The sequence below is a fragment of the Lynx canadensis genome, chromosome A1 (genome assembly GCF_007474595.2).
Source record: "Lynx canadensis isolate LIC74 chromosome A1, mLynCan4.pri.v2, whole genome shotgun sequence".
Classification (NCBI taxonomy): Eukaryota; Metazoa; Chordata; class Mammalia; order Carnivora; family Felidae; genus Lynx; species Lynx canadensis.
Window position 1 is genome coordinate 84,592,546 of NC_044303.2, and position 72,089 is coordinate 84,664,634.

Genomic DNA, 72,089 nt, shown 5'->3' on the forward strand with positions numbered 1-72,089 from the left:
CTCTGCAGTAAGGGATTCTATAGTATCTTGTCTAATTTTTCAAGCCCAGCTAGTATCCTTATAATTGTTGTTTTAAATTCTAATTTGGTCATCTTACTCATATCTGTATTAATTAAATCCTTGTCCATCATTTCTTCTTATTCCTTCTGTTGTGGTGAATTCCTCCATCTTGTCATTTTGTGAAATAACGGGGCTTGTTGTTGTTGTTATCAAAGGCTGTTGTATTCCTGCTTCTGAGAATAATTCCTATATTAAGAAGAGGTCCAAAACAAGCAAACAAAACACAGAAATAAAAATAAAGGGAAGGGATCCTATGTGTGTTTTTGTCTGTTTGTTAAAAGAAGCTAAATCCAAAAAAAAAAAAAAAAAAGAAAAAGAAAAAAAAGAGATGAAAAGGAAGTTATATCCTAGGTGTGTTTTTGGTCTGCTTGTTAAAAGAAACTAAATCAATAATACAAAAAATATTTCTTAAATAATAATAATAAATTAAAAGATATGTTAAAAAATCAAAACGTTGCTTTTCCTATATCCTATAAAACAAAAAGTAAAGGATGAGCCAAGTCTCTCAAAATAGTCACCAGGCCCCTTCTTTGTAAGTGCTGAAGTGAAGTAGTAACTTCTTTGGTGTGGAGGGGTGGAAGGATTCCCAGTATTTGTTCTCTGCCTTAAGTGCTACCTCAGTCCAATCTGAGACTTGAAGAGTTCCATTTTATCATCCATAGCAAAAGATAAGATTAAATTTGAGATTTTTGTAGCTTTATCTCTGTTGAGTTACAGAGTTTACAGCCTGATGAAACTGCCAATTCTTTTTCACATGTGAACTTCCTAAGTCCATGATGAACTCATGTAACTAGGCTTAGGGATCCAGGTGGAGGAGACTGTATTTATCCTCATGACTTTTATTTTTCCTGGACTCTAGTTGGCACCCTCACCTCTTTCCTATCTCTTGCCTTGGGAAAAGCCAAATCTAATATTTCTGTGCCTTCTGAGCTCTCAATATCTTCTGTCCAAATAGAAAAACCAACTTCCACTCCCTTTCTGCAACAAGGGAAGAACGAAATTGCTACATCTTGGATGAACCCATTGATGATATCCTGAAGATTGATCTGAAGTGGAGAAGGACCACTCTGAAGTCAGTTTATGCCCTAAATTTCAGGAGACCCACATGCACCATTAGCCTTGCCCAGGGCCAATATTTGCACAAGTCCTTCCCCTTGGTCTCCACTTTTCCTTGTGGTAGTCAGTGGGTTGTGCCTGTGCCCTGTGGCCAATCATACCCAAGTGTGGCCCTAGCTTTCTGTGATGTCAATGGGCAGGGCACAAGGATATACAGGAGGTGCGTGGCTGCAGTTTTGTGGTTGGTGAAGCCACCCATGCTGGGTGTGGAGACCTTGGCTCCAGATCCAGGAGGGCTGGGGACATGAAGGTGAAGGCAGGCAGCTGGCAGCCAGGAGACTCACTGTCTCCTGATAGTGATGCTGTAATGTTACAGCATCAGAGATGCTTGCTGGCACTGAGGCGGGATGCAGCAGGACTCAGGACACCTGTCATGGAGCGACATTGTATTCCAGGTGCTGAAGCAACATTTATCCAAAGATCCCATGTTCTGCTACACATGGCGCTGGAGGACCTCTGCTACCATTTCCCCTGGGAAGTAACCTGCTCAGGCAGGAATGCACTGACTCCAGGCCTGGGTCCTTGAGCTACGCTTAGTGCCCTTGTGTTCCAGTTCCAGGTGTGTGGCTAGCAGTGTTGCCAGGTGAACTGGAGAGTCCCAGGCACTGCAGCTCCCACCCAGCCAGAACTGAAGGAGTCAGGGAAGGTTCTGGTCTTGTCAGGAGAGGGAAGTCAATAGACAGCTGATATGTATATAGACAGTGAGAAAAGTTTATTAAAGCAAAAAGTACACTCTGGAGATATGAGAGCCAGAGGGAGGGCAGGAAGGTGCTGGTGTGAACTGCACACGCTGGGGGTGGGTTTCTATCTTTGACAGTTGTTAACTAGGGGGAGGAATATTTATTACTTGGGGCAGGAAGCAGGGTTTCCTTCTTCTTCTTAATTTGATCCGGAGGTTCCTGTCATGGCATCTGCCATCATGTGCCTATCTAGTTTGATCTGGCTTTTTGTGGAGTGCGGCCAGGACAGGGCTCTGACCTTCCCAATAGCTGGCCATGATTTCCTCATTGCTGACCTCCAGGTATCCTGTTAGAACCTAACTAACTTCCTCCTGTAACAGTGAGTTGCCCTCCTTCAACCTGCACTTAGTCTGGAGGCATGGGTCCTGTGGGGAGGGCCTCCCTGATGTGGTGTAGAATGCTTCAGAAAGGCTGTAGCAGAGATCCCTGCACCTGGACCTTGGGCATGTTGCAGATAGTTTTTCCAGAGTAAATGCCTAAGAAAGCAGGAAATATTCCATAGGCAGGTAAGTCACCAGTGCAGGAAAAGTTCCAAGCAGTCAGGAGAACCCTCTACTACTCCTGCTGCCTCACTCCCTGTTGAAGACAGAAATAAAGGGAAAGTCTGAGTTCCTCTCAATAGGGCCTGGCTTCTTGTATGCTGTTTTGTGGAGTGGAGATCTTCATTGGGTGGGAGTGATGAGTGAGGAGAGCTCAAAAATGGGGTTCCTTACATAGACGAAGTGCTCTGTTTCTTCCCCTCTCCAGTCCCTCTACCCCTACCCCAGTTCAGTATTTCTACTCTTATTCATTTCCATCCCCTGTACCAGGACTTTGCACTGTTGCTCCTCTGTGCTTTCAAATAAAGAGATTAGGTGAAGAACCCAGAAGGGCAAGTAGAGGTTGCTGACAAAACACTGGTCACCTAAGCCAGACTTACTAGGGGAAAAGAAGCCTGTGAGATGAGGGCTAAAGGGTAAAGAAGAGCCCTCCCCTCAAACCCACACACTACATTTTCTCCTGCCACATCCTGGATCAGCTAGGACTCAATATAGAATTCTCCACTGCTTTCCTCTCACTTGTACTCCACTTCCTGTGTGTATCCTTTCTCTCTCTCATCTCTGTTCTGTCTCATTCCTGTTGTATTCTCTACCTACAGTTATTCCTTCTGTTTTACTTCTAACCACCCTGTTTACTTTCTGACCTCATCATATATTCTTGCCCTCTTACTTTTATCTTTTCCCTCTTTTCTTGCCTCTTTCTTTCATCTTTCTTACTCTGTATCTGGAAAGATTTACATTTAGGCCAAAAATGGGTCCAAATAGTCCTCTACTTCCATCTTCCAGCATGAGGCTTCTAATACAGAAGAATTTGTTAACTAATTGCATTCTGAAGACCTGATTGCATTCTTGTTGCATTCCCTCCATGATCTATTCAGTCCACTCATCAGACCATATTTGTATAGTTCTCAAAATGAACCCCTTATCCTTGCTTCCACCTAGAGGACCCAGTGTATCTTGCTTTCCCTGAACTGTCCACTCAACTAGTGAGAACCAGTTGCCCCTTTCACCAATGAGAACTGGGAAATATGGTTGAAATTACTTCTTTGGAAGTTTTAATTTTACTCTCTGGAGGAACACCTGAAATATCTTGTGGCTGTATTTCCCATTTGGAACCCTGAGCAGAGATTACAGTCTGCTGGATTACTGGTTGGGCTTCATGCCCCACTGTGGGAGGCATTTTAGAGGCTACTGTAAGACTCTCTTTGTAACCTGACCATCTAGACTTCTTGAGTACCCACTCCCTGCCAACACCATATATTGGGGCCTAGGAGATAGCAGATATGTGTGAGAGTCATCTGGGATCTCCAAGTCCTCCACTAGCTGAGGAGTTGGGCCTTGCTGACCTATGAAAGCTCAATATTGTGAATTTCTTGTCTTGAGAGATGGAAGAATGGAGGAGGGGGAAGGTGAAAGAGAAGAGGAACAACAAGGAAGTTTGGGGGAAGGATCCCAAGGCACCAAGGAGACATAGGGCAAAAGGTCCAGGAGCAGGGAGAAAAGATCCCTTCTAAATCCAAATCAGATGACCCTGTCCAAACTCCATTATTGTTCCATCCTCCATCCCACAACTGTTAACCCTGCCCTGGCCTAGCCCTAACTCCTTCTCAGTCTACTACCACTTCTTGCCCTACCTATCCTATCCCCTCAACTCAACTCCCTACAACAAGGTAAAAAAACCTCATATGGCAAGTCCAAGGACATTGTTATCTCATACATGTGCAATTACTTCCAGGAGGTGAAATAGAGCAAGAAGGCAGCCCATCAGTGCTACAGCCAGATCCAGGGGTAGAGTCTATAAAGGATTTAAATACAAAAATCAAGTAAATCATTATGCTTTTTATTACCACCATACCTTGTCAATCATAAACAATGTCAGTGAAGAAACACTTCTCCCAGATAAAATATTTTGGTAGTCTAAGTTCTAAACATTGTAGAATTATTGTTGAATTAGTCTGTCAAGATCTTTATGCTTCAACTGGCAAATTTTTATTATTTATCCTTTCATAAACACTCTACATGGAAGTTAATTTGGAGAACTCCCATTACTGTGTTGGTTCTGGACATAGGTCCACTCAACTACACATGCTCACTTCCAAAGTAGCTTCCCAACAGTTTGGTTTAATGTGAGTTCGCTTTGGGCACAGTGTCTCCTTGGCCTAAGGTACCACATATACTTGTGTTAAATAGTGTATTTGAAATAAACCATAGCACAGTGACTGTAAAATGGAAAATCAACTTGAGTTAATCAATGTGTCATTTTACATAGCTACTTGCATTGAAGCTAACACAGTAAAACAACCTGTGAACTTCACAGTGTAACATATTTGTTTGGTAAGCACAGATTTTGTTTATGCATGAAATATTTTACTGAATTTGAACTTTTTTTAAGTGGAAAAATCTAGAATAAATTAATCTAGAAAATAAAGCAGTTAAGTTGTATAATTTTTAGTCAAATGTAATCTTCTTTAAAGCCTTCTCTGGTCCTGCCCAGGCAATTCTAAAAGCTGTGTCTGTTTGTTACCTGGAAACATTTCAGCATCTCTCACAGACTGCTATAGATTTTCCAGCATCTTGCTCTTGAACACCACCTGTCTTTCCCATTGATTTCTTCTAGTCCACAATGGACCCCACTGGGATCCCAGTCTGTCACCTTGTCACTGACCGACTCCACCTCTGTCCTCCCATTGTTCCTTACCCAGCTTCCAGTCCAAGTTCCACCATCAGTGTCACTTTCCTAGCATTCACCCTTATGTCCTTGCTCCCTCTTCCTGAGTCTCAATCACTTGGAAAGGAGCTTTTGCTACTGTCCCTATTGTACTGAGATGAAAATCTGAGGCCAGCACTTTTCTGGGCACAATGGCTTCTCCCTTCCTCATGCCTCCACACCAACTATGTCCATATTTTCTATCACCAGTTTTATCTCAACTTCAGGAGTTCTTAACCTGGGATTCCAGTGGATAGAATTTAGGGGCCCATGAGTTTGGCTGGGAAACAATTTATGTCTTTATTTCCACTAACCTCTAGCTGGAATTGAGCATCCCCTTCCATTAACAATAGAGACAGCAAACCACACTAGTATTAACAAGACCTACAGTCACAAATAAAAATCGTAAGTATTTTCATATCACATTACATTTGAAGATATTTCAGAATGTCATTTACACTTGTCACTAGTTCAAAATGGTACTGTATCTTGTTATTTACTGTGTTAATAAATAAGAACACACATTACTACATCACAAATTAATTATAGTGTTTTGATAACAAAATTTCAAAATAGCATCCTTTGTAATTCTATGTATTTGTCATATGCATTTAAAAATATCATCAGTGAACTTAATGTATTAAAAGGCATGCATGACAAAACCCACAGCTGATAGCATAGTCAATGGAGAAAGACTGAAAGTTGTCCCTCTGCACTATTGTTATTCAATATTGTATGAAGAAGTTGTAGCCAAAGCAATTAGGTAAGAAAAAGAAATAGAAAGCATCCAAATTGGAAGGGAAGGAGTAACATTTTCTCTAGTTTCAAATGACATAATCATCCTATATGTAATAAAATCCCAAATAATCCACCAAAAAACTACTAGAGCTAATAAGTAAGCTTAGCTCTAGTATATGATATGCTGACTATATGATCAAAACACAAAATTCAATTGTGTTTCTATATTTCAGCAATTCCATTTACAACAGAAAATAATTCAAGTTACAATAGCCCCAAAAGAATAAAATAAAATTTAGCCAAGAAGGTGAAAGACTTGTACATTGAAAACTATAAAGCATGACTGAAATAAATTAAAGACCTAAATAAATGGAAAGATATCCCATGTTCATAACTGAAACATTATTGTTAAGAGTCAGTACTACCCAAAGTAATGCACAGATGTACAGATTCAGTGTAATCTTTACAAAATTCCATTTTTTTTCAGAAATAGAAAAGCCAATACTTAAATGCATCTGGAACTAAAAGTGCCCTTAAATAACCAAAACAATCTTGAAGAAAAATAGCAAAGTTGGAGGATTCATATATCCTGATTTCAAAACTTACTACAAAGCTACAAAGCCCTCAAAACAATGCATTACTGGCATAAAGATAGAAATATAGATCATTGTATAATTGAGAGTCCACTAACAAACCCAGGTATCCATCATCAATTGATGTTGAACAATGTGGAAAGAATAGGCTCTTTGACAAATGCTGTTAGGATATTACTGGATATCCACATGCAAAGAATGAAGTTGGACCCCTACCTCATACCACATATTAATGTTAACTCAAAATGGATCAACGACCTAAGATAAGAACTAAAGTCATACAGTTACTAGGAGCAAATGGAAGTAAATTTTCATGACCTTGGATTTAGCAATGGATTCTTAAATATGATACCAAAAATATGAACAACAAAAGAAAAATATACACGTTACACTTAATTGAGGACATTATGAAGAAAGTGAACGGTCAATCTCCAGAATGGGAAAAAATATTTGCAAGTCATGTAGCTAATAAAGGTCTAGTATCCAGAATATATTAAGAACTCTTACAGCTCAATAATGAAAAGATCAACAGTCCAATTAAAAAAAATAACAAAGGAATAGACATTTCTCCAAAGAAGATGTATAAATGGACACCAAGCAAATGAAAAAAAAAATATTAGTCTTTAGGGAAATGCAAATTAAAACCATAATGAAGCAGGACTTCACACCCACCAAGGTGGCTATAATAAAAAAAAAAAAAAGGAAAATAGGAGAGATTGGAACCCCCATACATTTCTGGTGGGAATGTAGAATGGTTCAGTCATTGAGGAAAATAGATTGCTGCTTCCTCCAAAAACTAAACAGAATTACCAATGACCCAGAAATTCTCTTCCTAGGTATATACTCCAAAGAATTGAAAACAGATACTTGAGCACATGTACACTCATATTCATAGGAGTATTATTCACAATAACTAAAGTTACCTAAATATCCATCAATGGACAAGCTGTGCTATATCTATACAGTTGACCCTTGAACAACATGGATTTGAACTATGCAAGTCCACTAATATGTGGATTTTTAAAAATATTTTATTTTTATTTGTATTTATTTATTTATTTATTTATTTATTTATTTTAATTTTAGACAGAAAGAGTGAGCAGTGGCAGGGGGAAAAGGACAGAGAGAGAAAGACATAGAGAGAGAATCTTTTTTTTAAGTTTATTTATTTTGAGAAAGATAGAGATTCCCAAGAGGGGGAATCTTGAGCAGGATCCACATTCAGCACGGAGGCTGATGAGGGGCTCGATCCCATGACCCTGGGATCATGACCTGAGCAGAAATCAAGAGTCAGATGCTCAACTGACTGAACAACCCAGGCACCCCATGTGGATTTCATATGGTACAGTACTGTAAATATATTTTCTTTTCCTTCTGATGTTCTTAATAACATCTGTTTCTCTAAATTACCTTATTGTAAGGATACAGTATATAATACATATAACATAAAAATATGTTAATTGATTATGTTATCCTTAAGGCTTTTGGAGCCACCTGGGTGGCTCAGTTTGTTAAGCATCCGACTGTTGGTTTTGGCACAGGTCATGATCTCATGGTTAGTGAGTTCAAGCCCGGCGTCAGGCTCTACACTGACAGTGTGGAGCCCGCTTGGGATTTCTCTCTTCTTCTCTCTCTCTGCCTTTCCCCCGCTTGAACTTTCTGTCTCTTAAAAAATAAACGAGTAAACGTTAAAAATTTTTTTTTTAAAGTAAGCCTTTCCATCAATGGTAGGATATTAATAGTTAAGTTTTCAGGAAGTCAAAAGCTATACAGGGATTTTCAAATGTGCATGGAGTCGCTGTCCGTAACCCCTACCGACATTATTCAATGTCAATTATGGCCAACTGTATTATTTGGCCATAAAAAGAAATAAATACTGACACATGTTACATTATGGATACACACTTAGTGCGTGTTAAGTGAAAGAAGTCACACACAGAAAAAAATCATATATGGTAGGACTTCATTTTTTTAAGTTTATTTATTTATTTTGAGAGAGAGAACACATACATACACATGAACTGGGGAGAGGCAGAGAGAGAAGGAGACAGAGAATCCCAAGCAGGCTCCCCACCGACAACACAGAGCCCAATGCAGGGCTTGTACTCATGAACTGCAAAATCATGACCTAAGCCGAAATCAAGAGTTGGACGCTTAACTAACTGAGCCACCTAGGCACTCCTATGTGACTTCATTTATATGAAATACTCATCTTAACTCCATTCTGATTTGCAAATATTGAACCAGACTTGAAGCCCAGGAATAAATCCCACTTGATTGTGGTGAATGATTCTTTTAATGTACTGTTGGATTCCATTTGCTACTATTTTGTTGAGAATTTTTGCATCCATATTCATCAGGGATATTGGTCTGTAGTCTTCTTTTTTAGTGTTGTCTTTATCTGGTTTTGGTATCAGGGTAATGCTGGCCTCATAGGATGAATTTGGAAGTTTTCCTTCCTTTTCTATTTTTTGGAACAGTTTGAGAAGAATAGATATTAACTTTTCTTTCAATGATTGGTAGAATTTGCCTGTGAAGTTATCTGGCCCTGTACCTTTGTTGGGAGATTTTGATAACTGACTCAATTTATTTGCTTGTTATAGAACAGTTCAAATTTTCCATTTCTTCCTGTTTCAGTTTTGGTAGTATATATGTTTCTAGGAATTAATCCATTTGCTCTAGGTTGTCCAATTTGTTTCCATGTAGTTGTTGATAATATTCTCTTATAATTGTTTGTATTTCTTTTTTTTTAAGTGTTGTTTAAAATCTTTTTTTTTAAGTGTATTTATTTATTTTGAGAGAGAGAGAGAGCATGAGCAAGGAAGGCAGAAGGAGAGAGAGGATCCCAAGCAGGCTCCAACGTTGTCAGTGTGGAGCCCAACATGGAGCTTGATCCTATGAACTGTGAGATCATGATCTGAGTCGGAATCAAGAGTCAGGAGCCTAACCAATCAAGTCACCCAGGAGCCCCTAATTCTTTGTATTTCTACGGTGTTGTCTGTTATTTCTCCTCTCTCATTTGTGATTTGAGTTCTTTATCTTTATTTCTCAATAGGTCTGGCTAGATGTTTATTGATTTTATTGATTTTATCAAAGAACCAGCTCCTGGTTTCACTGGTCTGTTCTATTTTTTTTCTATATCATTTGTGCTATAATATTTATTATTTCCTCCATTCTGCTGGTTTTAGGTTTTGTTTGTTATCCTTTTTCTAGCTCCTTTAGGTGTAAGGTTAGGTTGTTTACTTGAGATTTTTCTTGCTTCTTGAGGTAGGCCTGTATTGTTATATACTTCTTCTTAGAACCTCTTTTGCTACATCTCAAAGGATTTGGACCTTTGTGTTTTCAGTTTCATTTATTTTCATGGGCTTATTTTTTCTCTTTGATTTCTTGTTTGACTCATTCATTGTTTAGTAGCACGTTATTTAACCTCTATATATTTGTAGTCCTCCCATATTTTTTTCTTGTGATTTCTAGTTTCATAACATTGTGGTCAGAAAAGATGCATCGTATGAATTTACTCTTTTTGAATTGTTGAGGCTTTTTTTGTGTGCTAATTTGTGATCTATTCTCTGCACTCACTTGAAAAGAATGTGTATTCTGCTCTTTTAGGATGAAATGTTCCTGTATTTATGGTGGGGGACAGGGAAGGAAAATGACACCTGCCATCTTCCTTGTTTTCAGAGATGTCCCCTAACATACTCCAAAGTCAGTATGAACAGATCTGTCTCCTGTTGCCCCCAGGCATTGTGTGAACTACCTTTTTTATGTTGCCTTACATACAGACTGTGTCCCTTTAAGGGCAGCAACCCAGCTGTCACTCAAGATCCCAGCTTGCCCAGTACTGATTCAGTGGATTTTTAAAGCTCCAGGCTCCAAGTCTCACTGGTTTTACAAACTCACATATATCAGCCCCTCTGGCTTTTAAAGCCAAATATTATGGAGATTAGTCTTCTTCATGTGAGCTTCCTGGTGCAAGGGCCTATTTCTGTGCTTACTCCATGTGTTCAACTCCCTCCTTCCTGGGAGCAGCCTCCCTCCACCTTTCTGACTTCCCTAACTTGTCACATGCAACTTCTTCTCTGTATGTGGAGGTTTTCTGTCAGTCTCTGGTTTATTGACTTGGATGTGGATGATATCTAGTTGTAAATGTGGGATGGGGTGAGCTCAGGATCCTCCTACTCTGCCATCTTCCCAAGCTCCCAATTTGTAACTCTTTATATTAAAACATATATAATCCTGCCCCAAATGTTCTTTCCCTAGAAGACTCTCTTCTTTTTGAAGATTATGTACCCTGAGCAGCTGTCCTAACTTGAGTTCAAATAAAATCCTCTTCCTTTTTAAAGAAATTCTACAAGGTTTGTTTCATTTTGTGTTGAAAAACTCAACAAATCCTGTTACTGTCACCTTCAAAATGTATCCAGAATTCAATTCTCACTACTTGGCTTGCTGACATACAGTTTAGCCAAAGGGGCTTGCAGTAGCCCCTCAACTGCTCTCTCTGCTTCACTCTTGCACTCTAAAGTCTACTCCCCATACAATAGCCAGGACATCCTTGCAAAGCAGCCAATATCTTACCACAACTTAGCTCAAAATTGTCCTCTTCACTCAGGGTCATTTCACAAGTTGGCATCAGTCCCTGTCACTCAGTTCCACCCATATTGGTTTTTTTGCTTTCCTTGCTGGTCTTTGTATTTTCTCTTCCCTCTCCCTGAAACCCTCTACCCCCACATATTTTATCTGGTCACTCACCAACTCTCTTCAAACTTCTGCTCAAAAGGCACATCCTGAGAGAGTCCTTCCTCATCACCTGCATCTCTCTCTACCTTTCTTTCTCTGCTTTATTTTTCGTCACAGTACTTATCCCTCCCAACATATAATAATTTTGTTTATTCTAGGTCTTTCTCTACTGGAATGTAAGTTTCTTAAGAACAGATACTTTGTTTTCTTCTTAGATGCTTCGCCAGTCTTGCCCTCCAGGGTCTTAGGTAGAGCAGGGCTTTATCTGGGCATGGCAGTGGGAATGAAGGCAGATCAAGCATGTTGAGGAACAGGCAGCTAGCTCACTGGGGCATATGGGAGACTATCAGGTAGAACCAAGCTGGCCAAAAGTTCATGAAGGCCAAGTAGGTCACCAGATGAGTTGGATATTATTATCAGCATTACAGAAAACACCAATCCTTGTCTTCCAATGCTCATGTCCTCCCTTCAGACAGGGGTTCAATGTAATAAGAAATGATTACCAAAGTTGGAAATAGACAACAGAGATTACTAGTGACAAAGACTTCCCTTGACTAAACTTTAGTTAGGCTCCTCTTGTCACTGGCCTGACCCCCTGAACTCAGGAAATTTTTAGTAGAAGCTTCTGTTTAACTGTCAATCTTCCATTTTTTTTTAACTGTTAATCTTCCTTTAAGAAAATAAACTCCTAGGGGTGCCTGGGTGGCTCAGGTCATGATCTCATGGCTTATGAGTTTGAGCCCTGCATAGGGCTCTGTGCTGACAGCTCAGAGCCTTGAGCCTGCTTCAGATTCTGTGTTTCCTCCTTTCCTTCTCCGCTCATGCTCTCTCACTCTCTCTCAAGAATAAATAAACATTAAAAAAAAATAATTAAAAAAAATGGAAACTAAACTCCTAGAAGCTTCTGTCTAGCTGTTGGTTTTACCATTTGGAAACAAATTAATAGACTGCTGGAATAGAAAAACAAACATTTGAGGGAGAGCCTGGCCAGATGAATCAGAAAGTGCCAGAGGTGACCAATTGTTACTTCAGCCTCATTATAATGTTAAAAGCCCCTTATGAATATGAATATGATATAAATAAAATCTCCTTATGAATATTCATCCCAAGCCCTAAAGGAGCCCTAAAGTTTCCCTTGTTTGGGGGAGATACAGCTTTGGAAATTATTCTCTGATTTCCTTATTTGTACAAATACAGATGACCTTGTGAGGCAACTCCACCTGGTGGTGGTCTGTTCTATAACTCACTGAGAAGCAGGTCCACTTTGGTTCAGTAACCCTCTTTTCAACTAAGCCTCCACCATGGGCTCCCATGTCCATCCTTGCAGAGTATAATTTTTTTTGTTTTTTAAGCAAAGTGGGTATTTTGTATATTTGTACTTAAACCTATAAACCAACCAGCCAAACTGGTACTATTATCATGATACATTAAAATGCAAAATATCTTTCTACAAATACTAGAATAATGAACAAATTAAGAGTTGTAGTAAAACAGCACAAGGGGCAGAGGAAATCATTGAAGTGTATTACAGCTTAACTCTTCACTGTAACAACTGAGGTTATTAAAAATAAAGCCTCTCAATCTCAGAAAATACAAATAATCCTTTATCACACAGCTCTGCATTTCTAGTTTCTATTCTTTAAAACTTTTTTTTAATGTTTATTTATTTTTGACAGAGAGAGGCAGAGCATGAGCAGGGGAGGGGCAGAGAGAGAGGGAGACACAGAATCCAAGGCAGTCTCCAGGCTCCGAGCTGTTGGCACAGAGCCTGACACAAGGGCTTGAACTCACAGATCATAAGATCATGACCTGAGCCAAAGTCGGATACGCAACCAACTGAACCACCCAGGCATCCCAACTATTTTCTATTCTTGAGGTTAGATTCTAGAGCCTAATATACCCAAACTAGTATTATATCTAGGTATCTACAGACAGAAACATCTTTTATCATGTCTGTAGCAGCCAATGCTACTGAAATCTTTTTAATTAGAGTCCAATCATACCTCCTCAATTGACACAATAAACATAAAGAAAAACAGAATATCAAGGCAGAGTTATAGGACTCTAAAAGACAAGTCCTAGGAAAAGTAATGCAGCCACTGCCCAAAGTGAGAATGAATAATATACTCATCGTCACACATTTTCAGGATGTATGTTCACAGAGTAATTTGGGAATAAATCCATTATTTCCTGGATACTAGAATGCTTAGCAGTTTGCTTTTTTACACTTTTTTTCCCCATTAGAAAGAATTTTGCTGGAAATGGATCTGGGGCTGCAGGGATTCCTCTTCACAGTTGTGGAGCCGATGGTTATTCCAGGTTCCAGGTTGTTCCTAGTTGTTCCGACTGTTCCAGGAATGGTTGCTCCAAGACTGGCTGTTCCAGGTCTGGTTTCTCCATTTTGGAAGATTTCCAAAAGTGTTCATCAGGTATCCCCAGTGATAGGAATAGAAGCCTGTATATTCTGTAGTTGCTGAGCTGTTCTGAGTCACACTGTTGCTATTCTTTGGACAGTTGTTTTTCTGACATCTCATACATTTCATTCTCTGGTTCTGGAACCAGGTCTTAAACTGCTTATAGCTAAGTTTCAGAATGTTGGCAAGTTCTTGCATCTGCTGGAGACTGAGGTATTTCTGTCTCTGAAATCTATCATTGAGTACATATAGCTGGGTCTGAGAGAACACTGTTTTGATCTTCTGTTTCTTGCCCTGGACCGTATCTTCCTTCTTCATTGTCCTCTCCTCTATGGAAGCAGGTAGTAGTTTTCGTCTGGGACTGGTGAAAGAATTGGGGCTGTCCTGAATAAGCAGATCCATGGAGGAAGGAAGATGAGAGATAGTCTCCATGTGAGGTGTCTCAACAGATGACATTTGCAAGGATGAATTAATTTTCTTCAGGTCCATAAATCTCAGGCGTTGGAGAAGAGTCCCTAGAATTGGTGCTTTGGGACAAGATGGGCATTGGGGCTGAGCTGGATCCACACTCCTGTTGCGAGGCCATTGTAATGCAAAAGGTAGCTGCCTGGTAGTCCAGACTGGGTGGGGAACAGGAAAACTGGAGCCACAGAACCTTAGTTTGTCCACAGCTGAAGATTCTAATTTTTAATAATCTTGTTAGGTCAGTTTATCAAGAATCCTGCACCCTGGTATCTGATCACCCTCCATATCTAATCAAGTTCCTCATCCCCCCATCCTCCAGGTGATATCTTCAGCAGACATCCTGTTAGGTCAGTATAGTAAGAACCTCTGTACTCTTGTCTCTTCTCAATCATTTTCCATCCACTGACTCTCATTCTACTCCTTGACTCAAATCCTTGCTTGTCCTTGCTGTATTTAGAATTGAGCCCAGTTCTATATGAAGTTTCATATCCTCTACTGTAATAGTTCCTGAATAAAATCTGTTTTGACTGCTTTACTGTCCAACTCTTGTACTTTTAGATGCTAGGTGTACTCATAGTGGAGTGCTTAGCATTGGTTAGCAGACCTTTGGGGGAATAATTGATTCCATGGGCACCTTTGATTGACTTGGCTATTTTTATAAATCTGCAGGTGAAAACTGATAGCAATGCAAATGGTTTCTGTCTGAGATCAAGGCCAGAGATTCCTGTTTATATCAATACAAATAAAATTTGTCAAGAGATACCTCTGATTTTTCTCTAGTAAAAAAAAAAAAAAAAGAATTACCCCAAAGTAAAAATCGTATCTTTAAACCTCACAGTTTATTATCTATCCTTAGGATATTAACCTGCCTGCCATCTGTTCGCAGTCTTTTCTCAACATTCCTTTGGTTGACTGATTATTTTTAAAACTCTTCAAAATCTCCTTTGAATTGGTTATAACATCATTTGCAGTTCCTCATTAATGAACTGAATAAAATTTTGACACGTGTGCAGTCAGTTTTCCAGGGCAGGGCTTTTCCGTGTTTGTTTATTGCCATATTTTCAGCGGACCCTCAATAAAGTCTCAGTGAATGAATGGATGAGTGAATGGTATATAGTCTGGAGCAGAGGAGTTGGGCTTTCCCTTTGGTTGCTAAAACACACTAGCTGTCTTTGCACTGTTTTGTTAATTGCCCACCTAAATTCTTTTTCTACTAGGTCTTACTTGAACTTCCCTGTTTGTCTCTTCATTATCCACTTTTAGCAAGATTCCTGCTAAATAAGTTTAGCCAGAATCTCCCATCCTTGATATTGATTATCCTGGATATCTAATGCGGTTCCTCATCCTCTACTATCCCCAATGTGAGATCTTATCATTCTGGCCTTCCTTCAGCGAGAATCTTGTCAGGCCATTTCAGATAGAATTCCCCCCTTAACCTTGATGATATTTTCTCCTACTAATTTTCTATCCACTGATCCCCACCTGGTTCCTTAGCTATAAAATTCACTTTTCTTTGTTGTAGTCTGAATTGAGTCCCATCTCTCTCCCACCCACTGCAAGACCCCATGGCAGCAGTACCTGCACCTATCATGATAATGGCCCTTAAGGTCTTCTTGGGGTTCCTGGGTGGCTCAGTTGGTTAAGCATCTGAGTTCAGCTCAGATCATGATCCTGTAGTTGGTGAGTTGGGAGCTCTGCGTCGGGCTCTGTGCTTACAACTCAGAGACTGGATGGAGACTCTTCAGATTCTGTCTCTCTCTCTGCCCCTCCCTTGTTTGCACTCTGTCTCTATCTCTCTCAAACGTAAATAAACATTAAAAAAAAAGTCTTCCTTACACTACTTTAAAAATATATATATATATATATTTTCTTTAATAGAATGATCTTTTTCTTTAACACTGTTTCTCCTTTATCTCTAACCATGGCTGTGCGACTTGGCGGAGGAGGAGGAGTGATCTTGAAGGATGGGTTTGGCAGGGACGATAGGGCAGAAATACCTAATAATAAAAACAACAGCATCAGCAATCACTTGCCACTTACTCTTTGGCAAGTATATTTCCACGTGCTTTCCATGTATTAACTAGCAAGAGTTTCACCAACGAAGGCCAGGGATGAGTGGCAGGTCGCCGTGGTGGGCAGCAGCCTGGCTCATGCTCTTTGCCTTTGCTACGTTTCCTGCCTTTGCTGAGTAGGACGCCTGCGCAGTGGTCACGAACCCCTCTAGTTTTCTAGTGAGATTGCACTTGCCCCTGGTTCGACTGGTTCGATTCCCTGCCGAGGAGATGGAGGTTAGACATTCCCAGGTGCAAAACAGACCAGGCATTGTTCAGAATTCTAGGCAAGCGGCAGGCAGGAAGATTGTCTGCAGCCTGGGTGTTGGGGGGCGGGGCAGCGCCGCAGGCCCAGACAGGAAGTGGACTCTACATGGGCAACGATCTCTCCGGGTGTCAGGATGGCCGAGTGGTCTAAGGCGCCAGACTCAAGGTGCTCACCTTCCCTGCGGGCGTTCTGGTCTCTGAATAGAGGCGTGGGTTCGAATCCCACTTCTGACACATGCGTTTTGTTTCCTTCCTTAAAGGACCCCAACAGCTTCCCAGTGACTGCTGGAGGTTTCTTTTCTGAGAAAGCAGTAGTACTCTGACTCTCACATCGCCGCTGTCCTCCTCCGGTTTTCCGGATCTGCGGTGGCGGAAGGGCTGCTATTATGGAGGGAGAAAGTTTAATCGCTTGAAAAGTATCCAATCATACTCATGCTCCCAACTTACGTCATACATCACATATTTAGTATAGCCCATTGCAAACGCTGCTGCTAGGTGTTCCCTGGTGGTCTAGTGGTTAGGATTCGGCGCTCTCACCGCCGCGGCCCGGGTTCGATTCCCGGTCAGGGAAAGTTCTTTTTTTCTTTCCACTTCAAAACTTCGCTGTATACCAGGTGACTCTTTTGGCCAAAAGTCATTATGAGAAGTGAAAGTTACTACGGTTAATGAGCGAAGACTGTGTCTGGCATTGTTCTCCTATACTTAGAGATGCAGGTAGCAATAAATGATACTGCCATATTCCTGGGGTTAAAAAGTCCCTCTAGCTGTCCAAAAGGCCTTTAGAACAGTACATGTAACATAGAGGAGCTGTTCAGGAGGCTCTTAGCTCCTCACAACAACTCAGGCAATTGTTGCTATGGAAGGAAGTCTGGTAATTCTCTCCTGTTCCAACATCTTTTAATTTTGAAAATATGGTGAATAATTAAAATAATGAGACAATAAACACCGGTGTTCTATGTAAATACGTTGGTTAATATTTTGCTGCATTCTTTTTTTCTCTATTGCATCCCCAGCCTTCCGACCATGTGAAAGTTGTAGACATCATTAGGCTATTCAAAGTCACACCTAAGAAAGTCAATATTAACATATCATCATATGCCAGTTCACATTCAAATTTACCCCAGTTGTCCCCAAAATATCTTTTATAGCTTCTTTTTAAAAGTTTTATTCTAGAAATTTTCATTGCCCAATTTTCTATTGTAATGCCTGTGGAAAAATATATTTTAATAATAAAAACATTTATGGGAACCTAGGTGGCTCAGTCGGTTAAGTGTCTGACTTTGGCTCAGGTCATGATCTCTCCATTAGTGGGTTTGAACCCCGTGTGGGGCTCTGTGCTGACAGCTCCAAGCCTAGAGCCTGCTTCAGGTTCTGTGTCTCCCTCTCTCTGCCCCTCCCAGCTTGTACTCTGTCTCTCTTTCAAAAATGAATAAACATTAAAATTTTTTTTTAAACATTTAAATCACATTTAAAGTCTATCTTCTTAAAGTCTGTATAATATTCTGAGCCTCCATGCCTAATTTATTGTTTATAAAAGTATTCATTTCTCCTTGGGCATCTGTCTAGACCTCCAGGCCAGGGCTGCACTAGGATACCTCTATTTCCCTGTTATTTAGAACCTGGCTTCCCAGACAGCCCCAAACCTTGGACGAATAATTTTACCTTTGCTTTACTGTGCTCTAGTAGTTGTTTTTTGTTTTGTTTTGTTTTGTTTTGTTGTATTGTGTTTTGTCTTGTTTTGTTTTTGTTTTTGCTTTTGCTTTTGTTTTTGTTTTGTAATTTAGCCCAGTATGGAACAAGGCACAGTAAATGATGGCTAGGTTAGTGGTCACGTTGAAGGCAAGTTGTTTACCCTCTCTAAACATTAGTTTTCTAATGGTAAAACTGGTCAAAGGATGAAGATGAAGAGAATGAAATTCTATCTAACCTGTGAGTTTCATTTTAAAACTTTTCCTCATCTTCAAAAGGAAATGGAAGGGATCCAAACATATCTAAGAAAAAAGGAAAAAGAAAGTGGAAAGGACATACATCTAAATGTAAATTTTATGATTTTTTCAAATAATTTTCTGTAAGTGGTAAGATTATGAAAATCCTTAATTTTCTTTGTTGTAATTTTATGCATATACTAATTTTTCTTTTTTAAAAAAAATTTTAATGTTTATTCATTTTTGAGAGAGAGAGAGAGAGAGTCGGAGCGCAAGTGGGACAGAGGCAGAGAGACAGGTAGACCCAGAACCCGAAGCAGGCTTCAGGCTCCGAGCTGTTAGCATAGAACCTGACATGGGGCTTAAACCCATGAATTGTGAAACCATGACCTGAGCTGATGTCAGAGGCCCAAATGACTGAGCCACCCAGGTGCCCCAATATGCTAATTTTTGTACCAAGGGTATATAAAATTTATTAGTAGAAGAACACACTTTATTTGAGAAACTGCTCACATTTTACACAGAAATCGGCTCAAAATGAGTCACAGGTTTATTTATTTATTTATTTATTTATTTATTTGAATCACAGACTTAAATATTACATATAAAACTATAATATAACATATTACATATAATATAATACATATAAAACTTTATAGCTGGAGAACATCCTCAGGACTTAGAGCTTAGTGAAGAGTTCTTAGAAATGACAGCAAAAGTGTAATCTATAAAAGAAAGCATCATTTTTTTAAATGTTTATTTATTTTTGAAAGGAAGAGAGGCAGAGCATGGGTGGGGAGGGGCAGAGAGAGAGGGAGACCAAGAATCCGAAGCAGGCTCCAGGCTCTGCACTGTAAACACAAAGCCCTACACACGGCTCAGGCTAACGAACTGTGAGATCCTTACATGAGCTGAAGTTTGATGCTTAACCATCTGAGCCACCCAGGTTCCCCAAGAAAACATCATTAAATCAGACCTTGTCAAAATTAAAAATTCATTCTTCAGAAGACCTTGTTAACAGGATAAGATACAGACTGAAAAAATATTTGCAAACCACGTAACTTTGAAATTTTTTTTTGTATTTACCCATGTAGTTACCTTTATTTCTTTGTACATATTCAAGCGACCATAAAGCACCCTTTCATTTCATCAAAAGGAATTTTATTAGCACTTTTGTAGGGAAGATCTACAAGCATTAAAAGTCCTCAGGATGTGTGTGTATGGAAATAAGTGTTTTTCATTTTGAAGAATAGTTTGCCAGCTATAGTATTCTTGGGTGAAAAATCTTTTTTAGGCACTTTGCATACATTATCTCACTGCACTTGACTATCATTTCTGATGAGAAATCTGCTATTATTGTAAGTGATAATCGTATATTAGTTGCATATATTAGTTGCTTCTCTTTTGCAGCTTTCTGTAGTCTCTGTTTTTGGCTTATCACGGTTTGATTATAATGTGTCTAACTGTGAGTGTCTGTACTTTATCCTGTTTACAGATCATTGATTTTTTCTGATGTGTAGATTCATGTCATTCACCAGTTTGGAAAGTGTTCAGCCATTAGTTTTTCTTTTTTTTTTTTTTTTAATTTTTTTTAACGTTTATTTATTCTTGAGACAGGGAGAAACAGAGCATGAACGGGGGAGGGTCAGAGAGAGAGGGAGACACAGAATCTGAAACAGGCTCCAGGCTCTGAGCTGTCAGCACAGAGCCCGACACCGGGCTTGAACTCACAAATCGCGTGATAATGACCTGAGCCGAAGCCGGACGCTCAACCGACTGAGCCACCCAGGCGCCCCAATTTTTCAAATGTTGTTGCTATTCTTTCCTCATTCTTGTAACCGTCTGAACTCCCATTCATTATGTTTAGTATGCTTAATTGGTTGGTGTTCTGCTTTCTGAGATTATTTATTTCTCTCTTTTCTGTTTGAGAATTTATAATTGATTGTTTTCTCTTCAGTTTTACTGGTTCTTTCTTTTGCCTGCTCAAATCAGTTGATGAAACACCCTAGAAAATTTAAACTCCATAAATTCTACTTAATTTCATTTAAAAAATTTTAATACATTGATATCTATTTGATGATGCTTCATTATTTAGATTTACTTTAGTTGTGTGTCTACCTATGACTTCCTTAAGCTATTTGAGCATATGTTTTGAACTTTATTTATTTAAATTCAAGTCAGTCAATATACAGTGTAAACTGGTTTTAAGAGTATAACCCAGTGATTCGTCACCTACACACAACCCCTAGTGCCCATCCCAATAAGTGCTCTCCCCAATGACCAAACCCACACAGCCCATCCCCCCACCCATCTCCCCTCCAGCAACCCCCAACCCTTTCTCAGTATTCAAGAGTGTCTTATGGTTTGCTCCTTCTCTGTTGTTATCTTATTTTTCCTTCCCTTCCCATATTTTCATCTGTTTTATTTCTTAAATTCCACATATGAGTGAAATCATGTGATATTTGTCTTTCTCTGGTTGACTTATTTCACTTAGTGTAATACACTCTAGTTCCATCCACATTGTTGCAAATGGCAAGATTTCATTTTCTTTAATCTCTGAGTAACATTCCATTATAGATACACGCATACACATACTACATCTTTATTCATTCATTGGTTGATGAACATTGGGCTTTTTAAATAATTTGGCTATTGTTGATAGCACTGCTATAAACACTAGGGGGCATGTGCCCCCCCCCCCCCCCCAAATCAGCACTTTTGTATCCTTTGGATAAATACCTAGTAGCACAATTGCTGGCTTGGGATGAGGTTTTTTTTGGAGTGGTGGGGGTCTGGAGCCAACAACCAAGATCTTTCTTGACATATCTTTGGCGCAAAAAAAAGGTGATTTTATTAAAGAACGGGGACAGGACCTATGGGCAGGAAGAGTTGCCCCAGGACCATGAGGAATGACTAGTTATATATTTGGGATTTGGGGGAGATAAAATCCAAGGAAAATTTCCAAAGGAGCTTTTACATGCTAAAGACTCACAGGATACTGGAGGCCCAGCCATTCTCAAGATAAGGTTTTTCCTTCTAGCAAAGCATTAACATTAGACAGTAGGTGGTTTCTACAGACATGTTATACTCTGCCAGCCTCAAGTATTTGTCAATGGGCTGCAGATCATAAGGAAATTTTTTATCTGCCATTTCCTTCTGCCTTTGTTTCCCACATCAGGTTGTAGGGCAGTTCTATTTTTTTAGATTTGTTTTAGTGTTCATTTTTGAGAGACAGAGAGAGAAAACGAGTGGGGGAGAGCCAGAGAGAGAGGGAGACAAAGAATCCAAAGTAGGCTCCAGGCTCTGAGATGTCAGCACAGAGCCCCAAGCAGGGCTCAAACCCTCAAACTGTGAGATCATGATCTGAGCTGAAGTCAGATGCTCAACTGAGCCACCCAGGTGCCCCTATTTTTAATTTTTTGAGGAACCTCCATACTGTTTTCCAGAGTGGCTGCACCAGTTTGCATTCCCACCAACAGTGCAAAAGCATTCCTCTTTCTCTGCATCCTCGCCAACATCTGTTTGTTTACTGAATTGTTAATTTTAGCCCATCTGATAGGTATGAGGTGGTATCTCATTGTGGTTTTGGTTTGTATTTCCCTGATGATGAGTAATGTTGAGCATCTTCTCATGTGTCTCTTAGTCATCTGAATGTCTTTGGAAAAGTATCTATGTGCCCATTTCTTCACTGTATTATTTGTTTTATGGGCATTGAGTTTGATAAGTTCTTTATAAATTTTTGATAGTAACCCCTTATCAGATATGTCATTTGCAAATATCTTCTCCCTTTCCATTGGTTGCCTTTTAGTTTTGTTGATTGTTTCCATCACTGTGCAGAAGCTCTTTATCTTGATGAGTTCCCAAAAGTTAATTTTTGCTTTTGTTTCCCTTGCCTCTGAAGATATGTCTAGTAAGCAGTTTCTGTGGCCCAGGGCAAAGAGGTTGCTGCCTATTTTCTCCTGTAGGATTTTGATGGTTTCCTGTCTTACGTTAGGTCTTTCATCTATTTTGAATTATTTTTGTGTATTGTGTAAGAAAGTGGTCCATTTTCATTCTTTTCCATGTCTCTGTCCAGTCTTCCCAGCACCATCTGCTGAAGAGTCTGCCTTTTTTCCATTGGATATTTTTTCCTGCTTTGTCAAAGATTTGTTGACCATACATTTGTGGGTCCATTTATGGGTTCTCTATTCTGTTCCATTGACCTGTGTGCCTGTTTTTATGCCAGTAACATACTGTCTGATTACAGCTTTGTAATACAGGTTGAAGTCTGGAATTGTGATGCCTCCAGTTTTGGTTTTCTTTTTCAACATTACTTTGGCTATCCAGGGTCTTTTCTAGTTCTATACAAATTTTAGAATTTTTGTTGTTGTTGTTGTTGTTCTAGCACTATGAAGAATGTTGGTGTTATTTTGATAAGGATTGTATTGAATGTGGAGATTGCTTTGGGTAGTAGCAACATTCTAATAATATTTGTTCTTCTGATCCAAGAGCATGGGATGTTTTTCCATTTCTTTGTGTCTTCAATTTTTTTCTTAAGCTTTCTATAGTTTTCAGCGTCCAGATCTTTTACCTGAATGGTTATGTTCATTCCTACTTATCTTATGGTTTTTGATTCAATTGTAAATGGGATAGATTCCCTGGCTTCTCTTTCTGGTGCTTCATTATTGGTGTATAGAAATGCAACCAATTTCTGTATGTGGATTTTATATCCTGAAATTTTGCTGAATTTATGTATCAGTTCTTGCAGGTTTTTTTGGTCAAGTCTTTTGGGTTTTCCACATAGAGTATCATGTCATCTAAGAAGAGTGAATGTTTGACTTCTTTGCCAATTTGTATGCCTTTTCTTTCTTTTTGTTGTCTGATTGTTGAGGTTGGGACTTGCAGTACAATGTTGAACAACAGTGGTGAGCGTGGACATCCCTGTCATGTTCCTGACCTTAGGGGGAAAGCTCTCAGTTTTTCCCCACTGAGGATGATAGTCACTTTGGGTCTTTCAGATATGGCCTTTATAATGTTGAGGTATGTTCCTTCTCTCCCTACTTTGAAGGTTTTTATCAAGAATGGATGCTGTATTTTGTCAAATGCTTTTCTGCATCTATTGAGAGCATCATATGGTTCTTATCTCTTTTTTTTTAATTGATGAGGTGGATCCCATTGATTGATTTGCAAATATTGAACCAGCTCTGCAGTCCAGGAATATATCCCACTTGATCATGGTGAATAATTCTTTAATGTACTGATGAGTTGATTTGTTAGTATATTGTTGAGAATTATTGCATCCAAGATTTATTAAGGATATTGGCCTGTAATTCTCCTTTTTATGTGGTCTTTGTCTGTTTTCGGGATCCAAGTAATGCTGGCTTCATACCTGAGTTTGGAAGATTTCCTTCCATTTCTATTTTTTGAAACAGTTTGAGAAGAATAAGTATTAACTCTTCTTTAAATGTCTGGTAGAATTCCACTGGGAAGCCAAGTGGCCCAAGACTCTTGCTTGTTCAGAGATTTTTGATTACTGATTCAATATCTTTGCAGGTTATGGGTCTGTTCAAATTTTCAGTTTCTTCTTGTTTCAGTTTTGGTAGTTTGTATGTTTCTAGGAATTTGTTCATTTCTTCCAGATTTCCCAGTTTGTTTGCATATAATTTTCCATAGAATTCTCTTAAAATTGTTTGTATTTCTGTGGTGTTGGTTGTTATCTCTCCTCTTTCAGTTGTGATTTTATATATTTGAGTCCTTCTATTTTCTTTTTGATAAGTCTGGCTAGGGGTTTATCGATGTTGTTAGTTCTTTCAAAGGACCAGCTCGGACTCATTGATCTGTTCTACTTTTTTTTTTTTTTTTTGCTGTTGTTGTTTGTTTCTCTATAGTTTATTTCTTCTCTAACCTTTATTATTTCTCTTTTTCTGCTAGCTTTAAGCTTTATTTGCTGTTCCTTTTCTAGCTACTTTAGGTGTAATGTCAAATTGTATTTAAGACCTTTCTTTTTTTTCTTTCTTTTTTCCCTCTTTATTCTCAAATTGATTGTTAATGAGAACACACATGGAGCAGATTAATAATAGTATTCACAATATTGTGGCCATCAGGGTCCTTTTTTTCTTTTTTGCATTCAGAGTCCTTTCCAAAAGGAAACATGCTCCCTGGCATTCTATATTATTCTTAATTTTCAGGTGAAAAAATGAAACAGATAGAGTAACTTATAAACACTGGGGATTGCAGTTTTAAAAACAAGACAAAAATTCAGATATTCTTGCTTTAATTCTTCTCTGTATTACCACAGTAAAATATTTATCAAAGTCCAAGAGATTACTGATATGCAATAATGACCAATGACTTTACATTAATGGAAATATGAAATAATAAATTCATCAGTGAAGTAAGTGGGTAAAAGTTCAAATGGAAAAGGGTAGGAATCACTATTCTCTTTATACAGTACTGAAACAATAATAACATTCAAACACAAGGAAGTCCTAAGTAATATTAAATAGTAATTTATAACAGTGAAATGCTGTAACATCTTGAAGTACCTTCTGAATGACCAAAACAGATGAAATTTTGTTCAGTGTAACTTTAGTTTTTTACACAGAACTATGTATTTTTAAAAACTGACAACTCATGTCAGATATACACAAAAACCTTAACAGACTAGAATACTCAATAAGTAGAGATCTACATTGCTTCATTGCTATGGATTAATGAGCTTATAATTCAATGAAACCCTTTTAACAAATTCTAGTCTGCCAAATGGCATGTTCAAATAGTTTGGTCCTATTAGTTTTATTAACAAAAATCCCAGATTCCTTTATAAGGTGTTTAATTCCTCTTATGATCACCTTTAAAGAGCCTGACTTGGTTTTTGTCTAGGTGAATCAAAGTGTGACCCTCCAGTCCCCAGTCTGTGGGTTCTTCATGACTCTCAGTTCTGTGCAACTCAACACAGTGACCCTCCCATGAGTTTTCCATTGGATATTTTACAGCAATTTTAATATTTTCCATAGAGTATCCTGTCTTTCTCTAGGCTTTTGTCAAATTAATAATGGCATGTGGTGTTCCTTAGCATAACCTGCCAAAATGTGATAATTTCCTTGGAAGAAAAGCCATGAGCTGCAATCACACATCTGAGTTGACAGACATCCAAATGGATCCTATATAAAAAGAAAATGTTTGTGTCTTCTGGAATACGGATGTCCATGCTTAATAAATTCAAACAGATCCCAACATAAACATCTTCAAACTTGATGGTGTTATGTGACTCATCATTTGATAGATTCTTGACACCGAATATCTGGACATTATGGAACCCAATCCAGTGCAGTAGGGAAGAAACACCTAGAAGGGATACTTTTGGTATGAAATATGGGCTTTTGGTAAAATCCTCTATAGGAATAGTTATCGATTAGAGGATAACCTGTGAAAAACTTCTCTGAATGGCTTACATTTAAAAGATACTTCACCAAGTTGCCAGTATTGATGAAAACATCAGTGTCTGTCTTCATGATGTATTTGGAATTGGGGCAAAACTCAGTTACCCACCTGTATCTAAAAAAATCTTGTCGTATTATGTCACCTTAAAGAATGTGCTCATCCTCCAAGGACAATGCTAACACTTTGTCTTCCTTTTCGGCCAGCTGGCCTAGTAAGAAAAAGGTAAGAACCTCATATCCCCACCAAGATTCTTTTTTCACCACAAGTAACTAATGGCCTGTCTGGCTTTCATATCTGAAGGGTGTGAAGTCACCAGAATGATAAGAAGTGGGTTTTGAGTAGAGTAGTTTGAATGCTTTCGAAGTGTGAAGAAAAAGTCTTGTCTGTAAATTGGCTCATATTTATAGAAGTACATCCAATTAACACGTTCTATCACATTGTAGGGGGGCAGGCTGAAGTACCACATCACAAGGAAACTCAGGAGGGACAGCAGCAGGAGGCTCCATTTGAGGGATCTCAGTGACATCCTACTCGGAAGAGTGGTCAAGAGAGCCAGGGCCATCCACAGCAGCTCAGAAGCATATGAGCCTCAGGTTCAGCAACATGTCCAAATAAACCAAGGGTCTTTCTCAGCTGTGTGATCGGATATGAATTCTAGCAAATCTTGCACAGCCAGCTCCTGGAAAAACCTCCTTCTTGATTTATTTATTCTGATCTGGTGAAGATCTGATGAAAGATCTTCAATTTCACCAACTGAACGGTTACTAGGATGTAGTAGTCAAAAATAATACTTGAAATTTCTACTAAAAGAGATTCTCAACTTGGCTTAAAATTCTGCCATTATACTGCTTATAAGAGGCATGCCCACAGAATTCCAGATGAGACTAAAGCACTAGCTTTTTTAGTTTTTCTTCTGATTTCCATATTCCATGCTTTAATTAAAACATTTGCTGTGAACCCCCGAGTGCAGCGCTAACCCTGCTCCAACACAGGTGGGTGGCTGATGTTGCCCTGCTAGTACACACAGCCTCCCGCCATATTTAAGACCTTTCTTGCTTGACATAGGCCTGAACTGCAATATACTTTCCTCTTTGCTGCGTCCCAAAGGGCTTGGACTATTATGTTTTCATATTCATTGGCTTCCATTTATTTTTTCAATTTTTTCTCTAAATTCCTGGTTAACCACTCATTCTTTAATAGATGTTCTCTAATCTCCATGTATTTGAGGGCTTTCCAAACTTTTTCTTGTGGTTGACTTCAATTACATAGCTTTGTGATCTGAAAATATGCATGTACTATCTCAATCTTTTTGTACCTCTTGAGGGCTGATTTATGACTCAGTATATGATCTATTCTGGACAATGTTCCATGTGCACTTGAGAAGAATGTGCAATCTGCTGCTTTAGGATGAAATGTTCTGAATATATCTGTTAAGTCTGTCTGGTCCAGTATGTCTTTCAAAGCTATTGTTTCTTTGTTGATATTCTGCTAAGATAATGTGTCCATTGTTGCAAGTGAATATTAAAGTCTCCTACTATAATGGTATTATTATCAATGAATTTCTTCATGTTTGTGAATAATTGATTCATAAAATTGGGTGCTCAAGTTGGGGTATAAATATTTACAATTGTCAGATCTCCTTGATTGGTAGACCCATTGATTATGATATAATGCTCTTCTTTATCTTGTTACAGTCTTTGTTTTAAAATCTAATTTGTAGATATAAACATGGTTGTTCTGGTTTTCTTTTGATATCCATTAGAATTATAGACAGTTCTCTATCCTCTCACCTTCAATCTGCAGGTGTCTTTAGGTCCAAAATGAATCTTTTGTAGGCAGCATATAGATGGATATTGTTTTTTTTTAAATCCATTTTGATACCCTGTGTCTTTTGATTGGTACATTTAGTCCATTTACATTCAGAGAGATTACTGAAAGATGTGAATTTAGTGCCATTGTGTTACCCATAGAATTGGTGTTTTGGTGATGTTCTCTGTCTAGTACCTTGTAGTCTTTGTTACTTTGGTATTCTTTTTTTTTTTTTCTTTTCTCCATTCAGATAGTTCCCCTTAAAATTTCTTGTGGGGCTAGTTTAGTTGTCACAAAGTCCTTTAGTTTTTGTTTGTCTGTGAAACTTTTTATCTCTTTTTCTATTCTGAATGACAGCTTTGCTGGATAAAGAATTGTTGGCTGCATAGTTTTTCCAATCAACACATTGAATATTTCTTGCCACTCTCCTCTGGCCTCCAAGTTTCAGTGGACAGGTCTGCTACCTACCTTATGTGTCTTCCCTTGTACATTAAGGACCCTTTTTACTTAGATACTTTCAGAATTCTCTATTTTTATATTTTGTAAGTTTCACTATAATATGCCATTCTGTTTACCTGCTTTTGTTGTTTTTGATGGGAGTTCTCTGTGCCTTGTGGACTTGAATGCCTGTTTTCTTTCCCAGATAAGGGAAGTTCTCAGGTATAATTTGTTCAAATAAACCTTCTGTCCCCTTATCCTGCTCTTCTTTTTCTGGGAATCCTATGACATGGATATTGTTTTGTTTTATGGAATCACTAAATTCTCCATGTCTCTCCTCATGATTTAATACTTTCTGTCTTTTTTCAGCTTCATTATTTTCCATAATTTTATCTTCTATATCGCTTATTTTTTCTTCTATTTCTTCAGTCCTCATTGTTATTATATTCCATTGATTTTGCATCTCTGTTATAGCATTTTTTATTTCAGCCTGACTAGTTTTTAGGTCTTTGATATCTGCATCAAGGGTTTCTCTTGTGTCTCCTATGTTTTCTTCAAGTCAGCTTGTAGTCTTATGACTGTTTTTCTAAAATCTTGTTCAGGTATATTGCTTATAAATGTTTTGAACAAGTCCCTGGCTGTGATTTCTTCTTGACCTTTCTGTTCGGGAAATTTTTTTCATCTTGTCATTTTGGCTACATTTCTGTCTTTTGTGTGTTTTAAAAGTTTGTTATGTTTCCTGAACATGAGAGCAATACTATATTAAAAAGGGATCATACACTGTCCAGGGCCTAGCACTTCAGGAAGTGTTTCTGGTGTATGCTGTGTGGACTCTGTTGTTGCATTTTGGCTGCTCTTTCCCATTGGTCAGTCCTCTGTAATACTCTTTTTTTCTTGCAGTGGGGAGTGTTTGGACCTTTAACTAAGTGTGCTTGATTTGCTTGTTAAAATAAGCCTGGGAAAAAAACCCAAAACCTTGATTCAAAAAAAGGAAAAAGAAAAAAAAAGGAAAGGAAAAGCAAAAACAGCAACAACAAAAACTAACATAGAATCAAAAAACTTTAAAGCTAACTCCAGAGGAAAAAGAAAGAAAGAAATAGAAAAAAAAAGAAGAAAAAAAGAAAAAAGGAAAAGAATAAAGAAGCCTGATCCAAAAAAAAAAGAGAGAAAAAGAAATGAAAAAAAAATAAAACACACCAGAAACTATGAGCCTGATTCCAAAAGAATGAAAGAAGAAATAAATAAAAAAAGAAAGGCAAGCCTGGTCTTATTTCTACCAGAACTGCAGGTGTCATTTGGAAGCACCTGATTTCCAGTGCACTTAGTGCTAGTGGGGTGCTGGCTGTGCATTTCTTCTGGAGGAGGCCCACTATATTGGCTCAGAGTCAGTCTTGTCCTATGAAATAAGCAGTTCCAGGCATAGGAGGTAGGGTTTGGTGTTAGAGGTTCTGCTTCCACTGGGGGCCATTGTGTTGCTTTCTGAAGTCCCACCATTTTGGTATTGGGGGTAAATGGTGCCACTTCATTTCTCATCCCAGTACAGAGGATCTCATACCCCCCACTATTCAGGCAGCCTTCAAGAATAGTGAGGGAAATTAGCTCACCCTGTGCCACAATTCTTCTGTGTTGTTTCTTTGGAGTGTGGCTGGGATTCATAACTTGGAGTTTTAATGGACCTGGCACCACATGGACCCGCCCACCTTCTGTGGAGTAGATACACTCTGTCTCATATCCTTTGTCCTAGAAAAACATTCCCATGCCCACACAGTGTGCAAAATCTATAGTGTAGCAGAGTGAAAAGCAGCAAAGGTTATATTCTCTCTGGGTGCACCTCTGTCCCCTGTTAATGAAAGGCCTTTTGCTGAATCCTGCAGAGTCTTTTGTCCTTGGGGAGGCAATATATCCTCTTCCAAATGTGTCCAGAAAGGGGAAAGTACTCTCCCAATGCACAGGGGAGGTTTTTGCACCATACTATGGAACCCAGGGCCAGCTCCCTATTCCTCTGAGCATGGTCTGCTCCTGAGAAAGTCACACCCATCCAAAACTTCAAGGTTTGCTCTCCAAACACTGTTTGCCAAAAAAACAAAAACAAAAACACAAAAAACAAAAACAAAAACAAAAACAAAACCCATGCAACACTCCGTACTTCTTGCTTACCAGTCTGTGGTCCAGACAGGTTTTCCTCTTGTATGAATGCTGATACTGCAGTCTATTAACCCCTCTTTGTTTCTTTCCCTTTTGTCTCTCCATGGAAAGGGTTCCCTCCCCTCTGTGGCACTGCAGTTTTTCTCTCTTCTACTTCACTTCCACATACCTGGAAACTGCTATACTGTGTCCCTCCAACTGTGGAGATCCTTCTGCCTCTCTGCAGGTCAATTTCCTGGGTATTCCAAGTTATCTGACCTCAATACAGCTGTGTTTGAGGGACTAGAAAGCCCAGGGTTCCCCTACATTCCCACCATCTTAACTCTTCCTCCCCACAAACCACATATCTGACTCATACATAGGATACATACAGAACTCTCAAAACTTAATGGTAAAAACGTAAACAATCTAATTTTAGAAAATAAGCCAAAAGACATGAAAACACATTGATGTTTATATTATTGAAGTACAAATTATAATCTCAAGGAGATGCTACCATCACTCTGAAGAGTGGCTAAAATAAAAAAGTAGTGATAACACCAAATGCTAGTAAGGAGAGAAACTGGATCACTTATTCATTTCTGGTCAGAATATAAAATGGTACAGCCACTCTGGAAAGAATCTAGCAATTGTTTTCAATACTAAACATGAACTTACATTACAACTCAACAATTACATTCTTAGGTATTTATCTCAGAGAACTGAAAATTCATGTACACACACACACACACGCACGCACACACCCTATAAATAAATGTTCATAGCACATTGGGGCACCTGGGTGGTTCAGTCGGTTAAGCGGCTGACTTTGCTCAGGTCATGATCTCGCGTTTCCTGGGTCCAAGCTCTGCGTTGGGCTCTGTGCTGACAGCTTGGAGCCTGGAGCCTGCTTCAGATTCTGTGTTCCCCCCTCTCTCTGCTCCTCCCCAACTCACGCTCTGTCCCTGTCTCTCTCAAAAACAAAATAAAAAAAAATGTTCATAGCACACTTAATTATAACAGCTCAAACCAGGAAACAACTGAAATGTCTGACAGTAGGAAAATGGTTAAACAAACTGGTGCCACCATAGGATACTATAGAATGCTACATAGCAATAAAACCAGATGGATTATTGATACAACTTGAATAGAGGTCAGGTAATTATGCAGAGTGAAAGATCAATCTCTAAAGGTCATGTACTATATGATTCCATTTATTTATCATTCTAGAAATGACAAAATTATAGTGATGTCTCAGAAGGGGAAGCCCAGGAAGCTGGGGCCTCAGGGGCTCCTTGTGAGGGCTTCTTCTCTGGAGATAATATTGGTGTGAGTAGAGTTGGGACCTACCTGCCCAGACAGGTGCTGAGAGGAAAGAACTTGGAAGGAAGAGGTGGGATACTGACTTACATGCTTCAGGGCATTAGGAAGACAACTTCTCATTTCTCCATTTCTGCTGACTCCGTCTGACTTCAGAAGCACTTCAAGGACTGGTTAAAATAGGGAAGACACAAAAACTACTTGTCTGTCTGACTGGTGGGCTAGAAACTGTCTTGGCTTGAAGGAGGCTTTGTCATCTTTCCTGGACTTTCCCTTTTTCCTCTCTCATTCCTTCATCCATAGTTATAGATTGCTTGAGAAAATCATGAGCAAAGTGTCAGGCTCTGTGTTATCTTAAATGTCTCTTCAAATGAAGTGCAACTAAAGTGAGGAAAGTAAAGGGAAAGAAAAGAGACTGGGAAGAAGGAAAGAGGGAGGTGGAGAGGGAAGGAGGGAAAATAGCAAAATGCATGCCAAGCACTTTCCAAACTTGGAGATGCAGGTTCAGGTAAAGAGTAGACACATAATAATGGTTTTGAAACACTAAAAAGAATAAGAAAAAGTTCCTGCCTCCAAGAACTTCCTATTTTCATACAGTAAATCACTGTACTGAATAACAACTCAACCAATCAATCCTTCATTCATACCTGTTCATTTAGTTACTCTGAAATATGCCTGAATACCTGCAGAGTACAGGGACTCTCCTCCAGAAGGAGGTTGCACTGCAGTTACTTCACCTTGGCCCATCCGCCTCTGGCCAAGCTTCTAGTGCTTCCCTGGAAATCCCAGAACACAAGGAATCCAGCATGCAATGTCTCCTTCCCCCCATCTCAGGGCTCCTTCCTTGGGTCCAGGCACCTGACCTGGTTGTTGATCAGCAGCTTGGTTTGGCTGAGTGTGGGTGGTGGGGAGAGGGGTCAGTGGGTGATTACATATACCTCTGAGGTGAGCCGAGGTAGCATTGTGTGCTTGTTGTGGATGTAAATTGACATTACTGGAGGTAATAATTGTGTATTTTGTGTTGAACAGAGAGATGGCAGGTGTACGCAGCCATCTGTGTGAGGGTGTGTGGCGCATTTGTGGAGCCACTGTGGAGGTGATTTTATTTGTAAGTGTCATTTGCTTACACTTCATAGCCTATACCTTCCTTTAATCTCTAAGTCTGTATGTGATTAATGCAACATACACGCATGCACACATGCATGGGAAGTGCCCACTGAATTCTTCTATACATAACCAAAGCTTCAGAGATCATCCCCTTGTCCACAGAGACCTGTAGGCAAAGGAGGTGAATCTCACACACTGCCCTTCTCTCTGATTATATAACATGCAGGTATATTATATTAAAAATTTATATACAAAGATAAAAGGGTGAGAACTACATAACTTGTTTATTGTCTCTTGGACAAAATAATTTAGACTAAGACTTGTAAAACATTGTAACAATATCATTCAGTTTTGGTCGGTTTGATTTGTCATGATGTACCATTTTATTTTATTTTATTAATTTAATTTAATTATTTAATTTATCTCATCCAGAAACACTCTCATATACACACTCGTAGTGTTGTTGTTGTTTGTAGTTGTTTTTTCAACTGAGATATAATTGGCATATAACATTGTTTAGTTTCGAGTGTGGAAAAGAATGATTCAATATATGTATACATTATGATATGATCACCACAACAAGTCTAATTCACAACCATCACCTCACAGAGTTATAATTTTTTCTTATGATGAGAACTTTTAAGATATACTCTCTTAGCAACTTTCAAATATACAATACATAATTATTAATAATAGTCACCAGGCTATATATTAAATTTATTATGTTTTATAACTTATTTATTTTATACCTAGAAGTTTGTACCTCTTGACCCTCTTCACATAGTTAACCCACCCCCAACTCCCACCTCATCTAAACCTACCTGCCTCCAAAAGGCCCCATCTCCAAACAGTAACAATTAGGGAAATAGGCTTCAACATATGAATCTGGGGAAGAATGGACAACTTCAGTCCATAACACCTCTCACCTCTCCAGTTGTCCTTGAGGGTAAGTTCATTGTCCCTTCTGTGTGTTGGGAGCCTCATGGGGACAAAAGCTGGAGCAGCAGGCTTAGCTGCCAGGGTGGGATGGTACTGGGTGGTTCAGCAAGGGGAGAAGAGAAGGTAGAGCTCCAGCTCACAGCCATGCAGGAAACAGGTGAATTAAGTCACTCTCTGGCTCTGGTGTCCAGGGCCACAGTGTCCCCATAGTAGAATAGTCACGGTGGTTGAGCACTTCTTCTGTATTTTACGTATTATAATTCATTTAACAGCGTGGCATTATTGCCTTAGTTTTACAGATTATGAAATCAAGGCTCAGAAACACTAAGTAACCTGAGAGACCATGCCACATACATAGAAATGGTGGGAACAGTAGAGCCTAGCTCCTGGTCACTCTGTGTCTTTTGACTCTCAGCAGCAGTGGGGATGTGTGAGGGAGGAGAAGGTCTCTCGAGACCCATGATCCAGAGGCAGCCAGAGTGCTCAGGGCACACCACGATTCCACCAGTCAAGCATGTTTAGGATCCCTAAATGTCCTCTACACTTTCTTTCCCCCCATAGAAATCTCTTTAATGGGCACCAGGCTAAGCTTTCCACAGTTGGGCATACAAACAGCACAATACTGCTTGCATTGAGGCTTTGGGACACTAACTCTTCAGGGTGAGCAGTTGCCAGTCAAGGAGTTTGGGATTCCTTTGGTTCTGCAGGAATAAGGGGGTGAAGGCTAGCAGACATGAAGAGGTGGAGAGCTAGGGTACTGACATGTTTACTCACGAGGCTACAGAAGCCCCCAAACCCTGACGATTCCAGCTGCTGTGTGTTCCTTGGTTAGGCCTTCCTGTAACTTCACTGATTTCTTGTTATGTCCAGACCTCAGACAGGAGAGGGCAGTTTTGTTACCACATGCATTTCTGAGTGGCACTCGAGGCTTGGAAGGGTCCTCTCCACCTCCCTGCCCCCTTCTTCCTCACTCCTTGTATCTCTGATGGAGAAAATTTGGGACTTATAAATCCCCAGCATTACTGGGTTGGAGATCCTGGGCAAGATGATTGCTAAGGTCTCTTCACAACTGTGTACTCTCTGGCTCAGTCATGCCTTCCCCATTGGCCTCAATTTCAGGAGAACAATGAGCAGGCCACTCTTGCCATCCCCTACAATTTCAACACTGGGCCCTGAATTGCAGATTCATTCCTACACTAGCTGAAGGCTACTTACCTGACACAGAGCATTTCCTATGTTTCATGTTTTATCATGATGTCCTGCTTTCTGCTGACTCTTTGCCTGTATTTTCCCCTTGCTATTTATTTATTTATTTATTTATTTAATTTTTTTTTTTTTTACTTTTGAGAGAGAGAGAGTGCAAGTTGGGGAGGGGCAGAGAGAGAAGGAGACACAGAATCTGTAGCAGGTTCCAGGCTCTAAGCTGTCAGCACAGAGTCCAAGGCAGGGCCCAAATTCATGGACTGTGAGATCATGACCTGAGTTGAAGTCATACGCTCAACTGACAAGGCCACCCAGGAGCCCCTCCCCTTGCTATTTACTTATTTATTTTTTTAATGAAGGTGTACATTAAATACAGCTAGTATGGTTTGTTCTTGGACTTAAACAGCATCATACAGCTTTATTCACTCAGCACTGTGTTTTAAGAATAAATAATCATCTTATGAATACATGATATGAGTTGTCACTTAGGTCTTTCCCCCTCATTAGCCTCTACAAGTTCCCTTATCATTTGGGGAAAAAACAATTTATGCCACTGTCACACATTAAATTCCAAAATAAATTCCAAATAGAATAAAGTTTTGAAATTACTTTTACTGTAAAATAAAGCACAGATACAGAAAACCAATCAATGTATGACTAATGCATTTTATAAGATATCACCCTTGTAACCAAAACCAAGGTGAAAAATAGAACCTTGCCAGTCACCCAGCAACCCTTCTATGTGCCCCCTTGAGTCACACCTGCTTCTATCAAAGTGGCCACCAACTGATTTCATAACAATCACATTTGCATTCCTGTATAGCTTTATCACCCAAAGAATATCCCTGGATGTTATGATTAAGTCTCATCCTTTATCCCTTTTACAATGCAAAATGTCTTAAGTCTCTTAATTTTCAAGTTCCCCTTCCACCTCTTCTTTCCTTTATAATTTATCTATTAAAGATCCCTGTCATTTGACCTGTAGTTTCTCCTAGTGTGGATGTTGCTGTTTGCATAATCATCATGCTGTTTACCTTGTTGCTTCTCTGTCCAGTTTCCTACAAATTGGTTCAGAGGCTTGATCAGATTCAAGTTTGGTTACTTTGAAAGGAATACGGAATATGGTGGTCTGTTTCTTCATCAGAAGGCACCTTGTGTCTAATTTGTCTTTTGTGATATTAGCAGCTGTTAATGCTCAGTGCTTAAATCCATTAAATCCACTGATTTCACATATCATATCACATATCACAAACATGATATTCTAAAACTATTCTTTTTTATTATTATTATTATTATTATTATTATTATTTTGGTTAGAATACTTTCATGAAGAATATTTCTTCTTCTTTACTTTTTGTTTACCCATTGGTATAAGTCACACAAGAAAGGCAGGATGGCTGATTTTCCTCTTTAATTTAACTAGTTGTCAAGGTGATAAATCTGTCCTATATTATTCTCTAAACATAGTCAATTAATTTTTGTATCATTTTTAAATTATGATTTTTAGCAAATATGATGAGTTTTGATCAATTACAATGATTATCCTCATTCAAGTTCAAATTATCCCATCTTTGGTCAGTGGAAATCCTTTCAAGTTGACCCTTGAGTACTTTAGTAATGAACCTAACAGTTATGCTATATTCCTGGCTATCTAGTATGATAAGAAGTTCCAAGCTTATCTTGTATATTCTTGTGCCAACCTGGAATTGGCCATTTCTCCAAGTGTCCTTGTATTTTTTTTTTTTTTTACAGTGAAATGGCATTTTAAAACTATAATCTGTTCTGGGGGCTAGGAATACTCAATATTATTCAGTTGGTTATTATTTCTAAGTCTTTTCAGTGGACAAAACTGAAATATTAAATACTTCATGAATTTATACTTTATTTTTTAAGTTTTTATTTTAGTTTTTTTAAGTTTATTTATTTATTTATTTTGAGATAGAATGAGCAGGTGAGGGGCAGACAGAGAGGGCGAGAGAGAATCCCAAGCAGGTTCTGCACTGTCAGTACAGAACCTGATGGGGGCTCGATCTCATGACCCATGAGATCATGCATGACCTGAACTAAAATCAAGAGTCAGATGCTTAACCAACTGAGCCACTCAGGCACCCAGCTTTTATTTTAATTCCAATTAAACACACAGTATTACATTAGTTTCAGTGTTTAATATAGTGATTGAACAATTCTGTACATCACCCTGTGCTCATCACAAAAAGTGCACTCCTTAATCCCCATCACCTGTTTATCACAATCCCCACCTACCTCCCTCTATCAATTTTTTCTCTATAACTAAGAATCTGTTCCTTGATTGTATCTCTCTCTCTCTTTTCCTTTGCTCTTTTGTTTTTTCCTGAATTCCACGAGAGTGAAATCATGTGATACCTATCTTTCTCTGACTGACTTACTTTACTTACCATTATACTCTCTAGCTCCATCCATCCATGTTGTTGTAAAAGGGAAAACAATCATTCTCTTGTTTTGGCTGAATAATATTCCATATATATATATATATATATAACCACATATACTTTATACATTCATCAACCCATGGATGTGGGTAACTTCTTGGCTATTGTAAATAATGCTGCTATAAACATAAGGGTGCACGTATCACTTTGAATTGGTGTTTTTGTATTCCTTGGGTAAATAGCCAACATGTGATTGCTGGATCTTAAGGCAATTCTATTTTTAACTGAGGAACTGTCACACTATTTTCCAGAGAGGCTGCACCAGTTTTCATTCCCACTAACAGTATAAGAGTTTTCCCCTTTCTCCACATCCCCACCAACATCTGTTGTTTCCTGTGTTGTTAATTTTAGCCATTATGTTAGGTATGAGGTGTTGTCTCACACCTATTTGGTTATGATTTGTATTTCCTTGATGACAAGTGATATTGAATATCTTTTCATGTGTCTGTTAGCTATCTGGATGTCTTCTTTGGAAAAGTGTCTATTCATGTCTATGCATTTTTTAAAGTTTATTTATTTGTTTTTGAGAGAGAGAGAGAGAGAGAGAATGAAAGGGAAAGAGAAAATCCCAAGCACAGAGGTCTGATATGGGGCTCAATCTCACAAACCATGAGAAATCAAGAGTCTGATGCTCACTGACTGAGCAACCCACATTCCCCTATGCCCATTTTTTAACTGGTTTACGTGTTTTTTGGGTGTTGAGTTTGGTAAGTTCTTTATAGATTTTGGATACTAACCCTTTATCAGATACATCATTTGCAAACATCTCCCATTCCAAAAATTGTTTTTCAGTTATTGATTGTTTCCTTTGCTGTGCAGAAGGTATTTTTTTTTTCTCAAAGAACTCCTAATAGTTAATTTTTGCTTTTGTTTCCCTTGTCTCTGGTTATGTGTCTAGTAAGAAGTTGCTATGGTCAAGGTCAAAGAGGTTGCTGCCTGTGTTCTTCTCTAAGATTTTGGTGGTTTCCTGTCTCACATTTAGGTCTTTCATGCATTTTGAATCTATTTTTGTGTATGGTGTAAAGAAGTGGCCCATTTCCATTCTTTTTTATGTTGCTGTCCAGTTTTCCCAACACCAATTGTTGAAGGCACTGTCTTTTTTCCACTGGATATTCTTTCCTGCTTTGTTGTCCCCCTCAATTTCTTTTACCAGTGTTTTACAGTTTTAAGAGTATGCATCTTTCACCATTTTGGTTAGGTTTATTCCTAGGGATCTTATTGTTTTGGGTGCAGTTGTAAATGGGATTGTTTTCTTAATTTCTCTTTCTGCTGCTTCATTATTGATGTATAGAAATGAAACAGACTTCTGTGCATTGATTTTGTATGCTGTGATTTTACTGTATTTGTGTGTCATCCCAGCATTGTTTTTTGGTGGAGTCTTTTGGGTTTTCTATAAAGAGTATCATATAGATTGGAGGGGCCAAGATGGCAGAGCAGCATGGAACATTTTTTTCTCTCTCGTCCCAGAAATGCAGCTAGATCAACACCAAATCATCTTGCACACCTAGAAAATTGTGTGAGAATTAACACAGCAATCTGCATAACTTGAGCCACAGAACTCGGAAGTTGCACCACAGAGGGTAGGGAGCTGTTTTTGCTTGTGGAGAGAGGATGGAAACAGGGAGGAGAGTACAGGAAAAGCACTCCCCCCCAAAAGTAGCTGGGGAGAAAGAGAAAGAGTGGGAACACCCATAAGGGTCTTAAAAAAGAAAGGAGGAAGGATAAAGGAGAAAGGAGAGGGTTTAAATATCATTAGGACTCTATAAACAGGGGAGCACACTGGGGCGCCTGGGTGGCTCAGTCGGTTAAGCGGCCAACTTCGGCTCAGGTCATGATCTCACAGTCTGTGAGCTCGAGCCCCACGTCAGGCTCTGTGCTGACAGCTCAGAGCCTGGAGCCTGTTTCAGATTCTGTGTCTCCCCCTCTCTGACCCTCCCCTGTTCATGCTCTGTCTCTCCCTGTCTCAAAAATAAATCAAACATTAAAAAAATTAAAAAAAATAAACAGGGGAGCACAGTCTGAAACTCCACAGCTTGAGTAGAGCTCTGGTGGGAAGGGTGGATCCCTAGGAGCAGTGAGGTCTGAGGGGTCCTCAGGTCACATGGGGAGAAGCGGTCCCCTTGCAGAGAGGATACTTGGTAGAGGCTATGTGGTCTCCCCACAGGCAAAGGTCACAGTGGACCCCAGAGAACAGCCATATTTGCTGGTGTTGGAACAAGGATGTTAAGGGGTGGTGAAGCCTGGCACTAGATGTGTGTTGTGATTTACCATAATCCCTGAAATGCTGCTGCTAGACGATGGCATGAACTTTTTCTGGGGCAGCCTGGCACTGGCTGCATTCTCTGGGCATCTGCAGCACCATGGTTGTACACACATTCCTGGGAGCAGGCAGCACCTGGCCATTGGTCTGCAAGACCCAAGAGTGGGTCGAAGCCACTGGGTGTTCAGAATGAGGGGTTTGGAAACAGAGCCCCATCTGAGATAAAATTTGGGAAGGAGGTGCCACCTGGCATGCTGACAGTTTGGTCAGAGCATAGAAGTGGGGAGTAGATGGAATCCAGGGACAAAGGGGGGGTGCTTGATTGCCTATCAGTGAAAGCATAGAGTTCTGATGCTAGAGACTGGGTAGCTGGGTGACCCCGTTTTCACTGGTCCTGCACATGTGCATACAGGCTTGCAGGTGCCACAACAATCTTCCCCAGTAAGCTAAACAGCACAATCTAGTGGAGAATGGAGCCATTACACCAAGACCCGTCTGTGCCAACCTCTCTAGAAGAACACCACAAGTCTGTTTGCTTAGTTTACAGACTATAAAATGCTTCATAGTTTGACTTCTAGGGGAAACAGGATGTAATTTCTATCATATTTCATTCTGTTTGCTGTTCCATCTATTCAATTTTTTTCTATTTCTTTTCTCTTCTTATTCATGAACAGAAAGAGGAAAAAAATATTTTCTATTTTTATAAAAATTTTTTTCTTTTATTTTTTCCTACTATATTTTTAAAATTTTTAATTCTATTTTACTTTCATAATTTCATTTTATTCTATTTTATTGTATTCATTTTTTAAATTTTAAACGTTTTCCCACTTTTCCCCCACATTTTATTCCTTTTCATTTCTTTCCATTTTTTCTCTATTCTATCAAGCTTCTTTCAACAACGAGACCAAAACACACCTAGGATCTAGCATCCTTTATTTGATATTTTTGTGTTGTTTTTAATTTTTTAATTTTAATTTTTTATTTTATTAATTCTTTATTTTCCTCCAAAATGAAAAAGAAAGAAATTCACTTCAAAAAAAAAAAAAAATGGGAAGAAATGACAGCCAGGGACTTGATCAACACAAGTGCAAGCAAGATGTCTGAACCCGAATTTAGAATCATGATAATAAGAATACAAGCTGAGGTTGAAAATACATTAAAATCCTTTTCTACAGAGATAAAAGAAGTAAAATCTAGTCAGGACAAAACTAAAAATACTATAACTGAGATGCAGTCTTGAATGGAAGTGATGGTGGCAAAGATGGATGAAACAGAGCAGTGAATCAGCAATATGCAGGACAAACTTACGGAGAATAATGAAGCAGAAAAAGAGAGGGAGACTAAGGCAAAAAAGCTGATATAAAAAACAAAGAACTCAGTGACTCTTTAAAAAGGAATAACACCCAAATCATAGGGGTCCCAGAAGACAGAGAGAAAAGGGGGTAGAATGTTTATGTGAGCAAATCATAGTGGAAAACTTTCCTAACCTGGGAAAGACACTGACATTGAAATTGAGGAAGCACAGAGAACTCCAATTAGATTAAACAAAAATCTACAATCAACAAAGCATATCATAGTCAAATTCACAAAATACAGACCAGGAAAAAATCATGAAAGCAGCAAGGGAAAAAAGTCCTTAACTTATGAGGGAAGACAGATCATGGTCACAGCAGACCTATCCACAGAAACTTGGCAGTCCAGAAAAGAGTGGCAGGATATATTCAGTGTGCTGATTCAGAAAAATATGCAGCCAAGAATTCTTTATCCAGCAAGGCTTTCATTCAAAATAGAAGGAGAGATAAAGACTTTCCCAGACAAACAACAATTAAAGAGTTTGTGGCCACTAAACCAGCCCTGCAAGAAATTTTAAGGGGGACTCTCTGAGGGAGAAAAGCTGAAACAAAACAAAAAGGAAAAGCAACAAAGACTAGAAAGGATGAGAGAACATCACCCGAAACTCAAACTCTACAGGCGACACAATGGCAATAAATTCATATCTTTCAGTACTCACTCAAAATGTGAATGGACTAAACACTTCAATCAAAAGACATAGGGTAACAAAATGGATAAGAAAACAAGATCCATCTATATGCTGTTTACAAGAGACCCATTTTAGACCTAAAGACACCTTCAGATTGAAATTAAGGGGATGGAGAACAATCTATCATGCTAATGGTTGCCAAAAGAAAGCTGGAGTAGCCATACTTATATCAGGCAATCTGATTTTAAAACAGAAACTGTAAAAAGAGATGAAGTATGGCATTATATCATAATAAGGGGTCTATCCACCAAGAGTATCTGACAATTGTAAACATTTATGCTCCAAATGTGAGACACTCAAATATATAAATCAATTAATCACAAATGTAAAGAAACTCATTGACAATAATACCACAATAGTAGGAGACATCAACACCCTGCTTTCAGCATTGGGCAGATCATCTAATCAAAAAATCAACAAGGAGACAATGGTTCTGAATGACACACTGGACCGGATATATGGAGTTGACATTTATATTCAGAACATTTCACCCTAAATCATCAGAATACACTTTCTTCTCCAGTGCACATGGAACATTCTCCAGAATACATCACATACTGGCACACCAATCAGCCCTCAACAAGTACAAAAAGATCAAGATAAGACAATACATATTTTCAGACCATAATGCTATGATCTCAAAATCAACGACAAGAAAAAATTTGGGAAGACAACAAATACTTGGAGACTAAAGGACATCCTACTAAAGAATAAATGGGCTAACCAAGAAGTTAAAGAGGAAATTAAAGGGGCGCCTGGGTGGCGCAGTCGGTTAAGCGTCCGACTTCAGCCAGGTCATGATCTCGCAGTCTGTGAGTTCGAGCCCCACGTCAGGCTCTGGGCTGATGGCTCAGAGCCTGGAGCCTGTTTCTGATTCTGTGTCTCCCTCTCTCTCTGCCCCTCCCCTGTTCATGCTCTGTCTCTCTCTGTCCCAAAAATAAATAAACGTTGAAAAAAAAATAAAAAAAAAAGAGGAAATTAAAAAGTACATGGAAGCCAATGAAAAGGATAACACCAAAGCCCAAAACCCCTGGGATGCAGTAAAGTCAGTCATAAGAGTAAAGTAGAGAGAAATCCAGGCCTTCCTAAAGAAGGAAGTAAGATCTCAGATACACAACCTAACCTTACACCTTAAAGAGCTGGAAAAACAACAGTAAATAAAACCCCAAACCAGCAGAAAATGAGAACTAATGAAGATTAGAGCAGAAATCAATGCTATTGAAACCCCCAAAAAACAAAACAAAACAAAACAAAAACAACAAAAAAAACCCACAAAAAAACCCCACCAACCAACCAACCAACCAGCCAACAAAAACAGTAGAACAGATCAATGAAACCAGGATCTGGTTCCTTGAAAGAATTAACAAAATTGATACACCCCTAGCCAGTTTGATCAAAAAGTGAAAGGAAAGGACCCAGTAAATAATATAAAGAATGAAAGAGGAGAGATCACAACCAACACTGCAGAAACAAAAACAATAATAAGAAAATATTATGAGCAATTATATGCCAATAAATTGGGCAATCTGGAAGAAATGGACAAGTTCCTAGAAACATATCAACTACCAAAACTGAAACAAGAAAAAATAGAAAACTTGAATAGACCCATAACCAATAAAGAAATCAAATTACTAATCAAAAATCTCCCCCAAAACAAGAGTCCAGGACTAGATGTCTTTCCAGGGGAATTGTACCAAACATTTAACACCTATACTTTTGAAATTAACACCTATACTCTTGAAGCTGTTCCAAAAAATATAAATGGAAACATTTAACACCTATACTCAGAAGTTAACACCTATACTCTTGAAGCTGTTCCAAAAAATATAAATGGAAGGAAAACTCCCAAACTCATTCTATGAAGCCAACATTACTTTGATTTCAAAACCAAAGACCCTGCTAAAAAGGAGAACTAGCAACCAACTCCCAGATGAACATAGATGCAAAAATCCTCAACAAGTTACTAGCCAACTGGATCCAACAATACATTAAAAGAATTATTCATCACAACCAAGTGGGATTTATACCTGGGATGCAGGGCTGGTTCAATATACACCAAACAATCATTGTGATACATTGTATCTATAAAAGAAAGGAAAAGAACTAAATGGTCCTCTCGATAGATGCAGAGAAAGCATTCAGCAAAATACAGTATCCTTTCTTGATAAAAAAAACCTTCAAGAAAGTAGGGATTGAAGCATCATACCTCAAGATCATAAAAGTCATGTATGAAAGACCCACCACTAATAACATCCTCAATGGGGAAAAACTGAGAGCTCCCCCACTAAGGTCAAGAACACTACAGTAATGTCCATTCTAGCCACTGTTATTCAACATAGTATTGGAAGTCCTACTGTCAGCAATCAGACAATATGAAGTAATAAAAGGCATCCAAATCAGCAATGAGGAAGTCAAACTTCCACTCTTCACAGAAGACATGATAACTCTAGGTGGAAAACCCAAAAGATTCCACCAAAAAGCCTGCTAGAACTGATCCATAAATTCAACAATGTTGCAGGCTATAAAATCAATGCAGAGAAATCAGTTGGATTTCTATACACCAACAATGAAGCAATAGAAACAGAAATCAAGAAATCAATTCCATTTACAATTGCACCAAAAGCCATGAAATATCTAGGAATAAACCTAACCAAAGAGGTGAAAAATCTATAAACTGAAAACTACAGAAAGCGAATGAAATAAATGGAAGAAGACACACACAAAAAAAGAAAAAAAAATATTTCACGCTCATGGATTGGAAGAACAAATATTATTAAAATATTGACACTACCCAAAGCAATCTACATATTCAATGCAATCCCTATCAAAATGACACCAGCATTCTTCACAAAGCCAGAACAAACAATCTTAAAATTTGTATGGAAGCAGAAAAGACCCTGAATAGCCAAAGCAATCCTGAAAAAGAAAACCAAAGCTGGAGGTATCACAATCTCGTATTTCAAGATGTATTACAAACCTGTAATCATCAAGATGGTATGGTATTGGCACAAAAATAGACACTTAGATCTTTGGAACAGAATAGAGAACCCAGAAATGGACCCACAAACTTATGGCCAACTAATCTTTGACAAAGCAGGAAAGAATGTCCAATGGAATAAAGACAGTCTCTTCAGTAAATGGTGTAGGGAAAACTGGACAGCGACATGCAGAAAAAAGAAAGTGAACCATTTTGTTACACCATATACAAAAATAAACACAAAATGGATGAAAGACTTAAACATAAGACAGGAAGGCACCAATATCCTAGAGAAAAAAGCAGGCAAAAACCTCTATGACCTCAGCCACAGCAACTTCTTGCTCAACCATGTCTCTGGAGGCAAGGGAAACAAAAGAAAAAATGAGCTATTGGGACCTCATCAAAATAAAAATCTTCTGCACAGTGAAGGAAACAATCATCAAAACTAAAAGGCAAACAATTGAATGGGAGAAGATATTTGCAAATGACATATCAGGTAAAGGGTTAGTATCCAAGATCTATAAATAACTTATCAAAGTCAACACCCCAAAAGACAAATAATCCAGTGAAGAAATGGACGAAAGACATGAATAGACACTTCTCCAAAGAAGACATCCAGATGGCTAATGGACACATGAAAAATTGCTCAACATCACTCATAATCAGGGAAATACAAATTAAAACCGCAATGAGATACCACCTCACACCAGTTAGAATGGCTAACATTAACAACTCAGGCAACAACAGATGTTGGCGAGGATGCAGAGAAAGAGGATATCTTTTGCATTGTTGGTGGGAATGCAAACTGGTGCAGCCACTCTGGAAAACAGCATGGGGGTTCCTCAAAAAGTTAAAAGTAGAACTACCCTATGACCCAGAAATTGCATTACTAGGTATTTATCCAAGGGATACTGGTGTGCTATTTTGTTGGGGCACATGCACCCCAATGTTTATAGCAGCAGTATTGACACTAGCCAAAGTATGGAAAGAGCCCTAATGTCCATCAACAGATGAATGGATAAAGAAGATGTGGTATATACATGTACAATGGAGTATTACTTGGCAATCAAGAAGTATGAAATCTTGCCATTTGGAACAACATGGATGGAACTAAAGGGTATTGTGTTAAGTGAAATTAGTCAGAGAAAGACAAATATCATATGACTTCACTCATCTGTGGAATTTAATATACAAAACAGATAAACACAAAGGAAGGGAAGCAAAAATAATATAAAAAGAGGGAGGGGGATAAAACATAAGAGACTCTTAAATATAGAGAACAAACTGTGTGTTGATGGAGGGGCTGTGGTTGGGAGGATGGGCTAAATGGGTAAGGGGCATTAAGTTGGGATGAGTACTAGGTGTTATACAAAGGAGATGAATCACTGGAATCTACTCCTGAAATTATTATTGCATTATATGCTAACTAACTTGGATGTAAATTAAAAATAAATAAATAAATAAACAAATTTATAAACAAACGTTAAATTTTTTTAATTAATAAGAAGAGTATCATGTCATCTGCAAATAGAGTTTGAATTTTTCCTTGCTAATTTGAATGACTTTTCTTTTTTTTGTATGATTGCTGTGCTTAGGAATTCCAGTATTATTTAAATAACAATGGTGAGAATGGACAACCCTGTCTTCTTCCTGACCATAGACGGAAACCTCTCAGTTTTTCCCCATTCCATGATATTAGGTGTGGGTTATTCATAAGTGCCCTTTATTATATTGAGGGTTGTTCCCTGTAAACTTAATTTGTTGACAGTTTTTCTCTACAATAAATGTTGTACTTTGTCAAATGCTTTTTCTGCATCTATTAAAAATATCATATAGTTCTTAAATATTCTATAATTGATATCATGTAACACATTGATTTGCAAATATATTTTTTAACATATTTATTTATTTTTTTCAAAATTTTATTTAATTTCTAGTTAACATACAGTGCAATATTGGTTTCAGAGGTAGAAATCAGTGATTGATTCATCACTTACAACACGGAGCACATCATAACAAGTACCCTACTTAATACCCATCACCCATCTAGCCTACCCCCCCACCCACCTCCCTTCATCAACTCAGTTTGTTCTCTCTCTTAAAAAGATAACTTTTATGGTTTGTTTTCCTCTGTATTTCCCCCTCCTTTATGTTTATCTGTTTTGTTTCTTAAATTCCGCATATGAGTGAAATCATATTGTATATGTCTTTCACTGACTTATTTCACTTAGCATAATATGCTCTTAACTCCATCCACATTGCCAATGGCAAGGTTTCATTCTTTTATGGCTGAGTAATACTCTATTGTATATATATATGTACCACATCTTCTTTACCCATTCGTTAGTCAATGAAAATTTGGGCTCTCTCCATAGTTTGGCTATTACTGACAATGCTGCTGTAAACATTAAGGTGCATGTATGTCTTGAATTTGTATTTTTGTATCCTTGGGTAAATAACTAGTAATGCAATTTCTGGATCATAGGGTAAGTTCTATTTTTAACTTTTTGAGGAACCTCCATACTCCAAACCTCCATAGTTTGCATTTCCACAAACCGTGTAAGAGTGTTCATCTTTCTCTGCATCCTTGCCATTGCTGTTATTTCCTGTGTTTTAATTTTAGCCATTCTGACAGGTGTGAGGTGGTATCTTACTGCACTTTTGATTTATATTTCTCTGATGATGAGTAATGTTGAGCATCTTTTCATGTGTCTATTAACCATCTGGATGTCTTCTTTGAAAAAATGTCTGTTCATGTCTTCTGCCCATTTTTAATTGGGTTGTTTTTTGGGTATTGAATTTGATAAGTTCTTTATAGATTTTGGATCCTAACCCCTTATCAGATATGTCATTTGCAAATATCTTCTCTCATTTGAAAAGTTGCCTTTTAGTTTTGTTGATTATTTTCCAACACCAATTGTTGAAGAGGCTGGGTTGTTGTTTTTTTTTTTTTTTTTTCCCTCATTGGCTATTCTTTCCTTCTTTGTTGAAGATTAGTGGACCATATAATTGTGGGTCCATTTCTGGGTTTTCTGTTCTGTTTTATTGATCTATTTGTCTGGTTTTGTGTCAGTACCATACAGTCTTAAGTACTACAGTTTGAAATATAACTTAAAGTCCAGAATTGGGAAGTGTCCTGCTTTGCTTTTCTTTTTCAAGATTAGTTTGCCTAGTCAGGGTCTTTTATGTTTCCAAACAAATGTTGGCACTGTTTATTCTAGCTCTGTGAAAAATGCTGGTGGCACTTTGATAGGGATGCATTGAATGTGTATATTGTTTTGGATAGTATAGACATTTTAACAGTTCTTTTTAACTCTTTTATCTCTGTGGTAAGGGTTTTCCCGAAGTCTTCCATTTTTGTTCCAAGCCCAGCTAGTGTCCTTTTGAGTGTTGTTTTAAATTCTCCACCAGGCAATTACTTATATCTGTTTTGCTTAGATTTCTGGCCATTATCTTAACTTGCTCTTTCATTTCGGATGAATCCCTCCATCTTGGCATTTTGTCTGTCTTTGCCTTCCTCTCAATGTTAGAAAAGTCCGCTATGTTTCCTGCTCCTTAAGGTAATGGCTTTATGAAGAAGAAGTTATGTAATGTCCAGGGCCTTGCCCTTGAGGGAGTGTCTCTTGTGAAGTCTGCTGTTGTGTTTTGGCTGCTCTATCCCTCAGGCCAGCTGTTTGCAGAGGCTGTCCTTGCCTGCCTTGGGCAGTGTTTATTTCTTGGCCAGGATGTGGTGAGTTTTACCTAGGTGTGCTCTGGTCTGCTTGTGAAATGAGACCTGATAGTACTTTCAGTAGAAACGGAGCCTTGCAGAACTCTGCCAGGAGATGTGTTCTAGGCAGCATTTTCTATGGGTCTTCTGGGGAACAGGACTGCTGCAGTTGACTGAAGCGAGCTTCACTGAGAAGGGTAATCTCACCGAAGCGCAGGGGTGTGGGATAAGCAAGTTATTGGTATAATCAAGTTATTCAGCGAAAGTCAGCACTGCACTGCTTCCTATAGGTGGCTCTGTGCTTACGTTGAGTAATGGGGGAGGCAAATGGCACCAGCCAACTCCTTTGTCTCCAGAGAGGTGTCACCATGTATGCTGCCTCTCAGGAAAGAGCTCCCAAGAGAGGACATAATCTTCCCCATTGTGTGTCCCAGGTGTTTTTCAGATTGCTGTTTCCACACTGTCTGCCTCTGGGTTTTTTGCCTGCCTTCTCTCCAAGAGCAGCGTAGTACCCTCCAGGCTCTATCCCAGCTTGTATACTGACCTTTGAAACTCTAGGCTTTAGAGACATGGTGTGGGCAGGGGTTTGAGCTGATCTTCTAGGGGAGGGGCCCACTATGCTGGTACTGAGACAAACTTGACTGAGAAGGGCTGTCTTGCCAGAGTGCAGGGGTTTGGCTCTTGGTGTAAGCAAGTTAGGCAGTCAGTGCTGCTGCTGTGCTGCTTCCTGCAGGTGGCTCTGTATTCATGCTGAAGACTGGGGAAGGCAGATGCTGTTGACCAGCTCCTTTGTTTCTGGACAGGACTCTCTGTGAATGCTGCCTCTCAGGTAGACTCTCCAAGAAGAATGAATAATCTCCCTGCTGTATGTCCCTGATGTTCTTCCTATAGCTATTTCCATGCTGTCTGTCTCCCAGTTGTTTGCCTGCCTCCTCTCCAGGAGCAGGGCAATGCCATTAGGGCTGTATCCCAGTCAAACCCACTGACCTTTGAAATCCCAGGCTAAGCCCTGCTGGTTGCAAGAACTCACAAAAATCAGCCCCTCTTTTTTACCCAGATAATGTTTTTACCAAAATTTTCTCCTTGTCCATTCCCCTGTGTGCTCTACTCTCTCTAACCCTTCTTTGCAACCACAGCTCTCTCCTTCCTCCACAGCACCACCATCTGTCTTTCTCCTAAACCATGTCTCCTCACTTCCTACCTTCTTTGATTTGGCCTTTTCTCTTTATTTACCTGTAGAGTTTTTATGTCTGTCTTCAGGTCAATTTCTAATATATTTAGGATGATCGGATAGTTATCAAGCTGTATTTGTGGGACAAGATGAGCCTACAGTCCTCCTACTCTGCTGCCATTTTCTACCTTTTCCACCCAAGCTTCTGGTCTTAGCCTACCTTGGAAACAGATCTCTTCCCAATGAGCTTTCCTATCCTGTATGTGCACATCAACAAAAAATGTGTTCCTTTAATAATATGTCTTAATATATTTTGTGTAAAAAATTTTTGCTAAAGGACTTGCTGAGGTCACCTCCAGTTTACACCAACTTGCCTCACATCCGAACTGGCAAAGTAATGAAGGTAGAGCTCTCAGAGGCTGCTATGTGTCAGGTTTCTTCAGGAATGCTCACTTTATTAATATAAGGTTGAGGATAGAATTGTCAGTAATATGGATGTACAAAGTATTACTATTAATATCACCAGCCTGATACTTGAGTGTGCTTCTATTAATAGAAAGAAATAGTATTGCTTATATCAATCCTAAGGTGATCACCTAAATGAGCTCTCACCTTAGAGACTAATTGCTCTCTTGTTCTGAGAAATGAGGGCGATTTTTGATTTGGTACCAAGGGATTCATTACTGTCAGGACTCCTTCAGGAATCATTTTTGCACCATCTAAAAGTTCGATCTCTTTGCATTCAAATCATACAGTCTCAGGTATTGAACAAACTACGCAAGTGAAGAGGGAAGGATATCTTTCCAGGTGTTGGAGTGGAAGATGGTGTTTGGAGGGTTTGATTTCCATGTTGGGGAATTATATTTATGGAGTTAAAAAATCCCAGCTTCCTGCAAGCCCATGCTGGACTCTTGCCACGTGCTTCTTTTCTCTGTAAGGGGGAGGCAGCACTTTATGAAAGGCTGTGTCTATGTGGCCCTAGCCTGGCCTTTTGGGGAATAGGAGTGCTGGCAGAGGCCAAGTGATCACCATAAGTCCTCATTAACCACTGACACTTGGGATCTTCCCTGGAGGATTCAATAGGAAACTTTTTTACAAAATAGTGCTTACTTTTCTTTGATAATGAAAGCAATCAATAGGGAATTTATAATGGAAGAATCATAATTTTTCAAGGAGCATGCTAATCAGAAAAATCTCAAGAGGGTAAAACCTGGTGGCTCCCTGGCAGCCAATACACTCAAGATAGATCATATTTGTGTATGCTTATCTGCATATATATATTTATTTATTTATTTATGTGTGCATGTGCGTATGTGTGTATGCATATGTAACATACACATTTATATTTATTTTAAAATATTTTAGACTTATATAAAAATTACAGAAATAGTAAAAGAAAATGCTTTTCACCCAGCTATTCCTAGTGCTAACGTTTTATGTAAGCATAGCACAGTTGTTAAAACCAGTTAGAAGTTAACTAAACTACTTTTTCACTTTTCATGAGTTTTTTCACTAGTGTCCAACCAGGACCCTGTATTGCATTTGGCTAGAATGTACTTTTAGTCTCTTTCCATCTCTAGCCAATCCTTATTCTTTTCTAACTTTGACATATTTTAAGATTACTGAGTGACCCACAGTTTTGGTTTGTTGGTTGTTTTCTCATTATTTAATAGAGGTTGTGCATTTTTGGCAAGAATGCCGCAGAAGGGATATCGTTTCCTCCCTAGAGCACCATATCAGGGAGTAACTGATGTCAAACTGCCTTGTTAGTGATAATGTTAGCATTGAATAGCACAGAAAGGTTTTGAGTTAGGAGAAAACAAACCTGACACTACAAGCAGACTGTTCCAGCCTAGATAAGTAGCCAGCTATTTCTTTGGGAAGTGTCTCTTCACTCACTACCAGCAGAGGAACCTGTACTCTTAAGAGGATGTCCCTCCATCAGGCCTGACTGTGTAAAACCACCATCCCTTCCTTAGGCTCTAAAGAATATGGAGTTGCCTGGGTGTTTAATTGGTTAAGCATCCGATTCTTGATTTTGGCTTGGGTGGTGATCTCACCGTTGGTGAGTTCAAGTCCTGTGTCAGGCTCTGTGCTGACAGCCAGAGCCTGCTTGGCATTCTATTTCTCCCTCTCTCTCTGTCCCTCCCCAACTCACACTCTCTCTCTCATTCTCAAAGTAAGTAAATATTAAAAAAAAAAAAAAAGAAGAAGAAGAAGAACATGACTTGCTTAGGACACCTGGGTGGCTCAGTCAGTTTAGTGTGCAGCTCTTGATTTCAGCTCAGGTCATGGTTTCATGGTTCATGGTTGAGCCCTGCATTAGGCTCCACTTTGACAATGAGGAGCCAGCTTGAGGTTCTCTCTCTTCCTCTCCCCTGCTCATGCACAGTCTCGCTCTTTCTCAAGAAAAAATAAATTAATTAAATTAAAAAAAAAACTTAAAAAAAAGAATATAGACTGGCTTGATGGGAGGCATGGGCTTTGGCTTCATTAATCCTGTCCTCTAAGTTAGTTTTTCTCAAACACATTTGACCATGTCCTATAGTAATAACAACAGGAAAGATGAAAATAAAACAAATGACCTCACTGAGTGAGGTGCTAAATGTTTTACATTTGATATCGTTTTTATTTAATTCTAATGACATTGTGCAGTAGGTCCATAATTATTATGTCCATAATTCTCAGATAATAAAATTGAGACCCAAAGAGATCAAGAAATTTGTCCAAGGTTACAAGGCTCCTAAGAGGCAGGGCCCAGATTTAAGTTCAGACCTCCAGTCCCTCAAGTGTGACCCTTCACCACATATCATGCTACCTCCAAATAGCCAAAGGGCCATAAGAATAATCCATGTTGTGAATGGACCCAGTCCACTCATGTATATAAACACACACCACACACCACACACAGGCACACACAAACCACACACCAAACACATGCCCCATGTACACCCCCAAACCACACACGCTCCTTCCCACATATCACACACACCACATGCAAACCATACACTCTCCCACACACACTTACACACATAGTGATACACACAGTTACATACTCATGCAGTCATAAATGAAACAAAAGTTGTGCAGAGTTTCTCTCTACCAGGTGTGATGCTCTGAAATTTTGTCTTGTCTATTTCATTTTTTAGAATTATGGACTTTTCAAATTTCTGTAATGGTTCTATTAATGATGAGAAAACCCTGCCTATAGTTCATTTGCTTCAGAGACGCACACACTATCCTCTTCTCTGTGTGCTAATTATGAGACTAGAGCAGTGGAACCCAGAGGTGATGGCAAGGTGTACTGCGTGTGCTGCAGGCAATTTTGAGAAAATCTTTAATTATGGGTGTGGAATATGGGTTATGCTTTTTGAATTTTCCCAAATTTTGGGAAATTTTTAGAATGCTCCGTTCAATGTTATGTTATCTCTTTTATTCAATAATAAATATGTACTTTGATGGAGAATTGCAAGAAGATGGTCTAAGATACTTTTAAGAAAATGTTTTGAAAAAAAGTCCAGACCCTTGCAACCAAAGACTTTATAGCTAATTTGTACTTTGGCAAAGGCCTGTAAAATGAAAACCTTCTCTGTGGTCTTTGCAGTAAAAAGTTAACTCAGAAGTTCTGGATGGTCTAAACCTACACATTCCAAACAAGGTCTTCTGTGGCTCTTGGGAGGTAACTATAAACCCTTGGAATATTGTACCTGATAAAATTGTCTTTGTTTAACTGGGGCTTGGGCCATCCCAGATAATCTATGCCAACAACTTGACTTATGTTGGGGACCTTGAGCCATGTGGTATTAACTTGACCTTTGGAGGGTCTGGAGACTAAGGTCAGCCCCCCAGGCAGGCAATCATAACTATGTGACTGACTCCCTCCAAAAAAAACCCTGGACACCAAGGCTCAGGTAACCTTCTGTGGGCTGTCATACATCACTGATAGGAGAATTAAGCACTGTCCATATGACTACTGGAAGAGGAAAACTGGAAGCCTGAACCTGGTCTTTCCTGGACCCTAAAAGGTTTATCTTTGCCAGTTTTAATATATATTCTTTCACAGTAATAAACCACTACCATGAGTATAACAGCTTTTCTCAGTTCTGTGAGTCCTTCTGTTAAATCTGAGGGTGGTCTTGAGGACCTTCAACAACAGGTTTGGACACACTTGGGAGTAGCAAGGGCATGGGTGTAGGGAGTGAGGGGTCTGCTGCTCAAGGTAGTGATCTTGTGGTAAGACTGCCTTTGAGGACATTGTAAGTGAATGGCTCTGACTCTGAGAAAGCAGCTGAGGGATAGGCAGGAGTATGGGAATTAGAGTGAGGAATGGTTCTTGTGCCCTTGGTGGACCAGGAGAAACAGTGTTAAGGTTCTCTTTTTCAGTACCCTATTATGGAACCCACATTAAATTAGAGAACTGATTTTCTTATATTCCTTTAGAAGAGAGGTAGTTAAATTATAGGGAACTAGGTACACTTAAGGATTAGAAAACTGCAGCCTGGGGCTTCCTGGATTCCACTGGGAGGACCAAATTCAGGGACCCTATTTTTTTTTTTTTCTCATCCAAGATTTTCTTTCTTTCTTCTTTCTTTCTTTCTTTCTTTCTTTCTTTCTTTCTTTCTCTCTTTCTTTCTTTCTTCTTTCTCATTCTTTATTTCCAAGATTATATTTAAATTCAACTTAGTTAACAATATGGTGTCATATTTGTTTCGGGACTAGAATTTAGTGACTCATCATTTACATACAACACCAGGTGCTCATCACAAGTGTCCTCCTTAATGCCCTTCACCCATTTAGCTCATCTCGCCACCCACCTCCCCTCCAGTAACCCTCAGATTGTTCTCTATAGTTAAGAATCTCTTATGGTTTACCTACATGTTTTCATCTTATTTTCTTTTTTTTTCTTCCCCTATGTTCATCTGTTTTGTTTTTTTAAATTCTACATATAGGTGAAATCATATGGCATTGTTCTTTCTCTGACTGACTTATTTTGCTTAACATAATACATTCTAGGGGCGCCTGGGTGGCTCAGTCGGTTGAGCGGTTGACTTCGGCTCAGGTCATGATCTCGCGGTCCGTGAGTTCGAGCCCCGCGTCGGGCTCTGTGCTGACGGCTCAGAGCCTGGAGCCTGTTTCGGATTCTGTGTCTCCCTCTCTCTGACCCTCCCCCGTTCATGCTCTGTCTCTCTCTGTCTCAAAAATAAATAAACGTTAAAAAAAATTAAAAAAAAAAAACAAACAAAACATAATACATTCTAATCCATCCATGTCATTGAAAATGTCAAGATTTCACTATTTGTTTCTTTAAAATATTTTTGTAATTCAATTTTAGTTAGTTAATATACTGTGAAATATTGGTTTCAGGAATAGAATTCAGTGAACAATACAACACCCTGTGCTCATCACAACATGTGTCTTCCTTAATACCCATCACCCATCTAGCCTATCTCCCACCTCCCTCCCTCCATCCACCCTGTTTGTTCTCTATAATTAAGCATCTCTTGTGTTTTGTTTCTCTCTCTTTTCTTTTGTTCCATCCCCTCCCATATGTTCATCTGTTTTTTTTCTTAAATTACACATGAGTGAAATCATATGATATTTTTCTTTCTCGGGCTGAATATTTCCCTTAGCATAATACATTCTAATACATTCTAGCTCCATCCATGCCCTTGCAAATGGCAAGATTTCATTCTTTTTGATGATATATATATATATATATACACACACACATATATACATCTTTCAATGTATATTATGTGTGTGTGTATATATACATATATACTATCTTTTGATGTTATATATATATATATATATATATATATATATATATACATACCATTCACACATTGATGGACATTTGGGCTCTCTCCATAGTCTGGTTATTGTTGAAAATGCCTGTATAAACATCGGAGTGTGTATAACTCATAGAATCTGTATTTTTGTATCCTTTGAGTAAATACCTAACAGCACAATTGCAGGATCAAATGGTAGTTCATTTTTACATTCTTGAGGAAATTCCATGCCATTCTCCAGAGTGGGTGCACCAGTTTGCCTTCCCATCAACAGTGTAAGAGGGTTCCCCTTTCTCTGTATTTTTGCTTTTGTTTCCCTTGACTATGGAGATATGTCTACTAAGAAGTTGGTATGGCCTATGTCAAAGAGGTTGCTGCCGGTGTCAAAGAGGTTATCCTCTAGGATTTTGATGGTTTTCTGTTTCACATTTAGTCCTTTCATCCACCTTGAATTTATTTTTGCATATGGTGTAAGAAAATGGTCCAGTTTCAGTCTTCTGCATGTTGCTGTCCAACTTCCCAATACCATTTTTTAAAGAGACTGACATTTTTCCATTGGATATTCTTCCTGCCTCATCAAAGGTTAGATGACCATATACTTGTGGATCCATTTCTGGGTTCTATATCTGTTCCATTGATCTATGTGTCTGTTTTTGTGCCAGTACCATACTATCTTGATGATTGCAACTTGTAATACAACTCGAAGTTTGGAATTGTGATCCCTCCCCCCCCTCCTTCCCCCCATTTTTTTCTTCAACATTACTTTGGATATTTGGGATCTTTTGTGGTTCCATACAAATTTTATAATTGTTTGTTCTATTTCAGTGACAAGTACCAGTGCTATTTTGATAGAGATTGCAGTGAATGTGCATATTGCTTTGGGTAGCATAGACATTTTAACAATATTTGTTCTAAGCTATGAACATGGGATGTCTTTTCACTTATTTGTGTCTTCTTCAATTTCCTTATAAGTGTTATATAGTTTTCAGAGTACATATCTCTTACCTCTTTGGTTATGTTTATTCCTAGCTATATTATGGTTTTTGGTGCAATTGTAAATGGGATCAATTCATTGATTTATTTTCCTCCTGCTTCATTATTGGTATATAGTAATGGAACAGATTTCTGTACATTTATTTCACATCCTGAAACTTTGCTGAATTCATGTATCAGTTCTAGCAATTTTTTGGTGGAGTCTTTAAGATTTTACACATAGCGTATCATGTCATCTGTGAAGAGTGAAAGTTTTCCTTCTTCCTTGCTGGTTTGGGTGCCTTGTTTGGGTGATTTATTTCTTTTTGTTGACTGAGCACTTAGTCTATGACTTCCAGCACTACATTGAATAACAGTGGTGAGAGCGAAAATCCCTGTTCTGTTCCTGACCTTAAGGGAAAAGCTCTCAGTTTTTTCCCCACTGAGGATGATATTAACTGTAGGTCTTTCAAATATGGCCTTTATGATATTGATATATGTTCCTTCTATCCCTATTTTCCAAAAGGTTTTTAACAAAAAAGCATGCTGTATTGTCGCAAATGCTTTTGCTTCATCTATTGAAATAATTATATGGTTCTTATCCTTTCTTTTATTAATGTGGAATATCACATTGATTGATTTGCATTTACTCAACCACCTCTGCATCCCAGGAATAAATGCCATTTGATAATGGTGAACAACCCTTTTTATGTATTATTGGATTTAATTTGCTGCTGTTGAGAATTTTTGCATCCAGGTTCATCAGGGATATTGGTCTGTAATTGTTTTTAGTTGGGTCTTTGGTTTTGGAATCAAGGTAATGCTGGCCTCATAGAATGAGTTTGGAAGTTTTCTTTCCATTTATATTTTTTGGAACAGCTTCAAAAGGATATGAATTAATTCTTCATGTGTTTGATAGAATTCCCCTGGGAAGCCATCTGACCCTGGAGTCTTGCTCGTTGGGAGATTTTTGATTACTGTTTCAATGTCTTACTTGTTAGGGGTCTGTTCAAATTTTTTATTTCTTCCTATTTCAGTATGAAAGTTCATGTTTCTAGGAATTTATTCATTTCTTCCAGATTTCCCAGTTTGTTGGCATATATTTTTTCATAATATTCTGCTATAATTGCTTGCATTTCTGAGGTGTTGGTTGTGATCTCTCCTCTTTAATTTATGATTTTATTTATTTGGATCCTTTCTATTTTCTTTTTGATAAATCTGGCTTGGCGCTATCAATTTTGGTAATTATTTCAGTGAACCATCTCCTACTTTTGCTCATCTGTTCTATTGATTTTTTTTTTTTGTTTTTTGGTTTGTATATAATTTATTTCTGCTCTAATCCTTATTATTTCCATTCTTTTGCTGTTTTGGGGCTTTATTTGCTGTTATTCTTCCAGCTCCTATAGGTGTAATATTAGGTTGTGTATTTGAGAATTTTCTTCATTCTTTTTTTTTTAAATTAATGTTTTCATTTATTTTTGAGAAAGAGAGAGAGTGAGAGAGAGTGTGAGCAGGGTAAGGGCAGAGAGAGAGAGGGGGCACAGAATCTGAAGCAGGCTCCAGGCTCTGAGCTGACAGCATTGAGCCCAATGAGGGGCTCGAACTCATGAACCATGAGATCATGACCTGAGCTGAAGTCGGATGCTAAACCAACCAACCCAGGTGCCCCTAGAATTTTCTTCATTCTTGAGTAAGGTCTTCATTGCTATATACTTCTTATGACCACCTTTGCTGCATCTCAAAGGTTTTGGACTGTTGTGTTATCATTTTCACTGGTTTCCATATATTTTTAAATTTTTCTTCAATTACTGAGTTCACAAATTCATTCTTTAGTAGGATGTTCTTAACCTCCATATATTTGTGGTCTTCCCAAATTCTTTCTTGTGGTTGACTTCAAGTTTCAAGTGGTGTTTTGTGAAAATATACATGGTACAATCTCAGTTTTTTGTATAGTTTAGGCCTGATTTGTGGCCCTAGGAGAATATTTCATGTGCACTCGAAAATTGCTACTTTTGGAGCAGTGCTTAAGTGCTGCTTCTTAAGGGTGAAATGCTTTGACTATATCTGTTAAGTCCATCTTGGCGAGAGTCTCATTCAATGCCATCATTTCCCTGTTGATCTTCTCTTAGATGATGTTGTCCATTGCAGTAGATTCAATGTTAAGGTTCTCTTTTATTATTGTTTATTATCAATGAGTTTCTTTAAGTTTCTTATTAACTGATTTAGAAATTTGGGTGCCTTCAAGTTGGAGGCATAGATATTTACAATTGTTAGAAGTTCTTGTTGGATGGACCCCTTTATTATAATATAGTGCCCTTCTTCATCTCTTATTATAATCTTTGGTTTAAAATCTAGTTTATTTGATGTGAGTATGGCTACTCCAGCTTTTTGTTGATGTCCATTAGTGTGATAAATGGTTCTCCACCCCCTCACTTTCATCTGGAGATATCTTTGCATCTAAAATGAGTCTCTTGTAGGCAGCATATCAATGGACCTTTTTAAAAAATCCATTCTAATAACCTATGTCATTTGATTGGGGCATTTAGTCCATTTACATTCCGAGTAACTATTTATAAATATGAAACTAGTGCTATTGTATTACCTGTAAAGTCATTGTTCCTGTAGATTTGTCTGTTTATTTCTAGTCTGTGTTGCTTTTGGTTTCTCTTTCCTGCTCAAAGAGTCCTATTTAATAATTCTTGCAAAACTGGTTTAGTGTTTACGATCTTCTCTAGTTTTTGTTTGTCTTGGAAACTATTTATCTCTCCTTCTTATCTGAATGACAGCCTTGCTGGATAAAATATACTTGGCTGCATATTTCTCCCTTTTAGCACATTAAATATATCATGCCCCTCCCTTCTGTCTTGCCAAATTTCTGTGGACAGGTCTGTTGCTAACCTTATGTGTCTACCCTTGGAGTCTAAGGACCTTAGTCCCTAGATGCTTCCATAATTCTCTCTTTAACTTTATATTTTGCAAATTTCACTATCATATGTCTTGACGCTCACCTGTTTTTGTTGATATTTAGGGGAATTGTCTGTGCCCCTTTGACTTGAATGCCTGTTTCCTTACAAAGATTAGGGAAGTTCTCAGCTACAGTTTGTTAAAATAAATCTTGTTCCTTTTTCCCACTTTTCTTCTGGGATTCCCTTGTAAAGGATATTATTGAGCTTTATAGAATAGCTGAGTTCCCTAAGTCTACATATGTGCTGTAATAGTTTTCTTTCCGTCTCCTTTTCAGCTTCTTTATTTTCCATGTATTTTATCTATCACCTATTCAATCCTCTGCTTCTTTTATCCTCATTGTGATTGCATCAGTCAGTTTTTCATCTCAGTTATAAAATTTTTATTTCAGCCTATCTAGTTTTGAGGTCTTTTATCTCTGTAGTAAGGAATCTGTTTTTTTTTCTATGCTTTTCTTCAAACCCAGCTACTATTTTTATGACTGTTGTTTTAAATTCTTATTTAGATATATACTTATATTGGTTTCCTATCTTTTAAAATTTTTATTTGAATTCAAGTTGGTTAACATTCAGTCCAATATTCATTTCAGGAGAAGAATTAAGGGATTCACCACTTGCATACAACACCCAGTCCTCATAATAACAAGTGCCCTCCTTAATACCTATGAGCTATCTAGCTGATCCCTGGCCCACCTCCTTCCATCTAAATTCTGTTCTCTATCTCTAAGGGTCTCTTATGGTTTATATCTCTCTTGATTCTTTTTTGCCTCTCTATCATATGCTCATCTGTTTTGTTTCTTAATTTACACATATTTTGTTAGCATAATACATTCTAGCTCCAACCACATCGTTGCAAATGGTAACACTTTATTATTTTTGATGATGGAGTGATATTCCTATATATGTATATCACATCTTTTTTATCCATTTATCAGTCAGTGCTTATTTGGGTTTCTCAATAGTTTGGCTATAGTTGATAATTGTGCTATAAACATTGTAAGAAGTTGCTATGACTGAGGTCAAAGAGATTGCTACCTGTTTTGTCCTGTAGTATTTTGATGGTTTCCTGTATCACATTTAGGCCTTTCATTCATTTTGAATTTATTTTGGGGTATAGTATAATAAAATGGTCCAGTTTCATTCTTCTTCATGTTGCCCTCAAGTTTTTCCAACAACATTTTTTGAAGAGACTGACTTTTTTTAATTGAATATTCTTTCCTGCTTTGTTGAAGATTAGTTTACCATATACTTCTCTATTTCTGGGTTTTCTATTTTCTTGCATTTATCTCCGTGTCTGTTTTTGTGCTAGTACCATAATATTTTGATGACTACAGTTTTGTAATATAGTTTGAAATATGTAATCATGATATCTCCAGATTTGTTTTTCTTTTTCAGGATTGCTTTGGCTATTCAGGGTCTTTTTTGTTTCCATACAAATTTTAAGATTGTTTTTTAAAACTCTGCAAAAAAAATGCTGGTGGTAGTTTTATAGGGATTGCATTAAATTTATAGATTTCTTTGGTTAGTATAGATATTTTAACATTTTTTTTGTTCCAATCCATGAACATGGGATGCTCTTTCATTTATTCTTAGGTATGTTCTTGGTTTTGGTGCAATTGCAAATGGGATTGATTTCTTGATTTATTTTTCTGTTGATTCATTGTTGGTGTATAGAAATGCAATAGATTTCTGCATATTGATTTTATATCCTGTGACTTTCCTGAATTAATCTATTAGTTCTATCAATTTCTTGGTGGAGTCTTTTGGGTTTTCTAGAGTATCATGTCATCTGTGAAGAGTGAAAATTTGACTTCTTCTATGTCAATTTGTATGTCCTTTATTTCTTTTTGTAATCTGATTGCTGAGGCTAAGGCTTCCAATTCTATGTACATACTAATTGTGAGAGTGGACATTATTATCTTATTCCTGACTATAGGTCAAAGGCTTTCAGCTTTTCACTATTGAGGGTAATATTAGCTGTGGGTCTTTCATATATGGCCATTATGATACTGAGGTATGTTCATTCTATCCTTACTTTGTTGAGAGTTTTTATCAAGAATGGATGCTGTATTTTGTCAAATGTTTTTTTCTGCATCTGTTGACAAGATTATATGGTTCTTATCCTTTCTTTTATTAATGTGGTGTATCATATTGATTGATTTGTGAATACTGAATCAGACCTGACTGTCAGGAATAAATCCCACTGAATCATGGTGAATAATTCTTTGAATGTACTGTTGAATTAGATTTGCTAGTATCTTGTTGAGAATTGTATCCACGTTATTCATGGATATTGGCCTGTAATTCTACTTTTTAGTGTGGTTATTGTTTGGTTTTGGAATCAAGATAATGAAGGGAAAACTTCATAGAATGAGTTTATAAGTTTCACTTATATTTCTATTTTTTAGAATATTTTTGGGGGAATATGTATTAACTCCCCTTTAAATTTCTGGTAGAATACGCCCAGGAAGTCATCTAGCCCTTGACTCTTGTGTGTTAGGAAATTTTTCATTACTGATTCAATTTCTCTTCTGGTTATGTGTGTGTTCAACTGTTGTATTTCTTCATATTTCAGTTAAGGTAGTTAGTGAGTTTCTAGGAATTTTTCTGTTTGTTTCAGATTACCTAGTTTTTTGGCATATAATTTTTCATAGTATTCTCTTGTAATTATTTTTATTTCTGTGGAGTTGGTTGTGATCTCTCCTATTTCATTTGTGATTTTATCTATTTGGGTCATTTCTCTTTTCTTTTTGGAAAGTCTTGTTAGGGCTTATCAATTTTGTTTATTCTTCCAAAGAACCATCTCATAGTTTCATTGATATGTTCTAGTGGTTATTGTTTGTTTGTTGGTTGGTTGGTTTGTTTCTCTATCATTTATTTCTGCTATAATCTTTATTATTTCCCTTCTTCTGCTGTCTGTAGGCTTTATTTTTTCTTCCTTTTTTAGTTCCTTTTGGTGTAAAGTTAGGTTGTGTTTTTTGGACCTTTCTTGTTTATTGACATAGGCCTAAATTACAATATATTTTCTTCTTAGTACTTCCTTTCCTGCAACCCAAAGGTTTTGGACTGTTATGTTTTCATTTTCATTGCTTCCATGTACTTTTCAAATTCTTTAATTTCCTGATTAACATATTCATTCTTTAGTAGGATGTTCTCTAACCTCCATGTATTTGAGAGCTTTCCAATTTTTTTTCTTATGGTTGACTTCTAGTTTCATAGTGTTGTGATCTGAAATTATACACTCTATGATCTCAATCTTTTGTACTTGTTGAGGGCTGATTTGTGACCCAGTATGTGATCTTTTCTGGAGAATATTCCATGTGCACCCGAAAAGAATGTGTATTCTGCTGCTTTAGGATGGAATGCTCTGAATATATAGCTCTTAAGATGGTTCAGTCTACTGTGTAATTCCTATACCTTGTTTCCTTGTTGATTTTCTGTTTAAATGATCTGTCCATTGCTGTAAGTGGAGTGTTAAATCCCCTTCTATTATGGTATTATTATCGATGAGTTTCTTTATGCTTGTTATTAATTGATTTATCTTGTTGGGTTCTACTAAAATAGGGGCATAAATATTTACAATTTTAGACCTTCTTGGTGGATAGATCCCTTAATTGTCATATAATGCCCTTCTTTATCTCTTTTTACAATCTTTGGTTTAAAATCTAGTTTCTCTGATATAAGTATGGTACTCCATCTTTCTTTTGACATTCATTAACATGAGAGATGGTTCTTTGTGCCCTTACTTTCAATCTGCAGTTGACTTTAAGCCTTAAATAAGTCTCTTGTAGGCAGCATAGAGATGGATCTCATTGTTTTATCTTTCTGATACCCTATGTCTTTTGGTTGGAGCATTTAATGCATTTAAATTCAGAGTTATTTTTTAAAGATTTGAATTTAGTACCATTATGTTATCTGTACAGTTGGTTTTTCTGGTGATGCTCTCTGGTCCCTTGTAGTTTTCATTCTTTTGGTCTTCTTTTTTTTTTTCTCCATCTAAAGACTTTCCCTTAAAATATCTTGCAGGGCTGGTTTAGTGGTCCCAAACTCCTTTAGTTTGTTTGTTTGTTGTTTGGTTTGGGAAACTCTTTATCTTTCCTTCTATTCTGAATTATAGCTTGCTGGATGAAGAATTATTGAATGCATATTTTCCCCATTCAGCACATTGAATATTCCCTGTTACTCTATTCTGGCCTGCCAAGTTACAGTGGACACATCTGCTGGCAAACTTACGTGTGTACCCTTGTAGGTTAAGGACCTTTTCCCCCCTAGATGCTCTCAGAATTCTCTCTTTACCTTTGTATTTTGCAAGTTTTACTGTAGTATGTTGTGGTGTTTACCTGTTTTTTTTTATTTTTATTTTTTTAATTTTTTTGGAGAGTTCTCTGTGCCTCTTAGAATTGAATGCCTGTTTCATTCCTCAGATTAGGGAAGTTCTCACATATAATTTGTTCAAATAAATCTTCTGCCCTTTTCCCCACTGTTCTCCTTCTAGGTCTCCTATGATATGGATATTATTTCAGTTTATGGAAATGCTGAGTTCCCTATATCTACCTTTGTGGTCTAATTGTTTTCTTTTCAGCTTTATTATTTTCCATAATTTTATCTTTTATATCATCTATTTTCTCCTCTGCTTCTTCAATCTTTGTTGTGATTATTTCTAGTTGGTTTTACATCTCAGTTATAGCATTCTTTAAAATTTCAGCCTGACTAATTTTTAGGTCTTTAATCTCTGCAGCTAAGGTTTCTCTGGTGTCTTCTATGTTTCTTTCAAGGCCAGGTAGTAGGTTTATGACTGTTATTCTAAATTCTTGTTCGGATATATTGCTTATGTCTGTTTTAAGCAAGTCTTTAGTTGTGACTTTTTCTTGACCTTTCTTTTGGGGAGAATTCCTCCACCTTGTAATTTTGGATCAGTTTCTCTCTTTTTTGTGTTCTGAAACTTGTTTTTTTCCCCTGTACTTAATAGTAATGCTATATTAAAAAAAGTCATACCATATTCCTGGCCTGGCACTTCATGAAGTGTTTCTAGTGTGTGCTGTATGTACTCTCCTGTTGTGTTATGGCTGCTCTTTCCCACTGGTCAATCCTTTGCAGAGTTGCTCCTTGCTTGCATTGAGGACTGTTTGGATATTTAATAGGAGGGCTTTGATTTTTTTGTTAAAATAAACCTGGGGAAAAAAAGCAAAACAGGAGACTAATAAAAGTCTGATTCAAAAAATAAATAAATAAAAGGAAAATAATGAAAATATCCCAACTGACAATCAAAAAACTGTAAGCCTGATGGGGGGAGGAGGAGCCAACATGTCAGAGAAGTAGAGGGATCCATACTTCCTATATCTCTCAAACAAAGAAGTGAAGAAGCCAAACGACTTTGAACACAAGAGCCTGGGAGTCAAAGAGATGGAATCTACTAGGAAGAAAGTGGGAAAGCTGGAGAAAAGATAGATGGATGACTGCGAACTGGGGGAGATAAGAAAAGGCCGTGTGGGCATGGGGGGGAGGGACCCTCTTCTGCAGAGTGACAAAGGGAAGATAAAGAGCAGCTAAGGAAGTGTAGGACCATATCTGGACAGGAGAAAGACCTCAGACTGAGACTGATAAATATCCCATCTCTAACTGCAGGGCTTTCTTTGGACTGGGGCTGGCTCCCTGTTTGTGCACCTGGGGAGGACGGGAGCCAGGGGCCTAGGTGTGGTGGTAGATCAGGGGCTCAGTTGCAGTTGGAGAAAGTGGTTTCCTCCCTAGAGGGCTGCATGATAATACAAAGCCTGCCTGCATCCGCCACCCTGGCTTAGTCTACAGTAGGAGAAAGCAGCCCCCTACCTGGAGTGCTGTGGGAAAAGACAAAGCCTGCCTGTATCTGCCTGCATCCCCACCCCTGCGGCTCAGAGGTGAGAGCAGCATCTCAGTCCATAGTAGGAGAGGGCAGTCCTCCCTGAAGTGTAGTGGCACAAAGCCAGCCGGGACCACATATCAGACCACACTGAAAGGCCTTTCCCCAGTACCAGAGTGAATGAAGTGGGACTTTGAATCCTAGTGAAGCACAGGGTCAGGGGAGTTGGTGAAGTGAGAAAGACTGCCCCTTCTGAACCTGCAGCACAGTGAGGATGACTCAAAAGGAGTCCACCAGGTCCGGTTCTGTGAAGAGACTGGGGGATCACCATTTTCAACACTCCCCCCCCCCCACCAAGGCGGGGCCTCAGCGATCACACCGGGGCCCTATAGTGGAGTAGGTCCAGATTACACCAAACCATGCCCCTATGCACTGGGTAAATGTATCAACCAGATCTGCACACACCCTGTGGACAGCTCCTCCCAACAAGCACTGCAGCATTGCCTGGATTAATTTAGGTTAATACCGGATATATACGTATATTCTCCCTCCCCCCCATTTTTCCTCCTTACCTCTTCCCTCCCCTAGGCTGGTACTGTGGTTATTGGTTTGTCTAAACAGACATATTTAATCCATTACCTTGGTACATGTTCTACACCTCCTTCTTTACATTCCTTTTTCTCTCTCTGGAATAATCAAACCATATACTTTCTCTGTCTGGGTAACTTTACCTTTGTTTCGTTTTCCCCACCTCCTTCTTTATTTTCCCTTCTCTATCTATGGATTAAACCTTTTAGTCTCTCTGCCTAGTCAATGTTTATTTTTTTTCTTCCCCCCCCCACTCCTGTCATTTGTCTGTTTGTATGTGCTCTTCCATCAGCACAGCCTCCACCCTCTTCTTTACTTGTAGTCAATATTTTTGGGTTTTTTGTTTTGTTTTTAGTCTTTAGTTTTTTTTGTTTGTTTGTTTATTTGCTTGTTTGTGTTCTTTGTTTCTGTGTTTGCATGTTTTTGTCTCCTGTTTCTCTGTTTTCCTTTCAGGGCTACTCCAAGGAGCAAACCAAAACACACCTGGTGGAGGTCCAAAATATCACTAGGAGTAGGGTAATAAAATAACCAAAGTCACAACAACAGAGAGCAAGTAACAATCTCTGAAAAAAAAACATCTCCTGAAGGGTCAGGCCCTGGACACTGTATGACCCTCCTTTAATATAGCAGTGCTGGCAGGTGCAGAGCACATAACAAGCTTTTAAAATGTGTAAGGGACAGAAAACTAGCCAAAATGATGAAACGGAAGAATTCTCCTCAAAGAAACTCCAGGAAGTAGTGACAGCTAATGAATTGATCAAAACCGATTTAAGCAATATAATGGAACAAGTTTTTAGAATAATAGTCATAAGATTAATCACCGGGCTTGAAAAAGGCATAGGTGACAGCAGAGAATCTGTTGCTGTGGAGATCAAGAAACTAAAAAATAGTCATGATTAATTTAAAAATGCTATAAATGAGGTGCAAAATAAAATGGAGGTGGCCACAGCAAGGATCGAAGAGGCAGAGGAGACAATAGGTGAATTAGAATATAAAATTGTGGAAAAGAGGACGCTAAGAAAAAGAGAGATAAAAAAATCCAGGAGTACTAGGAGAGAATTAGAGAACTAAGTAATGCAATCAAACAGAATAATATCCATATCATAGGAATTCCAGAAAAAGAAGAGAGACAGAAAGGGCCTGAAGTTGTTCTTAAACAAATCATAGCTGAGAACTTCCCTGATGTGGGGAAAGAAACAGGCATCGAAATTCAAGAGGCACAGAGAACTCCCTTCAGATATAACTTGAATCAATCTTCTGCACAACATATCATAGTGAAACTGGCAAAATACAAGGATAAAGGGAGAATTATGAAAGCAGCTAGGAATAAACGGGCCCTAACATACAAAGGTAGACACATAAAGGTGTCTATCAGACCTATCCACTGAGACTTGGCAGGCCAGAAAGGAATGGAAGGAAATCATCAATGTGATGAACAGAAAAAAATATGCAGCCAAGAATGCTTTATCCAGCAAACCTGTCATTCAGAATAGAAGGAGAGATAAAGGTTTTACCAAACAAGCAAAAACTGAAGGAATTCATCACCACTAAACCAGCCCTACAAGAGATCCTAAGGGGGACTCTGCGAGTGAAATGTTACAAGGACCACAAAGTACCAGAGACACCACTACAAGCATGAAACTTACAGATATCACAATGACTCTAAACCCATATCTTTCAATAATAACACTGAATGTAAATGGACTAATGCTACAACCAAAAGACATAGGGTATCAGAATGGATAAAAAAAAAAAAAAAACCCAAGACCCATCTATTTGCTGTCTACAAGAGAGTCATTTTAGACCTGAGGACACCTTCAGATTGAAAGTGAGGGGATGGAGAACTATATATTATGCTTCTGGAAGTCAAAAGAAAGCTGGAGTAGCCATACTTAGACAAACTAGACTTTAACTTAAAGGCTGTAACAAGAGATGAAGAAGGGCGTTATATAATAATTACAAGATCTATCCATCAGGAAGAGCTAACAATTATAAAGGTCTATGCACCGAATTCAGACCACCCAAATATATAAAACAATTAATCACAAACATAAGCAACCTTATTGATAAGAATGTGGTAATTGCAAGGGACTTTAATACTCCACTTACAACAATGGATAGAACATCTAGACAGAGAATCAATATCCAGGCCTATATCAAGAAACAAGAAAAATCCCAAATACAAAATCTAACAGCACACCTAAAGGAAATAGAAGCCAAACAGCAAAGACACCCCAACCAAGCAGAAGAAAAGAAATAATAAAGATCAGAGCAGAAATAAACAATGCAGAATCTAAAAAAAACAGTAGAGAAGATCAATGAAACCAAGAGTTGGTTTTTTGAGAAAATAAACAAAACTGATAAACCTCTAGCCAGGCTTCTCAAAAAGAAAAGGAAGATGAACCAAATAGATAAAATCATGAATGAAAATGGAACTTTACAACTGATCCCTCAAAATAAAAGCAATCATCAGGGAATACTATGAAAAATTATATGCCAACAAACTGGACAACCTGGAAGAAATGGACAAATTCCTAAAGACCCACACACTTCCAACACTCACACAGGAAGAAATAGAAAATTTGAACAGAACCATAACCAGTAAAGACATTGAATCAGTTATCAAAAATCTCCCAACAAATAAGAGTCCGGACAAGACGGATTCCCTGGGAAATTCTACCAGCCATCCTTCTCAAGCTGTTCCAAAAAACAGAAAGGGAAGGAAACTTCCAGACTCATTCTATGAAGCTAGAATTACTTTGATTCCTAAACCAGACAGAGACTCAGCAAAAAAAGAGAACTACAGGCCAATATCCTTGATGAATATAGATGCAAAAATTCTCAACAAGATACTACCATATCAAATTCAACAGCATATAAAAAGAATTATTCACCATGATCAAGTGGGATTCATTCCTGCGTGGCAGAGCTGGTTCAATATTCACAAATCAATCAATGTGATACATCGCATTAATAAAAGAAAAGAACCATATGATCCTGTCGATCGGTGCAGAAAAAGCATTTGACAAAATCCAGCATCCTTTCTTAATAAAAACCCTCGAGAAAGTTGGGATAGAAGGAACATACTTAAACATCATAAATGCCATTTATGAAAAGCCCACAGCTAATATCATCCTAAATGGGGAAACACTGAGAGCTTTCCCCCTGAGATCAGGAACACGACAGGGATGTCCACTCTCACCGTTGTTGTTTAAGATAGAGTTGGAAGTGCTAGCATGAGTAATCAGACAACAAAAGGAAATCAAAGGCGTCAAAATTGGCAAAGATGTAGTGAAGCTTTCACTTTTTGTAGATGACATGATACTCTCCATGGAAAACCCAATAGACTCCACCAAAAGCCTGCTAGAACTGATACATGAATTCAGCAAAGTCGCAGGATACAAAATTAATATACAGAAATCAGTTGTATTCTTAAACACTAATAATGAAGCAACAGAAAGAGAAATAAAGAAACTGATCCCACAATTACAATTACACCAATGACCATAAAATACCTGGGAATAAACCAATACCAAAGTTTTCTGTATGCTGAAAACTATAGAAAGCTTATAAAGGAAATTGAAGAAGATACAAAGAAATGGAAAAACATTCCATGCTCATGGATTGTAAGAAGAAATCTTACAAAAATGTCAATACTACCCAAAGCAATCTACACATTCAATGAAATCCAATCAAAATTGCACCAGCATTCTTCTCGAAGCTAAAACATGCAATCCTAAAATTTGTATGGAACCACAAAAGACCCTGAATAGCCAAAGTAATATTGAAGAAGAAAACCAAAGCAGAAGACATCACAATCCCAGACTTTAGCCTCTACTACAAAGCTGTAATCATCAAGACAGCATGGTATTGGCACAAAAACGGACACAAAGACCAATGGATTAGAATAGAGACCCCAGAATTGGACCCACAAATATATGGCCAACTAATCTTTGACAAAGCAATAAAGAGTATCCGATGGAAAAAAAAAAGACAGTCTCTTTAAGAAATGGTGCTGGGAGAAGTGGACAGCACCATGCAGAATATAGCACCATGCACCACTTTCTTACACCATTCATGAAAATAAACTCAAAATAGATAAAGAACTGGAATGTGAGACAGGAAACCATCAAAACCCTAGAGGAGAAAGCAGAAAAAAACCTCTGGAGGGTTTTATGCTAAGTGAAATAAGTCAGGCAGAGAAAGAGAGTAAATGTTTTCACTCATATGTGGATCCTGGAAAACTTAACAGAAGACCATGGAAGGGGAAGGGGGAAAAAAGTTACAGATAGAGACTCTTAAATACTGAGAAGAAACAGGATTTATGGGGGTGGGGGAGAGGGGAAAGTGGGTGATGGGCATTGAGGAGGGCACCTGTTGGGATGAGCACTGGGTATTGTATGGAAACAGATTTGACTATATGTGTGTGTGTGTATATATATATATATATATATATATATATATATATATTCAAATATATATATTTATATATAGTCAAATATATATATTTATATATAGTCAAATTTATATATATATAGTCAAATTGGTGTATATATATATATATATGTATATATATATACTATAAGCCTTTTTCCAAAGGAAAAAAAAAGTAGAGAAAAAAAGCCTGATCCAAAGGGAGAGAAAGACAGAGAGAGAGAGAGAGAGAGAGAGAGAGAGAGAGAAAGGGAATGAAAACAAAAGAAAACCTATAAGCCTGATCCAAAGGGGGGGGGGCATAGTAAGACTAGTCCTATTTTCACCAGAACTGCAGGTAACATTTTGAAGCACTCTATGATAGTAGCCCTCCTCTGGAGTAGAGCCTCTCCCTGCTGTGTCTATTGTCCTTTGTGCAGAAAACAGTCCCATGCCTATGCATTGCACAGAATCTGTGATGTAGCCCTGCAAAAAGCAGAAACCAGGTTATCTGGCTTCTGCACTTGCCTCTACCCTCTGCTGATGAAAGACCTTTTGCTGGCACCTGCAAGGTCTTTTGTCCTTGGAGAGGCATTATACCTTCTTCCAAATGGACTCAGGAAGGGCAATGTTCTCTCCTAGTGTGACCCAGGAGATCCCTATAGCATGCTATGCACTCCAGGGTCAGAGCCCCCCTTCTCCCCAGGAGTTCACATCACATCTTTGCTCTGGAGAATGTTGCACACTTCAAAAACCTCAGATTTTGAGGTCTTCCCACTGTTTGCAGAAAACCTAGGACACCCAGTACCTTTCACTCCCCAGTGCACTTCAGAGAGGTTTTCCTCCTGTGCTAACCTGATGCCACTCTCTGTCATCCCCCCTTTCTTTCTCTCTCTTTTGTCTCTGAACAGAAAGTGTTCCCTCCCCTCTGTGGCACTGCGGATTTTCTCTCCTCCAATTCACTTCCACACACCTTGCACCTGCCACCCTGCCTCCCTCCAACTGTGGAGATCCTCCTGCCACTCTGCAGATTGACTTCATGGGTATTCCAAGTGATCTGACCTCAATACAGCTGTGTTTGTGGGATGAGAAGAGAGCAGGTTTCCCCTACTTTTCTGCCATTTTAACTCTTATCCTTGACTGTTTAAGAGAAGTTTGATAGAAAAAAAATATTTAAAAAGATAACAAATTAAAAATACAAAAAATAAAATATAAAAATTTGCTCCTCTTTGTCCAGGAAACAAACAAACAAACAAGCAAAAAAAAAGAAAAAAAACAAAGGAAGATCAATTGTTTCCTCTAGAGCCAAAGATTTTCACCAATCTATGATTAGTAGACCTAGTACATGGAAAGTATTTGTGCTATTTATCTTGGTGGGCAGGGGGTGGGGGTTGCTGGTGCTCTGATTCTCAGGCCTTCTTGCCCTAGGGGAGATGTGCTTGGAGGATGCAGAGGGGTAGAGCTTGGTGTAAGGGCTCTTGTACTCCCCTTGATGGCACTGTTTAGCTCACAGAGGTTGGTGTTGGTGGGCTAGGGATGGAAAACCTGCCTTCATCCTGTCTGTATCTGAGCTGTCTGCCAGTCAGGTTGTGCTGCCCTCCTGGGTTCTATCTCATGTTTCTAAAGCCCACACTTCAGACACCCCTGTAGCCTGGACTCAAGCTGATCCTCTGGGAGAGGGTCTTGCTGCACTGTGGCAGGTACTGACTTGTCCCAGAAAGCAATCGTGCAACTGCACAGTGGCAGTAGCTCAGAGTTTATGATAAATTGCAACACACAGCCAGTACCAGTGTTTGCTGCCCTCAGCCAGCGTCTTTGTTCCTATACTGGTGAACAGGACAGCACTATGGTGCCCACCATGTCTTATGCTTGTGGACAGGCCTTACCACCTCTACCAAATGTACTCCAACAGGGGAACCGCTTCTCTTTGTGTGACCCAGAGGATCCTCAGAGCTTGCTGCCATTTTCGGGTTTCTACCCTGCTTCCTCACCAGAGCACTGCCAGATGCTGACCTCCAAAACTTTAGACTCTGCACTCTGCTGTTTATAAAAAACTGGTAGTACCAAAACCCTCTCCTTTTTCCATGTCAATGGTTTTGAGGAATAATTTTCTTGTGCAGTCCCCTGCGTGTGTTGTCACTCTTTTTTCTTCACTCTTAGCTCTTCTTCATGATCGGGGATCCCT

The 72,089-nt window shown here is 38.5% G+C and overlaps 2 non-coding genes and 2 pseudogenes across 2 annotated transcripts; 2 read left to right on the forward strand and 2 right to left on the reverse strand.

Moving 5' to 3' along the window:
• Positions 1–13,470: 13,470 nt before the first annotated feature.
• Positions 13,471–14,350, reverse strand: LOC115510898 (annotated as a pseudogene).
• Positions 14,351–16,555: 2,205 nt separating this feature from the next.
• Positions 16,556–16,661, forward strand: TRNAL-CAA. Its single transcript has 2 exons — positions 16,556–16,593; positions 16,616–16,661. It is a non-coding gene; the product is annotated as a tRNA-Leu (tRNA).
• A 265-nt stretch (positions 16,662–16,926) lies between these two features.
• Positions 16,927–16,998, forward strand: TRNAE-CUC. Its single transcript has one exon. It is a non-coding gene; the product is annotated as a tRNA-Glu (tRNA).
• An 8,357-nt stretch (positions 16,999–25,355) lies between these two features.
• Positions 25,356–26,517, reverse strand: LOC115500443 (annotated as a pseudogene).
• Positions 26,518–72,089: the final 45,572 nt, after the last annotated feature.